The sequence below is a fragment of the Anoplophora glabripennis genome, unplaced genomic scaffold (assembly GCF_000390285.2).
Source record: "Anoplophora glabripennis isolate ALB-LARVAE unplaced genomic scaffold, Agla_2.0 scaffold402, whole genome shotgun sequence".
In the NCBI taxonomy this organism is placed as follows: domain Eukaryota; kingdom Metazoa; phylum Arthropoda; class Insecta; order Coleoptera; family Cerambycidae; genus Anoplophora; species Anoplophora glabripennis.
In genome coordinates, this window is record NW_019416506.1 from 1 (window position 1) to 57,732 (window position 57,732).

The window sequence follows — 57,732 nt, forward strand, 5'->3', positions numbered from 1 at the left end:
ATAAGTATCCAGACGTTACTGAAAATCCTCACTCATCCATTAGATCCGAGTGGTAAACCGCTGAGGAAGTTTTTGTACATGTCCCCAGGAAGTCGGGAAGAAGTTGGAGGAAGTTATAAGGAAGTTGAGGAAGTTGAAAGGAATTCCGAATGAAAGGAATTCCGAAGGAAGTCGGGGAAGTTTTTAGGAATTCCAAGGAAGTTGAGGAAGTCTGGAGAAAGTTTGGAGGAAGTCGGGAAGTTGGGACCAAACTGCGCATGCGTGAACGGTAAACGCATGCGCAGTATTATCTTTTACGAAGCAGTCTAGAGAAGGTCCGAGGAAATTTGACGAAGTATAGAGAAGTTTTTGTACAGAATTCAGGGAGCGGTTTACCCCTCGATTAGATCTATCTCAGCCAACTTCAACTCGTTGAAGTCCTCAGTTCAAAGAACTCTCAAAAGTGGCATTCTTACAAGAACTATGGGCAGATGACATAGACAGAAGATTACAGTTTTGCGAGGAAATTAGTTTATTTGAAAGACAACCCATTTTGAAAAATCATATAATTTTCCCTGACGAAGCAACTTCTTGCGTAAACGGAAGCGTGAACAGGCAAAATACTAAGTTTTGGAGCCAAGAGAATCCGCATTGGATGCAAGAAAAACATACACAACGGCCGGAAAAAGTGAATGTTTGTTGTGCTGGAATACTGGGATCTTATTTCTTTGAGGGCAATTTGTCAGCCGAGATTTATTTGAATTGTTTGCGTTTCCAGCTGATTCCAGCTGTGGAATTAATTTTTCCTAACGCTAATGAGCACGATATGCCTGCTGATGATGTCTGGTTCTAATAAGATGGTGCCCCTCCACACTTTCGCCTCGATGTAAGAAATTACCTTAATGAAGTTTTCCCAAATCGATGGATAGGCAACAAGACGGCCGCTTGAATGGCCACCACGCTCCCCTGACTTAACCCCACTAGATTTTTCTGTGGGGTTATCTAAAAAACAACGTGTATGTGAACAGACCTGAAGACACCATCGAAGAATTTAAAAATCGTATCAAAGAAGAAGTTCGAAAGATAACAACAAATGTTATTCAAATCGTAATTGATAACTTTGAACACCGAATTGGACATTGTGCAATGGTTAATGGGGGCCACTTTGAACATTTGCGGTAATAAAATAAAAAGTAGTGCGAAATTATTGTTTTCATCCATTTTTTGATAGCTATGACAAAAAAGTAAATATAACCTTATATCGCTGAATTCGTCTTTAGAAGGGCTATCTATTTATACTATACAATATAGAGCGTTCTATACTAATTGACCTGTTTCAGCAATTTTTTTAAATCTGAACTGGAAAAAAAATATGAATTTTGTTCCATCATTTTGGGACACGCTGTATATATTTTTAATTCCTGCTCATAGAGGGCGTAACAGCATCATATAGTTTCAGTTTAAAACATTTAGAAAATAATAGGTCTGTTCCAACAAGAGTCAGGGATTGGTTCCCAACCGTTCGAAATGTTCGGCCAGCTAAGTTCTAAATGTGTCTTCAGTGAATATATCGCAAGAATTAGTTGGATGCACATTTCTGACGGTTTGGAACCAATCCCTGACTCTTGTTGGAACAGAGATGTGTAGTATCAGATTCCTTCTTTTTGGTGTGCTTCCTTATTATTGGTTGTTTAATAAAAGGAATGTTTTCCAGCCTATAAAAAAGAAGACAAATATACATCTGAAGGCAGCTTGATCTTTGTCAATAATTGCCTTTGTACACTGCCATCTATCGTTGACATATTTATTCAAATTTATTAGAGAGAGTGTGTGTCGACCTATATCAGTTGTCCGCTGGTAGTTGAATGAATGTTATGAAACAACAACCTTTTAGAGTTTAGAGCTTTAATTTTATAGATTTTTATAAACACGGAAATGTCTCTAAATCCCAAACGAAAGGCGATAGTCCATAACAAATTACTGCACCTATGCCACAATAGAATGAAAGAAAGAGAATGTTAGCAATGCGAGATGTGAGCATGTATCATTCCTCAATCTGCAGTTGTCGCGGCACCATACAATTTCTAATAATATCGCCGTTATTGATTTTATTTTTTTTATTTTTTATGGACAGCAATTTCAGTGAGTACAGCGAATAGGTTGTATTGTCCTTATACTATGTAAAACAGTCCATATTTGAAAAAATAATAATTGTAATATAGTAATATGTATTTATTTAGAATATAACCACTTCACGTGTGTTACAAAAATTAAAAACATTTTTAATTGAATTGAGGTACTTATTTGCGTTAAATAATAGTAATTTTTACTTAATGTTAGAAACTCCGACATTGTTAAATTTTCATTATTTCTCTCAAATTTGCTGCTTAGCTTTCACAATAATACATTCTGTCAAAAAAGTACCCGGAATTTGTCAATAAAACAATATATTCAATTAATCATGGAAATGTATTATGTCTTCTTCAAAATAGACGTCATTTGAAGTAATACACTTCAAAGCAATTTATAAACGCATATTCCGGTATGGACATCGACTCCTTCAGCGATTTTTGTTTTGTGGCTTCTATCAACTCGAATAATATCCAGCGAATACAGTGATATTCGTTGAGTTTTTGGTCAAAATTTGACAATTATCGCTTTGTGAGATGGTGCATTTCTTGGTACAAAATCTCTAAATTGTCCTTCCAAAAATCTGGTCTTTTGCGGCGGATCAAACGCCTCATAACGCGCCTCAGATAATATAGACCAGGGCGGATCTGTTTTAATGTGGATGTGAGAGGGGGCAAACAATTTTTTTCTGGATTACCTTTAGTACAACTCACATAATAAAAATGTAGATTCCTAGATCGGGGCGAGGCCCGGAACATTTTCAAAATTGCAAAAATATTTAAAAAATTTTAAAAACTATGCATTTTGGAAGAATATTGAAGAGGAAAAAAGTTTTAGAATTGAATTTTGCACAATATACCGCAAGTTAAAAATGTTTAAATTTATTAACGATGTTGCAAAATAGCAATAATTGATGAAAAAAAGGCAAAATAATCAAGTTTTTTGGATAATTTTTTAAAAATATTTTAATTGTTCCGAGGGCATTCTAATTTTGGTAAAAGAAACACCAAATTTTATTAAAATCGGCTCTATAGTTTTATCTGTTTTTAACAAAAAAAAATTATTTCCAAATAAAAAAAAAATTTAATTTGTTTAATCAAAAATTATTTAAATAATTGTAATAATTATAACTAAATGTATTCATATTCAGAGTGTTGAAATATATATGTAAACAAATTTTTTCGTTGAAAAAAAAACATTTGAAAGGTTGAAAGGTTTTCTATGTGAAAAAATTTTCAAGTTTCTAGATGCTTTATTTGAGGCTGTGCAACATTTTGAAAATTCGAAGTTTTTTTTTCAAAATTGTTTTCAAAAAATTATTTTGCGAAAACTATTGAACCAATTTTAATGAAATTTGGTGTGTTGTTTTATTATACTCTAAAGTTTGCTTTTGCCAAAATTAGATTGCCCTCGGAGCAATTAAAATATTTTAAAAAAATTATCCAAGAAACTTGATTATTTTGCCTTTTTTTCATCAATTATTGCTATTTTGCAACATCGGTAATAAATTTAAACATTTTTAACTTACAGTATATTGTGCAAAATTTAAAACTTTTTTCCTCTTCAATATTCTTCCAAAATGCATAGGTTTCAAGATATAAGTAAAAAACTCACATAAAATAGGCATTTTTTAAAATTTTTTAAACAGTTTTGCAATTTTAAAAATGTTCCGGACCTCGCCCAGATCTAGGGATCTACACTTTCATTATGTGAGTTGTACTGAAGGTATTCCAGCAAAAATTAGCTTGCCCCCTCTTATATCTAAGAAGTGGGATATTTCGACAGATCCGTATTTATCAATACAAACAAATATATCAGCGATTCAAAAGCTTAAATTATTGACACGATTTTCGATATAGGCAGCAATTACATTTGTCACGACTATTATGGGAACCAGATTTATGGATATTAATATGTACATATTATTGCATTTGCTGTAAATATGACAGAATTACGTAGTAGTGTCGTCGATAGACCACTAGTATTAGCTTTGTATTAATTAGTTTGTTACTTTACATCAAAACCTTTACCCGCTTTTGCGACAACGCCAAGTAAGGAAACCCATTTATCGATTAATACTCACTGAACGGCGATTAGTTTGGGCGATACACGGTTCCATAAAATTCGCTCGTATTGATTAAATCAATCCTTTGATCCAAATTGGATTTGATTATCCAATTTAATTTGGCTCACAGTGTGACATAAAACTGCTTCCTAGGGAATTTACATTTTAAGTAATTGTTTAAAAGGGCGATTCCAGGAATCCGTCGGTAATGAGTAAAGGTATATAATTGAAAACGGTGAAATTTAAAAAATGTTTTCGTTTTTATTTTGCGGAATTGTTTACTCGTTTATGAAATATGAGAAATACGCCGAAATAGATTTGAGGGATCAAATGGAGACTAAATACGCTTTTAAATTTGTATCAATTGTGTAAATAAAGCAATTTTTCCATCAATCGCAAACAAATCAAGGGACTATTGTTCAGTATAATTTTTTTATTCCGTATAAACTGTTTTTGTTTGTGTAAAATTAAATAATAAACAAAAAATCACTCTAAAATCCGAACTAAAAACGTCCTTCACCCATCTGCTTGCCGGATCAAAAGTATTTTTTACCAAATATAATATGTTAACGAAAATATTGCTTAACGACATATGTTCTAGGCACCATGGCTACCCTTAATTAAAAATACTGTAAAGTAAAAACTTTTTATCTAAAATGCATTCTTGAGGCATTTCAGGAAAAAGTGCATGAATAAAATGTTTTTATTTTGACCCTATTAACACACTGTATACTTTTATTTCAAAATATAAACTATTTTAACAAAATATATAGATTTCCACTGATTTTGAGCTATTTTTTGAGGTTAGGGAGATATGCTGACGTGGTAGAGTATTGGTGATGGCTCCATCATCTTCGAGGGTCAAAATACAGTGGTGTATCATGCTCTGTTAAAAAGTATATGAATTTTCTTGTGCGCCTGCGTATTATGTATGTTGTGTCTTATTTTGTGTCAGTGCCAACAGCGGCCAATATTAAGACTCTATTTTATTACTATAAAGTAAAATATATGTCTATTAGGATTACAGAATCGATTGAACAGATTAAGATTTTGCAGCTCTAACTACAGCTGTAAAAAAACTTGCGCAAATAGCTTTTAGCGATACAGGGTGTTCTAAATGAATGAAAAGTGATACATTAAAGGAAGTCATTAAATTTTTCTCTATTTCTTACAACTTAACAGGTGATATGTAGCGGGTTTTGCACGAAACTCTAAAAATATTCGGATGGAACACAACTTTTCACTCAAACTGAGGCTTAAAAGTAGGTCAAGAGAAAATGGCACGGTAGCCAGATACTAAATTCAGTCACCACTTTCCCTTAGTTGATCTACCTTATTTATATTTAGTATGGGTAATTTTTTTAAATATAATAAAATAAAGGTGTTTCGGTACATCTAGAACACCTGCTGGGTTGTTTTCATGAAATTACTTTCACATGATGAGAAAATTTCACTTTGAAAAGTAAATATACAAGGTGTTTCAGTTTTTTCAATTCGTTTCCTGTAAAAAATAAGTATTCAAAATTATTATTTTTTCTTTTGACTGAATAGAAAGAGAATAGGAACAAGTTTTTTTAATAGATATTATTGGTTTCCGTGCATTTCATTTACTGTTAAATTCCTCTAATAAAACATAAGACTAAACAAGTAAAAATCAAAGGTCCGGTATTTGGAAGATTGTGAGGAAAGATCGTGATCAGAAGTGGGGCAAATAGAAACAGATCAACTAAATTCGGGGACCCATATATTGAGAAATACAAGAGCTATAATTTGTTCGATGTGCTTTTGAGGCAGAAGTAAATAAAGAAAAGGATTAGACCAGTATAAAAATCGTACTTACATATTCGAGACAAAGCGGAGACAAATTATTTTGATTTCCAGATTAAGAAAAAAATACGAACTCATTAAGTAAATGTACCTTTGACTCTAATGGACGCGCAAATATTAATTTGCAGTATAATAAACTTCATTAATTTAATAATTAATATTCGTGTGTACATTGAGGTTAATTTGCTTGACGTCGAACCAATGTAAACAAAGTTTTCCGTAAATAGCGAACATTAGAAGGAGCAAAACTTATTAAAATAATATTACATTTAGAGGCAAGTCAATTAAGTTATTAAAAGCAATTAACAGGATGTTACCCGGTGTTCGCCTTGAGAATTCGGATATTATGTAATATGATGATTTATACAGGGTGTTTCAGGATTAACTCGACAAACTTTGAAACCATTTTTGGTCTACTACTTCTTCAGCGAATACAACACCATTATCTAAACGTGCCCACCCTGTATCCTGGGCGTGGCGTAAATATCACCACGATCTCGCCTTCCACCGGGGGACCTTTCTAATCATTATCCGATACTTCCCATCACCACGCGGCGGTCTGCGCGACTAGACTCGTGTAAACTTATTTAGCCCCGATCTTGCCGGAATGTCAATACGACCATATTGGAGTAAACAGGACCTAAACGTATTTAGCTTGCCTGGAAAAGAAACGATAGACCCTTTGGCAGTTTTATAATTATGTTTCGGCAGTGGAAGGGATGTATGTCAACCGTCTGGGGAGTCCAAAATGAAAGCGAATCGGTTGATTAAACCGGTAAAAGAGGAGCCAAATATTTACGGAAGCTTTGATATAAGCGTTAAGGAGTTTTGGTATTGGAAGGATCTCTGGAAATAAACGTTAATATTTAACGTAAAAACGTTATTAAAATTATAGAATTAAGATGTTGAAAGAGAGCTCTCAACATCAGCTAAGAACTCTCAAGAAAATTAAAGAGATTGAAACTTGAACAGGTGAGGAAAATGAGAAGTTTTTGTCATAAAATGTGTCTACTGAGGCAGAATATTACTTCGTCATGGGGTAACGAAACTCTTCTGAAAACTATTATATAGGATTTAAAATCCTATAAAAAAATTTAAAATAAAAATATTGCAAACCAAACTAAACAATTGGTCATCCCAAACAATGACAAGTGAGGAGATCATTTTGCACGAACTACAAACTACAGCTGATTCAGTGGGTTATCCTGAAGTAATGGCGGTAATACCTCTCTTAAGAGCTATCTCCCAGAGTGCCAATCCAAACATTTATTTAAACTAAAACGATGTTAGTGTCTAGTTTCCATGACAGCGTGTGGATTTTGGTCAGCCCAGACATGTGTGTTATGAATATTGAAAATTCATCTACCAAATGTTAATTTGGCATCATAGTCTTATGAATTGAGTGCTTATACACGCTGAAGGTGGTTGAAGAGATAGAGTAACTGTTCCTCCCTTCAAATAGGGGGTGCAGTGCAATGCTACTTCCAGACATTCTCAGATAATACAGATACAGATCTAGATCTTCCAAGGTCGATTAAGTTTTACCAACTTCTCCCCTGTTCCGAAGCCGTTGATGAAGTGTGCTGAATATTCGAGAAGAAGAAACTGGACAATTGGAATAAACTTCAGCATGCAGACAACGAGTTTCAAGTCCATTGTCATTGGCACGTCCATACAGAAAACGCATGTCCATCATTTCTGCACTGGTGTACAGATTGTATTTGTATTGCGCAAAAAACGATGACGACTCCCTTGAATCTCCTACCTTCAGTTGCACCAAATACTATTTTTTTTTAAACCTCAGTGATTTAGGAGTCCGCCTCCTGAATTATTTCGCCATATTCAAATCACACGCCGATGTATTAGGTAATACCAAATTTGAATTTTACCAAATATAACCGAAACCATTTGGAAGATATAAACAAAACTAGATTTTTTATTTATTTTAAAACTATCTATATACTAATATGAACTTTTTGAAAAATGAAAAGAGCAGAAAATTTTGCATCCGAATATGACATTGACCATGACCTCAAGGGCAATTCAAGGTCAAATATTGATTTTTACTGTAATTTCGTATTTTTAACTACGGAATCAGAAGGAGCGACAGCCTGTGAGTAGACGATGGTACTCGTTAGTGAGGTGAGGTCAATGTTCGATAGAACATGTCAAGGTCATACCGGTTTTTGGTGTAGCGACCCCTTATTTCGGTGCTAGAAATAAGAGAGCGGAGAATTCTACATGTTATGGTGATCTTCAACGTGACCTTAAGGTCAATGGTCAACGTCAGGTAGAGGTGAAGTGATTATTCCTGCTGTCATTTTTTATTTTCGACGATGAAATAGAATTTTTTAGTGACTTCAAGATCAAGATCACTAAGGAGTACCATCAGGTATCTACTCACTCTTGATTCCGTAGTTAAAAATAAAACATTACAGTAACAATCAGCAATTGACCTTGAACTGACCTTGACCATTGACCTTGTTGTCACGGTCAATGTCATATTCGGTGTCATATTCCTGCGGCGTCATGGTTTTTAATTTTTCAGCCAATATGATCAAATTGTTTTAATAAAATAATCAAAGATCTAGGTGATAAGGATATCTTATGCGAGTAATACGTTTCTTTTGCTTTTTTTGTTATTTAATGAGGACATATTTTAATGTAAAAATTTCTACTCTGATAGTAACGCCATTAGTAAGTTACATCTTCAATGTTTTAACTATTAAAGAGTACCTATTAAGTGAAAACCTCGTCTGGAATTTTTAAAACTTTATATTCAATAATTTAAATATTTTTGAAGGTATAAATATTGATCAATTTTGGAAATAACATGCTTGTTATATAATAAAAAAAGGCATATATTACTGCACCGCACTCTTGTAAACTTTTTTATTGTTGCTTTCAAGAAAAGGTTATTCTTCATAAAAAGTTTTGCTTATCTTGAGAAGCCAGGAGCAGTAATCAAATATGTAATAAAACGTACAGGGTGCCCAAAAAAATTCAAAATATGAAGTTTTACTTAAGAAAAGTGCCTTTAATTTTTATTTTCATTAAAAACTGTATTTAACAAAGTTGTTCGAAAACTCAAGAAAAGCTCATATGCGGGGTTTAGTCAAAAAAAGAAGAATAATCACATTTTGCCAATAAGAAGACGCAATTTTTAACTATCGGATTTAAAGCAGACAAAAATTGGGGAAAAAATAAGTAAACTTTTATTTTAAATTTAATATAATAAGTTTAGGTTTTTTGACGTTTCGAGAGACATACCACTCTCTTCCTCAGAAGTAACTGAACACCCTGTATGTTTTATCACATATTCGATTACTGTCCATAGCTTCCCAAGGTAAGCAAAACTTACATTTTCTGTCATCATCCTATATAAGCATTTCGGCCTATTATGCCAACTGTTAGACGTTTCATAACTCCATTTTTTACACAGTCGTCTATATTTTAAAAAATATGATTAAATATTAAATTTGCTGTAACATATGAAGCACTACTAGAATACAACCGCTCTCATCCATTTCGATATTGCTGATGAATTATTCAACACTGCAATATTCCAATACCATTACATATTACATCGACGGCAATTATTTATTTTGCTACTTACTAAAATAACTTGAACAATCTGTTTCGAAAATCAATGGTTTTTAGACACTTAGTTTTTATTAAGGCTTTTTGATCTAAAATTATTTAATCAACAACCTCCTGAATATGACGAAGACTTAAAAACATCATTTATAAAGGTGAATCAAATTAGGCACTTTTGAAAGTGTAGTATAACAACCCTAGGTTCGATAAAAAAAACGTAGTTGTGGCCAAAAACATGTGATCGTCATAAAGAATACCTACGTTGTGTGTATCTATTTTTATATTGACCGGAAGGCGCTGGCTACTAACTTTCTTTGAGGGGATGTATGGTTTAATTTTATAAAACAAAAGCAGAGTAAATACACCTAACTTTATTATTTACATACAACAATATTCAAATTAAACATGTGACAAATAGAAAGAACAACAAAAACATTAACAACCATTTAACATAGAATGAGAGTGCCAGGCTCACCTAGAGCTCCTGTGGGGAAAGAGCATGGCAGAGAAACCCACGATCGTTGCTCTTACCACCCAAATATAAATACAAAACAACCGCTAACCAAAGGCATAAATTAAGATCCTTTGCTGGTGATAAATAAGTCTTGTCTGAATAAGACCTGTCTCAGTTAATGTGTCCCTAAATGTCATCTGTTACCCCCTATTAGTCATACACTTTCAAGTAAAACTGAAGAGGTTTGGTGTTAGTTAGCCGGCAGAGCCGGAAGGTACTGGAGTCCCATACGACGGGAGGCTATCCAGCTAAAGTTGAGATTTGGGAAGATCCTTCTTAACACTGGAGTCCCATACGGGAGGCAATCGAGCTTAATCCAGATTCATTCCGCACGGGAGAAAATGTTAGTAAATTCAACAAGGCTCGTATAGACGTATGACATAAAGTGAGCACAAGAAATCAAAGAACAACATAATCAAGATAAAACAAGTTAAATGTGAAACACAGGAGTTGTTTTTGCAAAATCTGGACAGACACGACAATATATACATAGTTTAACATGTAATAAATAATTAACAATCGTTAATAATAATTGTAACAATTTTATATTAGAAAAATATACGCCCCTAAGTATAAAACAATGAAGGCTAAACATATACAGAATTATTATCATGAAACATCTATGTTTTTCGGACAACGTAACTAGGACAAAAACAAGTTAAATGTGAAACAAAGGAGTCATTATTGAAATGTCTGGACGCCCAAGACAATATATATATTTTAACAAGAAATAAATAATGAGCAATCGTTAATAATAATTATAATAATTTTACCTTAGAAAAATATATGCCCTTGAGCATAAAACAATGGAAGCTAAACATATAAAAAATTATTATCATGAAACATCTATAACCATCACAATCATAAGATTATATAGAACAATTAACAACAAAGTACTTAAAGAATATTACCTGCTAACTAATACCGGTTAATCACTTAATTTTTCACTACTTTGTCACACTACCCGCCGATCGTCTTATTACCCATCTGCACACTGTTCTCACTTCAATTGCCTATCTTCAACTATTTAGGATCTTTCCAGAATTCCCTACCTAGGCGTTTGTTTTTTGTGCTTCCTTCTACCAACCGTCAATATTACTTTTTCATTATTATACAACACCCGTGTAACAGGTGACGTCGAAGTTGATAAGATAAGTACGGTTTTGCACAAAAGCTTTCTATTCTATTTCTCATGGAAATAGACAAAAAGTATAGATAAAGTCACAGTTGAATTTTCGAGAAAAATTAATTGCGAAAACCGCGCCACGATTCTTTTCAGAGTTGATGACGTCATTTGCCTGTCGAAAATCATTAATATTAAAATGAAAATAAAGTTGAGTATCATCGGCATATGCTTGAAATTTACATTGATGAACAGATTCTAATATGTTGGCAGTATAAATTATGAAAAGCAGGGTACCCAGAATCGAGCCCTGAGGAACACCAGAGAGAATTTCTAAACTGGTAGATAAAATATTTTCAACACGTATACTCTGGGATCTTCCATGTAAATAAGATTTGATTAGTGTGAGTGAATCATTATCAAATGCATAATATTTAAGTTTAGAATATAAAGGCTTATGATTTATGGTATCAAAGGCCTTAGAGAAATCCAATAAAGCCAAAACGCTAACCAAACCCATATCATGAGCATTTATTAAGTCATCAGTGACGGTGACTAGGGCAGTCGAAGTACCACTACCCCTTCTGAAACCACATTGCGACTGAGGCAAAAGTCTGTTGCTCGTAAAATAATTATACACTTGATTGTACAAAATTTTTTCAAACATTTTTGAAAGAGTCGGTAATATACTGATTAATTTTAAGATCGGAAAGAGAAGTAGGGTTATTCTTTTTAGGTAAAGGTAAACCAAGCGCCTGTTTCCACATATAAGGAAAGTATTTATCTCTCAATACAGCAGTTAATAATATTTTATCCCAGAAATGATTTATCCAAAAATGAAAGATTTGTATGAAGATGCACACAACTATTTTTTATTACTTGTTTTAATTTTTCAGTTTATTGATTTTAATTTTTGTTTTTTTTTTGTCGTTATTTTCTTATTTTACTTTTCCCATTTCTGCTGTCTAGCGAAAAGCCCACCGAAACCGATACCGCCCGAGAACTGTACGATCGTCCACGAGACTAGACAGAGCATTCAAGTAAAATGTCAAGTTTCCGCCCGAGTTCGGGACAAATCCAGCACGTATCTGATGCAGGTCTACGACGCCAATAGTCGTTTATTGATTGGGACGGCCACTTCCCAAAACCCAGAAGAAATTACAATTGGTAATTTACCCCAAGAGCACGAGGATTTGCTTTTATTTATAAGAACCATGGACGCTAGATCCATCACGAGCGACGCCAATATCATTTACGCCCCAGCCGTCGCTAAAATTAGAACTGGCGGTAAGATTGCTAATGTAGAGCCCTTGTGGCTGGGGTGCAGGTTTTATTTAGTTAGGACTAACACCATCTAGGGTTTGCGAGTCGAAGTAACAACTGCTTTTTGCGAATTTTTAATAACAAGCGCAGATAGTCTCGTCTGGAAGATGGGAATAGTGCTTTCGTATGCCAATTTAGAAATGTGTAGACGAAACAGTGTTGCCAGCTTAGAACGGTAATTAGCATTTTAGGGTAATTTGAAAATACTCGAAAGTAAAATAACAGTTAATTTTTTTTATTAAAAATAGGTTCGAAATTTGTGTACATACTTTCAATTTAATCTCAGACGAAACGCAACACGCAAACAAAATTTCGTATTTTAAAACATACTGTAATTTGCAGTTTGTAGTGTAAGTCACATACAGGGCCTTCATAAATGATTACAAACCACGTGACTCCGAACAGATAACCAGCATTACATGACTGGTACTGTCAACTAAATATCCCTAAATCTTAACAGTCATCAATATTAATGATTCATTCACAATGAACAATAGTCCAGTCATTATAGACATAAAACAACCTGTTTCGGGAAAAAAATACTATTATAAGTTTCTCTGCGGAATATTGTTCGGAAACGTGTTATAAACAAAACATCAAAAAATCAACTCGAGGCTATTTGGGAAACTTTGTTTAAATAATGGTCAAAGTTATGGAAGATTGGTTTTTTGACTCGCGTGAATAAACTATTATTCATAGCGAAAAAAAGTTTATACAAAAAAGGTAGGTATTAAATAATTTCAATTGCTAATAATTAATGCAATTTTTATCGCAGACACTTGTAATTCAGGATTTTTGAGGTTTTTAACACCCTTAATAAGAGGTGAAAATTTCAACCCGAAAGCTTCAATGGTTTGGCGTTGGCGGAATTTGTTATCTAAGAAGATGCTATTTTCGATTCATTTCTCCCAAGCTCAAAGGTGTTGTATAGTTTCGATCATTAGTTGTTTTTGTACCTAAATAGTTATATTAACATATGCATTTACTGAGAATTTAATTTTTCAAATTTAATTTGTTTAAAAATGACTGAAAAAATGTTAATATTTATTAAATTGTTAAGATAGGTAATTATTATAAAATGAAATAGTAACCTCTAATAGTTTAGTTAGTACCATTTTTCTACAAATTTTAAAAACAAAATCGTTGTTCTAAGTTGATCAGAAGCTGAGATAATTTTTTTTTTATTTAATCGCAGTGACCTTAATTATTAATATTAAGAGCCGAAATTTGGCGAGAGTATACATTAAGAGCTATATTTTCATGCCCTACATTAACATTAAGGTAAATTCAACCATTTAATTGCAAAAAAGAGGATAGCGGCGATGCGTTCTATTACTCGGTCTAGCGAACGCGTGGGGAGAGCGAGGCGGAGCATGCGCGCTACGCGCCTGGTTGCGCGCAGGAAAATGATCGAGCGGCTTCAAATCGATGGAGCTAGAAAAATTTGCCACATCTCGGTTAATAATGAACCTATCGAGATGATTCTTTTTTAATTTGTGGTAGCGCGAAAATTCATGAGCATTAAAGCTATTATATTAACATTATTTCAACCCGAGATTTAATTTTTTATTTAGCCTCGCTCTTCCCACTCGTTCGCTAGACCGAGTAATAGAACGCATCGCCGCTATCTTCTTTTTTACAATTAAATAGTTGAATTCACCTTAATGTTAATGTAGGACATGAAAATATAGCTCTTAATGTATACTCTCTCCAAATTTCGGCTCTTAATAATTAAGGACACTGCGATTAAATAAAAAAAAATTGTCTCAGTTTCTAATCAACTGAGACAGCGATTTTTTTTAAATTCGAAGAAAAATAGTACTAACTAAACAATAGACGTCACTATTTCAGTTTATAATAATTACCTATCTTAACAATTTAAAAAATATTAATATTCTTTCAGTCATTTTTAAACAAATTAAATTTGAAAAATTAAATTCTCAATGAATGCATATGTCAATACAACTATTTAGGTACAAAAACAACTAATGATCGAAACTCTACAACGCCTTTGAGCTTGGGAAAAATCAATTGAAAATAGCATCTTCTTAGACAACAAATTCCGCCAACGCCAAATTAATGAAGCTTTCGGGCTGAAATTTTTATCACTTATTAAGGGTGCAAAGACCTTCAAAAATCCTGAATTACAAGTGTCTGCGTTGAAAATTGCATTAATTATTAGCAATTGAAAAAAACGGCCATTTTTGACAATTTATCGGAATTTAATCGGACTTGTCTTATTTTACAGATTTATCTAATACCTACCTTTTTTGTATAAACCTTTTTTCTCTATGATTAACAGTTTTTTTACGCGAGTTAAAAAACCACTTTTCCATAACTTTGACCATTGTTTTAACAAAGTTTCCCAACTAGTCTCGAGTTGATTTTTTGATATTTTGTTTATAACACGTTTCTGAACAATATTCCCCAAAAAAAACTTCTAATAGTATTTTTTTCCCCCCCGAAAAAAGCTATAATGACTGGCCTATTAATAATGGCTGCGTTCAGCGAATGTTTATATTAACTCGATCAAACCTGTCAAGTGAAAAAATTGGCTGTTAAATTGCTTCCTCTCACCAATTAAATATTTGTTTTGTTCGTGTTATTTTCAAACCCGAACCGAAAAGTCTTATCACGCTTTTTTATTAACTTTATTGTTTATTCACATCGCAAGGCATTGAGTTCTTGTATCAAAATTACTGCATAATTCATGGCTGAATGATCTTGACCACATCAGAAGTCACTTTTTAAACTTGTCCAATATTCCCAGTCTGTTTGGACTAACCGACAAAATATTTGTTTACCGACTGAATTTAACCGATCTGATCTTTCGCAGAACGCCACCAATTAAACTGAATTTTTGTGTAATATAGCTTTACAAGGGCGTCGCCAGCCATTGGGCTAGAGGGGGGCAAGATAAGAGAGAGGATGGAAGAAATATAAATTATAAGTAAAAATGTAGGTAGAAATAGTTGCAGTGACTTAATATTCTTTAGAAATATTTTTAATAAAACCTTTTTAATACAAAAAAAAAAACATAAAAGATATACAAATAACTAAAAAAACGAAAATTAGGTAAAACATAATCTCGGATTTTTTGAAAATGTGTCGACCAAGTGGTAATAAAATCTTCATGGTTGTCAAAAATAAGCTTTCTGTGTATACTCATCATTGCTAGACTATTGAGATGATTTTATACCATAGCATTTCTCAGCCAGATTTTTATTATTTTTTTTTTAATTTAAAATTCCAGAGCTAAATTTTTAAAATATGGAAATGTATTACTTTTTAACATTAAATTAAATTCTTTTGTCAACAAATATTTATACTAATTTATTACAATTGCTAAAAAATAAAATAATGTATTAATTTTCAAAATTAAAGTTTAAGTAAATAAAATATTTTATTAAAAATTTCTAATTTCTTTTCTTAGCTTCAGAAAATTTGTGTTTGTACTTTTTCGAATTTATACCTGCCCTCTCCCCCCCCCCCTTTAGCGACGCCCTTGCATCTTTTTAATCTTTATAATAACTAAAAAATAATCTGGGGCTAGGAAATATAGCCGTATACCTCCTAGGGTAAAATATTATGGTATAGCTGGCAACACTGGGGCGAAAGATTTGCTCAGTTTTGGAATTTATCAGGAAATTGTAATTTTTCCCGGTTTATTTCGATTAGGAACTAATCAAAATTGGGCATGTAGAAGTTGTGTTTTAAAAAAATATGTATTCTATTATTAGTCGTTGTATTTTTACTTTTTAAAGACATTAAACCAATTCAAATAAATAAATAAAAATTGTCCAAAAAAATTTGGAAATTTTTTTATAACTAACTATTCATTAGATATTGCTGGTGTCATTCAAAGCTAGTTGGGGCATAGGATAGTTGTTTCCTGCATTATCAGCAGGTAGGAATTTTGTCGGAGAAGTTAAATATTTTTGACACACCTAGATTTCTAGTATCGAAGAACATTATTTAACTTTATTTGGTTTTTTAGAATTTTTTTTTAATTTATTATTTTATTTTTATTTATTTTGAATTAGCTTGATGCCTTTATAATAAAGTAGAAATCCTGTATTTTACATTTCTTTCGAAATGAATTTCTTTAATTTTCATATACACCAAATATCTTCAGAGAGACAAATATTATGATACAAATACTTTTAAAACTGAAAATAATCAAGCATCTATTGCGTATATTTTTAAAAATATTTAAAAAAAATTAAATATACAATTTAAACTGCAATTCTCTTAATTGTGTGATCATTTTGGACAATAATTAGTACATTTTCGCGAGTTTTTTTTATTTTAATTTTAACTTATCTTTGGTAGTTTTCGAGAATTGGACCTCATTGGAAGCGGCTCACTCCGTATTACCGTGACTCATTTCGTAAGAATTGAGAAATATTATTACTTGTCATTTATCCATTTAAATGTAAAAAGTGAGCAAAAAACTGAAAAATGTATTTAATTTTGGATTATGAAAGTTCTTCTTCAAAGTCGTACTTGGTGGACGACTTCAAGTTACACAATTATTTCCGGAACCCGGAATAAAAGAAAAATTATGGCTTCTGTAGTTTAATTATTTAATTCGCCGTTTTGCTGCTAAGATAAGAACGTAATATCCTAGATTTACGCATCGCATTATTAAATTCTTCAGGATTTTACTGAAGTAGGTATATTATATTCTAGCAAGGAAGCAGAGATTTAAATAATTAAAATCTAACCTACTAACACACTTTTCATCGAGTAAGCTATGTAACCTGATAAACTAAAATTTGGACTAATACGGCTTGCTTGATTTCTGCATACTCATCATATTGTTAGACTAGATCCTAATCTAATATATAGTATTTTAAAATAATATTTTGTGAAAATTGTTTTGTGGTGTAACTTCTTGGTTTTATGCCATTCTATTTAATTTTAAATAATAATGTGTAGGTAAATCTAAATTGCAAAAATCACCAGCTGACAATTGACAATCACGTTTTTGTTGTGTCAATTTCGTCCACAAATTGTACCAGTCAAAATTAATGAAGAAAAGGTTAAATATATTGTGATCCAATTCCAATTTCTTACAAAGATAACAGCAGCTTGAAGATGACCTATTTATATCTGCTTTCAACAAATCTAATTGCATTTAAAGGACCAATACCAAATTAAGTACACGTATTTGACTATTAGTGATTCATATTTATAGTCATAAAAAAATGGATTGAATAGAAGCCTCTTGTTCATCGCTTTCTTGTTAAAAATAAATTGCTTTTTTGTCTCTTGAAAGATTTTCACCCTGTACTTGAAAGAGTGATGGTAATTTTGCTAAAGCACATAATTTTCACGAGAATTTTTCACTTAATTATCACCAAAAATAATACAATGTTTCAGAAATATTCATTAACATCTCACCACGATCAGCACAGCTTTCTTTGATGTATTCTGCGTCGTTTATTAAAATTGTTCACTAGATTTTTTTAAGTTACAACACTTTCAAGTTGCAAAACTTGCATTTTCTAGTAAACGGTACATCGACACTTTCTTTATAAAAGTAACTAATGAAAAGTGAATTCCATGCAACTCATTTTTTTCTAATTCTTCGTAAATAGGAAAGAAATGTATAATCAAAAACGTGTTGATACCTTTGGTACTGATACAACTCAAAAATCGTTATCAGCAAATCATCGTCAAACTTCTACATCTTTGGAAGGAGACAATGGAATTTACTCCTAATCTATTTGAACTTTTTGTATAAATTTAGACCAATAAACACACTGTAGAAGTTCGACAGTCTAATTAAGGGACATAGAATTTTGAAGCATAGAATACAAAGTGTCCCTATCTTAGTGATAATTTTAGAAAGCAGATCAAAAGATGAAAACCTAAGCATATATTTTTCCTAATCGCTTCCGTTTCCGATATAAGTATAGCAGTCTCCAGATTTAAATCCTTTGGATTTAATTTTGATGGGACAGATTAAAGAAAAGATTTATTTTAGGTGCCCGATATAAACATTTGCAGAACATTTTTCGAAATCAACAATTTGATTTGCGTGGAATTGCTTTTCCCTAGCTTATAATTCTCTTAAAATATGCCACAAATTTAGGGACACTTTATATACAGGGCGTTTCTGAATTAAGAACATTCCTTGAATAGATTGATAGGACACGAAAACGAACAACTTTTATTAAGCAACTGATGATCTAAATGCTTCTGTTTTCGAGAAAATTAATTAAGAAAATCAACCATAAATGTAAGGCGACCCTGTGCATCTTGTGCACGTGCATTGTGTGTGTATTACTTGACCAGCGTATAAAATATTTATACTTCGTCGTTTGGAAGTAATTCGTTAATTCATTTAATTTTTGTGTTACTTTTAAAAGAGATTTTAATAAATTTTTGAACATAAAATTAAAACCGTCAAAACCGCCATCACCGCTTTCGCACTGCGGTGCGCGGCAGGTACAGCTGGCTGCCGCACCAAAGACGGCTTTAAATTTATTTAAACCTTCATGTGAATTTTTTTTTTTCAATTTAAAAGATCAGTTGTTTCATAAAAGTTGCTTATTTCCATGTCGTTTATTACCGTTTTCAAGGAAAGCACTTATTTCAGAAACACCCTGTATATAATAAAACCTGGATTCCTTTAGAATTACGCATAAAAAACTAATAAACTACTTCCTGGAAAACATCAAAATTTCCATGTGAATTTTTTTTCTTCTACCAAAATTGCTAAAAATGACTAAACTAAGGAACTGATGATGACATCTAACCTAACCTAACTAACTGACTGACTAAAAGTGCGATATGATTGCAATATTTTATTTTGGAAACTTAAAAACTATAATTCTAAACGCCCATAAAATTCCTTAACAGCCAATGGCTGTATGCTATGATTTGATGTTTTATTACAAACTGAAGATGACGCTGTATTTTCAAATAAGTGAAAGGACACTACCCAGTCACCCTTTCACGAAAATATACATAATCCGCCCAATATTTTCCAGCCACCACGCCCGTGCTTCTTCAAATAACCCCCCTACTAGGCGCTCTGATCGGAGTGGTGGCAGCTCTCATCCTGGTGGCCATCATCATCGTGGTGGTCATCCGCCTACGCGGCGGCGGCGACAGGGACGACAAGGACTACGACGACGGAGGATTGTCGTCCTCCGGACGACGATGCGTAGCGGGTAACAGCGACAAGGCCAGTACCGAACCCTTGAACAAGGATCTAAACGACAGTGTCGATAGTTTGGAAGAAAAGAACCCGGATATAATCCCTCAGAACAACGGAGAAGACGAGTACCAGGACGAGGAAAGAGCCTTCGAGAGACTGAATAACGCAGCCACTTTGAGGGTGTATAGCAGGATGCAGAGTCCAAACAGCCAAGCCAAAAATGGGTCCTACGATGGATATGGACCAAAAACAGTAAGTTGGAGCTCTTGCATGTTGGAAAAGTGAATGTTTTTCTATGTGGCAGGTTGAATCTGGCATTTTGAGTCTTTCATGCGGTTGTTTATTGGGAGACTGTTAATAGTATGTTTGGGAATATGGATTACGGAGTTTGCTTTTAATTTTTACAGTGCTATTATGTCATATTATTATGTTTTAGTATTCATGTAAGTATACTCTTGAAAGAGACGAAAAATGTTGGTATTTGAAAATGGCCTTCTGGGTCAAGCCCAACTTGTTTGTGAAACAACATCTGCCATGATTCCAAATCCATAAAGTGTCATTTCTGTATGAGATACCACAAAATGCTGTTTATTAAGAAAAGTTTCTCTAGATGAAAAGCTGGGTATTTTTGAAAATTTGTAGTAATATAGACCTATACATTGATATTTTTCTTGATTTTAGATTTTTCCCAAAATAGGTTCAAGACATTAAAATTTTGCTTGCATATTTAATATTTCACTATGAGAAATTTTCTTAATAACATTTTGTTGTATTTCTCAAAGAAAGGACAGTTTCCTAGTACAAAAAAGATAATCCTACGGAAGGAAAATCGTTTCTCAAATATCGCCTCGAGATTAAAGAAATGTTTTCATTTATATCTACGATCCCAAAGACCCACAAGTCCATGAAATTTTATTTGAGGATCGTCAGTAAAAATAATTGCGAAAAATTACAAATATATTGGAAAATACTACATTAAAATGCAGAATAAAACCTAATCGTATAGTTTACTTTTACGAAGCAACCAAAGATGTAAAAACTACTTCAAAATAAAACAAAACTCCTCAAATCAACCTTGGAATACATAATAATTTCAGAACATATAATCAAAACAGCTTCATATTTGTCTATTTGGCTTTATAATCGTTCAGAAAGCATCAGAACTCCTATAAAATACGTCAAAATATATCAAAACGGCTTCAGAAAGCATTAAAATGATTTAAAACTGCTTTAAACCACATCAAACATCATACCAGACTTTGACTACATAAAAATCCACTCTTAGTAAAAAAAAATCAAATCACATTCAAAATACATTATGGCAGGTTATTTATGAATAAAATCAGATTTCTCTAAATATGTAAGGGATGTTGAATTTTGGCATATTTTTCTAAATAAAATAGTACGCCACTGCTTTACTGCAACAACCATATTTTCGGATTCGTCTTCCAATCTTCTACAAATTCCTACTATTTTATGTTTTTCGAAAAAATGTCGGGCCTTTGTTCGTGGAAATGGTGGTATTTTTGAGCATTTACTCAAATAAAATCATTAAAATTATTACTAATGTTATTAATTTCTTTATTCGAATAAATTAACCGAATGATTAGCGCTTATCATGTCACTTAAGTAAGAGTGTTTTCAGTTGTTTTTTTAAGTTTTACTCGAAAATCAAGCTTTTTTCGAAAAACACCCTGTATCTCCGCCACTGGAGCATGTAAATTTTAGGAAAAGCCCTCAGATTTTGTATAATGTTTACATATGTAAATACATGTGTCCAATTTCAAATTATTTCACTTACTAGTTTTTAAATTACATATTTAAAAAAATTTTAAATATTTTTTGAAGTTTAACACCCTGTATCTTTTTAACGAAGCGTCCTAGATAAAAACTTTATAGGAAAGACCCCTTAAAATTCACCAAAGAATACGAGGTTTCATTTTTGGTCACCATTTGTGAATCACCCTGTATAGTAATAATTCTTTGTTAAAACTTTGTAAAATTTGTTGTAACCGTTTATGTAGCTAGTTGAAACATGTTTAATTAAAATTATATTCTCAGTAAGTCTTCATATATCAATATCCTTTTTATATATTTCAGAGCAAACGCATAGCCAGAATTTTTCCCAGGGTAGGTCAAAACAAAATTACATAATATAAACTACTTATTAAAAAATGGTTTTATTTAAACATTTGAAAACGATAAAATGAATTGGGTGCATTGCTATAATTGGAATCAATGGAAATCTTATTTCAGCACTATAAAAAGTTTTTTCTTATAATTTTTTTTCATTAGTAAAAAACAAAAATGCGCTTACCTACAGAGAACCTACAAGAGTGCATCGACAATAATGGCCGTCATTTAAAAGATATCATTTTTAAAAAATAACGTTCCTTAATGGCATGAAATGTAGATTTAAAAAATAAAATTAAAAATGTTCGCTTTATGTGGTTTGGTTTTTATTGGCATCCCAAATAGTACCTATCATTTTACCGCACCCTGTATTTTTTAAAGTTTTATTATTAAAACCTTCAAAAAATGTGAAATTAAAAAATAATTTAGAAAATCAGTCATTTAAAAACACCTAGCTGACGATATTTAGACGGAAAAAAATGTTTTTTTGTAATAATTTCAAATAAATAAAACAAAAAATATTTAATTCGAAGAAGGATCTAATACAAACTGATTCATATTTATGTATGTAGGAGGATGTGACAAAAAAAAGCACATGATTAAAATTATCATGTTTCCCAACTTTAATAAATTAAAACTGTTTTATGATAAATTAAATTTATAATTTTTTGTTTATCGATTATTAATTTTTTTTAAATTATTTTTTATTTTTTAAATTTAATCGTCAGTTAGAGGTTTTTAAATAATTCATTTTTACCGGCGCCCCAGTCTGCCCCACTGTAAGCTACGCCTATGTTTTAGAGTCTGCCATTTTTGGCCAATAAACAAATTGCTGAATTTAAAATTAAAGGATCCGTACACTGAATTAAAGCATTAAAAATACGTTTCGAAAATTGAATCTTCAGGCGCCCAAATTTATTTTCAAATTCATGAAATTTAACACCTATTTTTAAGCACAGTACGTCGTATTTAGGATTCTGTGGTCTTAATCTAGAAGGTCCTCATTATGAGGGACCGTCCACATAGCCCAACCTTTTATGCAAATTGCGCAACGCCATCTTGGTATTTGCACCCCTTCAAAAGTCATATTTTATCCCTTGCGGTCCATGTTCAAATTTGTTGAGACGTTCGATGGTTAACGGATGACTTGCTACACCAATAGCCGAGATATTTATTTCAGATATGGATTTTAACGTGAAACAAATTTATATATTTCCAAAAGGAGGGCTTTTCTATAGTTAATGTATTTTAACATAAAATAAGACTTTTTTGATAGAATAGTTTTTCTTTTCTTGGTTTATTTTACGGCGCTGTAAATTTCAACAATTAAAAAAAAATGTAAATAAACTCCTACGTCACAAACATCGTAGCATAGTCAACATAGGCACCATTTTTACTTTTATAAATTACTTTAAAAATATCTATTTTCTTTAAATAACACGCACGCGTGGTAAAATATATAAACAGAAGGGTTAACAGCGTTCGTTTTAACAAGAAAAGTTTATTTTTCAATTAAAATTGTTTGTTCCTGTCTTTGAAAAGACTAAATGAAATTTTATGAAGATGAAATGTATGTTTTATTATAAGATCCGCAAGTAAATCGTACATACCAGGTTCGTAGGTACTTTATTTTAACGTGGGCGATGAAAAATAGATTTAGGTATTTGTAACAACATAATTTTGTACACAACAACGTGATAAGGAGTAAAGTAACCGAGTTATATTTTATCAGTAAATTAAAGAATCTGGATAAAAAAACTAAAGACCGTACGACTAGCATCAAAACAACTAGTTTCAGCTATTATACCATCTCCAGGGAAAAAGAAAAAAACTGTAATATACGAAAAACAAACTTCAGCTTATAAACAAACAAACAGAAAAACAAATATTTTCCAATCAGTGTATTAATGTAATTGTTTAATTGTGTTGTTTGTATTTTATAATTGGAAAATATTTGCTTTTCTGTTTGTTTATATGTTGAAATATATGTTTTATATATTGTAGTTTTTTTCTTCTCCCCTAAAGATGGCATAATAGCCGAAATTAGTTGGAAAGAAATTTATACTGAAATAAAAAGGACCATAATTTTTCCCATTCCCTCAGAACGAATGCTTCCTGAAAATATATAGTAGAATAGTTGTAGTACGAATGGAAATTGTGGATGAAACTAACAACATGCACGATTGCTACTTGGCTTTCTACTAACAGATATGGTAGCGGGGATGTTTTTTTCAGAACGATGAAATAACATACGCTGAATTGTCTATTGCAAATCAGCAGATTCCCCAGGTGATCTACAATCAGCAGTGCATACCCATGTCGGTGATACGAAGGCAGGAGCCCACCGTCTACGCCCAAATCGACGTGAAACGTATGCCCCAGTGCATGCAACCCCTCAGTCCTCCGCTACCGTCATCGTTCCAAACGCTGCATCATCCACATCTGGCACCTTACATACCCAGGCCCCTCCGGGACGACCAGATTCTGCACGATGGTTCCGTTAGTTCCGAAACGCCGTTGCTGAATCCAAGAGATAATAATGTAAGTATCGATGATTAAATCAAGAACTTTTTTCAGTTTTACGTTTTATATTACGTTCAAGATTTCTGGTTCTCTTTTCCTCACTCTCTGAATTTGTTCCCATCCAATATTGGTGTATTGGCGTTCAAAGCTCCCATAATCTCTTAAATCCATCCATCGCGCATCGGGATAATCCATCTGATATCATCTTCTTGCAGCATCATCGTTTTCTCTCGACAAAAGTAGGCCCTTACCAAATCAACTCTTTTTTTATTCGTATATATTTTTTTTCATAATAACACCCAGAAACATGAATATTAACAGAATAATACACTGCGCATCGTCACTAAAAACACTGATTTAATAAACTTTATAAGACTACACGCTTAATTACACAAAGACACTTGAAAAAACATTAGCGTAAACCGACAAACTGGAAACTAAAACAAATATCATTCTGAGCCTACTTATAGACCACCAAAAATACACAGGAGGCTATGCTCCTCTAGAGAGCCTAAATCTCTTGCTAGCCTCCGTTGCCCTTCGTAAGCGTTCGGATCAGGATCGGATTCTGCTTAAATTTAAACTGTACAGAGTGTACCGTTGATAATTGTATGCTATTAAATATCTATTCGGCTAAGAAAATGGCTGAATAAGAAAAAAAGAGTAAAATTATTCGGCATTTTGTTTAAAATTTTATCCTTTTTAAATAGTACTGTTTTAACTTTCTTAATTGTGACCGTAGTTTAGTTCAGCTAAACTAGATCAATGTCACAGATTATTGACATTGAAAGTAGTAACACAATTGTATTTAAAAACTTAAAACGATTTTAAAAAAATATTTCATAGGTATCAATCAGATTAGTAAGCATTTGTATTTTTTATGTAGGTTTTTTAAAACAGGAAAAAAATATTATTGTAAAACAGAAATCAGTTTTACTTACAATTAGTAACGTATCTATATACCAATATCAGTTAATATTTAATAAATAGATTGTTTTTATTTAATATTCGGCGTTTCTTCCACACTGACATCAAACAAATATGGTAACTTTAAAATAACACGTCTCTAAGTCATACAAAATAAATCTGTTTTTACTAAATCATTTTTCATCGTTACAGTTGGTTTAAAAAAGTAACAATTATTAAAGTGCATTTTAAAAATTAGATTATAAATTATGACTATTTAATTGATAAAAAATTTCAAATTAGTTTCTGAGGAACACGTACGATTGCCCCTAAAAAATTGACCCCCACTTAAAGTTACACCAAGTATAAATAGTTGGAAGTAATCAGTGTTTGCAGTTTTCGATGTAAATAATATCAGATTTAAAAAAGGGACTTGAAAATATTTTCTTGGTCGTTAAAATTCTGAATGATTTTTGTTTTTCCAAGGAAAGAAATGAATAAAATAAACATATTTTATATCAGCATATAAATAAATAAATAACCTTTATTTTCCTTAAAGACTTTACAATAAAGTATGGGAATAGTCAATATTCAACTGCTTTTGCCATTATTATGTGTTACCTGGTGTTACAACAACTGTAAACACATTTGGGCCCGTCTTACCCCGTTTCTACGAACTAACACAAATGTTGTCTTGCTTTACCATAAATTAACGATATCTTCCGAGTTGCTAGACACGTAAGTCATTTTGTGACACTTGAAAAAACTAATGTAAACACTATCGCAACAACGACAATACTAAAAATCGGATTTCAGTATTCGGAAATCGCCTGGGCCATGTGGGCGAATGACACTAGAGACTACAGTATTTCAACGATGTAAAGGTTGAAAATACTACAACTTCAATATTTTTTTTTCGGAAACTATAAGGGTTTTACAAAAAAAAATTTTACGATATCGACTCCACTTTTTATGAAGCATCTATTCCCAAATTGTTTTGGGTAAGTTGTGAATCACCCTGTATAGTAATAATAAAGTAACTATAAAATGCGAGAAAAAATGTATTATTATTTTTTGATAGAGATGGGAAGAGATTATGGTGAGATAGGAAAACAGAAATGGTATTTTAAAAGAAATTGAAAAAAGGAGAAATCAAATAACGTATATAAAATTCTATATTCGATTCTATAAATATAAAAAATAACGTTATTGCCACATATTACAAAAAATACTTTGTAACCTTTTTCCTCTAAACCCTGTATTATTGTCTTAGTAAAAGAATAATTGTCATGATTAATCTCAGATGTAGGAAAAATATGAATAATTTCTGGATCTAAGAAATAATGCTAATTTTTTTGATAATTTTATTCCTCGTTTTTATCCTTTTACATTTCCCTTGAAAACATATTTGATCAATTCTAAAATATCTTTTTCCTCAAGCTGGTGTTTTATTTTGAAATAACCATTAAATAGCGAGTTGCCCTTGCTACATTTATTAACAGTATACTGACATTTAGACACGGAATAATGCAGAATTCATTGAGAATTCAGCGCTTTAATTCAAGAAGGTCCTTGTAAAGGGGAACCATCAACATTCCTATACCTTTATGTAAATTCAGACCAAAGCATCATCTTGGCATTTGTTACCGTCCTTTAGCACAAATTGTTGGCTTCGGTGTAATAACTGCTTATTAAAATTAATGATTCTAAGACAATGATGTGTTCCAAAGCTTCCCAGATTTTTTTAAGTAACAGGTAGCTTTTATGTTTCTAAAATGCTTGGCAAAACTTTAGTGGTGTTTAAAACTGGGGTGAAATTTTGCCTTATATAAGTATACCGTCTTTTTTTTTCAGACTCTTCAGACGCTGTTGGAGGGTTCCAACACAAGAACACCAAATATAACTTCTACGCTCCCCCGAACTGTCACGGCGACTCGGTTTTGACCTAGTTAAGTTTAAATCCAAAGGACTGGTATATTTATAAATAAATACTTAATTGTTATATGACTTTAATGTGAGTGTTACCTTTATACTAAGTGTTTCATCGTTTGCGTTCCGAATATTTCGACTTCTCCGGGAAATATTTTATTTTTATAAGATCGATGTCCTCTATTCCTTTCAGAGCAATTTTTATTTATTTGGAATTATATTTATATTGAAATGTATGTATTTTTAGAAATTTATTTAGAGAAGTTGTTACTTATATGAAGTGAAAATTTTATTTGACATTTTATTGTTGTTATTTATTCTGTATTTTTTCGTCGAGCAAGGACAATTGTAAGACTGTGATGGTACAGTCACAATCCGAATTTTAAAAACAGCATGTGCAGACTAAATTTGCAGTATAGATTTTTTTCGAACAAAGAATGATAAGTGAAAACTAAAATTCTACGAAGACATTCACACTTTTTTTCTGTACATTCAGTAACAACTTTTGTTAAACATTTGCTTTGTATAAAGTTGTAGTGAGTAGATACTATAAGATTTTTTTTAACATCTATTTAGTCTGAACATACTGCAGTTGCCTGTAAATATAAATTTTTATAGCTGTGACAACAAATCAATTATAAATATAAAAAAAATGTAAATTGCTGCATATAATTATTATAACCTCCGTTAAACAAAATTCGCATACCTTCTCATTAATTATAATTTCGAATTGTTGAAACGAAATTTAAAATGTTTGTTGTCTAGGTAAATAATATGTATTATATACGTATATAATATGTTGTTCACATTAAACGATAAAATGATTATTTTGTTACTATTATTTCTTATAGAAATTCATTATGATGTACTGCCATATATTAAGTCTGTACAAGTAAGGAGATTTATTATAATTCGCTTTAAATATTATTTTTTATTTGGCATTTATGATAGTAAGTGTAAACAGTTGGATTTCCGTCCAATATCACTTCAACACATGCAAACATTGTTGAGTGCAACTTTTTCAGTCAAATATATCTGAACATATTACAATTTTATAACATTTTACCTTTCTCGAGTTTAACATATTTATTCCTAACGAACTATGTATTTCCTAAGGCAATTTTTAATAATACATTTTTATACAGGCTGATTCAGTCATAATATCATTAATTTTAAGGGAAGATCATAATTAAAACCCCTTTTCGGTGCGCTCCTGATCGCTGTCCCACAAAGGTTTATCGAGAGTAAATCTCGACCTACCGCATTACTCGGTCACTAACCTAGCTTTTACTGCATTTTTAATTCGTAGTAAACGCTAACAGGTAATTAACAGGTTTTTTTTAAATATTAATAAGTATTATTTATTTATTAATAAAAACAAATGTATAACGATAATAATTGTTTCCGAATGTTAGGTTATTACAATTTAGTATTTTTAATATTATTAACGTTTTCAATGTTTTCTTTTATAATTGAATATGAGTTTTTAGTGTTTTGTTCAATTAATTATTCAGTTTATAGTACGTATACCAAGTGACTTATTGCTTTTCAAAGAGTAGTATGGCACCTATTTATGCCAGTACAGCTAAAACAACACATATTCGTCCATAGCAGTTTTTAATAAAGTTGGGATCCGTTGCACTTTGGTTTTGAAATCAATTACAAAATTCAACACGACAGGGGAAATCTGCTGTTTCTCTTCAACGTTCGAAATTAACGGGAGTAATTTGCTTATTTTTTAAAAGGTCGAGTAACATTTTTTTTTTTCAATTTTCTGTCTTTAATAGATCTTCCGAATACATGGTTAAAATTAATAACATTATGACTCACCCTGTATTACTGTTGTTTTGGAAATTTGTTTCTAATCGCAAAAGTATGCTTGGATATATTTCACGTTTCTCACGTTTTTTAACTTTTTTTTATTTAAAACGTATACCTAAGAAACATTTTCACTGTAAATATGTAAATAAGTTGCTCAAATAAATCATTATTACATAAACTTTTTTCCTTAAACGATTGTTAATGAATTGAATGGCCGAAATTTTTTTTTGTCCAATCATTTTTTAACTAACGCAGTCTGTATATGTATTACGTCGTAAAATATATGTATTGACTTGACAATAAGGTTTTAGTATTTCAATTTGTTCGTCTTGAATCGGTTATAAATAAGTAAAAATATGAGAAAAGTTTTGAAGTGGCCTTGTCTATAACCTAAGTAATCTTATTTAAACAGTTTGTGTAGTGTTAAATAGATTTTTGTATATATTATGTGTTAAAGGATCATGTAATGTAACGATTCATAAATTATAAAAAAAAATAATAAAGACATAACATATATTCCTGTTCTTCTATGTTCAGACCGTAATACCTTTAAATTCAGCTGATTTTGACTGTTATGTTGCCTGTTAAAATTATAAATACAAAGATAAAAACTGAATGAAAAAAAATATCAACAGAAGCAGATATACCGAGGAGCAAAGAAGTTATGACATCTTAAAAATATACAAAATACAAGTGACGCCCTCTAATAAGTAACATCAAAATTATGGTAGGATTTGGATTCGTCGCCTCAAAGAACCTCCGCCACCCAAAATTTGTGCAATATCTGTAATTATCTCTTTTAAGTATCAACTTTTGGACTAAGGTAAGTTTGGTTTAAATATTTTAGTATATAGAATGATTTCTCAAATAGGGTCTGTTCAAAAAATAACCGAAAATTTTGAATTACGCGCTAATAGAGATATTTAGTGATATGCGGTTGGCAGCATTGCGTTGCGCACAATTTCCTCTATAACCACATGTTCTTGGATTGCTGATAACTCATTTAATATTCGTCATATCGTTATTCGAGTACAAAGTGTCGCTTTTTGAAATATGCAATTTTCTGGAACAACGTAAAATTTTGCGTGAAAACTTTCACGGAAACGTTTCAAGTTTTGAAACAAGCTTACGGACGTAAGGGGTTATTTCTTTATTTATCTAACTACCATTATGATCAGTATCATAACGGATTTCAAAAGAGTTTACTATTAACTCCTCGAAAGGGAGTTTATAATTTTTATCATCTACACTTTAATTAATACATGGGAACTTAGAAATATTATACGTTCAGAGAATGAGTTCCAGACACTTAACCGTACGTCGCTCATGTACAAGGTAATCTAGTGGTTGGTTGTATAGGGTGACACTTAAGTTGGAAGAACAGGCAAACACCAAAACTTTTCATAACAATAAAAAAAACACAAACAAAATAACGAAGACACAGCGAATTCGAATTAATTTACACGCGATAACGTAAACCGAGATTCAGGGAACCCAACACGAATTCATAGCAAAATTTGGAAAAACTTCTGTTATTAAATTAACCTGAGTCAAAATTAAGAAAACTGGGCATTGTGGAATCCAAGGAGAAACAGCCTTTTTTCGAAAATCTCTCCTGAATTCGACACCTCGCTTCGACACGCCCATTTCTTGAGTCCAGAAGTTTCTCTTCTTATCTTATTAGTGGGCGCCCTGAATATCGAAATGGCTTAACTATACCGTGTTAATACCTACTTGACTGAATTTTCAATTGTATGGACGGATTAGTCAATATCATTTAATCTATTCTTATAGCTTGGAAAATCCGCCTAAAAACCAGCTATTTGATCTATTATTATTTTTCTCACAACATTTTAACAACTTATTTAATTAAATATATTGGAATTCTTTTCGTATGTATTTCGCGCGTTATTAGAAATATCGATTTTTCCCTTCACCATGGGCTAAACAGACGCTACCAGATGCCCAACACATGGCCCCGATGATCTAAGTCTACTTGTTCAAAATCATTGCTAAATTCATGACGCCTTCTCTGAAGGACTACGATGGTCGAGCTTTTCAAATTTATTACTTCCGGTGACAAGAGGCACCAGTTTCTCAGTGACTTTATGGCGACGCTAAACCTACTTGAGGACCCTTAACTTTTCAATAATTATTGTTGACTGAGTTGGCCCATCCGTTCCGAGAACTAACAAATAACCTATCACGAGTCCCGGCTGTCGTTACAAATGTTACGAATGGTTTTCACGATTTAAAATTATCCTCAATCAGGAAGGCCTTCGACTTCAACTGATTACTCCCATGTCCAGGAAGTCAAAGATCTGGTGCATGCAAATTGCCGACTCTCAATTGGGTCATGCCATGAAATTTTGACTGAAAAATTGAACATGCGTCGAGTTGCAGCAAAATCTGTTCCTCGTTTGATGACCGAATGACAGAAAGAAAATCGTATGAACGTTTGCCTTGAACTATCTAATGACTATGAAACATTCATTGAAAGGATCATAACGGGAGACGAAAGCTGAGTTTACGGCTACGACATTGAGACAAAAATTCAATCATCACAATGGATTGGCAAAGAACCTCCACGCCCCAAGGATGCACGTCAGTCTCGATCCAATGTCAAAGTGATGGTCACTGTTTTTTCGACTTTAATGAAATTGTGCATTTTGAATTCTTGCCTCAAGGTGAAACAGTGAACCCTGACCAGAGTTGTGACGAGACAACTCGTGGTTCTTGCACCATAACTATGCGCCCACATACTCATCTTTGTCAATTCGTCAGATTTGTGCCAAAAATCAGATTGCGATTTTTTCATATTTCCGAAATTAAAGTCAATAGTGAAAGAACGCCGTTTTCAGACTATTGCTCACATAAGCAAATTCGTCATAGACTTTAGAGGCCATATCAATTGACACCATCCAGGACTGCTTCGCGAAATGGAAACACCACTAGGAAAAGTGTGAATAGGGGGGGTTAGTACTTTGAAGAAGACAAGGGCCAATAATGTATAGAATTAATAATAAAGTTAAAAAAATAAGTCGTATAAGGAAATATAAATTAACAATTAACCGATTATTATTACATTAAATTAATCTTATTTTTAACAAACTGCGTTACAATTAAGCTTATTACTTTAAGAAATATAAACTGTACTATCGATTCAAGTCTAAAAAGAAAAAATAACATTTTTTTATGTAAACACGAGATATTAATCTTGATCGGAACTGACAGCGATAAAAGCAACAAAGTGAATACAATTTGCTTTGTAGCAGTTCTTAAATTAGAGGTAGCATTGTCGTAGTTCATAAAAAATTTAGATTTACAGAAAGGGCAATATATAGCATGTAGGACATTTGCAGGCAAATCATTGCGAACGTATTTTGTAGAAAAAATAGCCAACATAATGGGTGATGACCATACCTATTTACCTTTTACAATAAAAATTCTGAATATGATTAATATGTGGCCCAATGAAGCGAAAAAATGTGATTTTATTAAAAAGTACTACATTTTGTTCGGTATTTTATTATCTATTACTGCTATTATGGCCGATTTTATACTACAGTTTTACGGTAAGGCTAATGTAATACCTAGATGTTTTAGTCATTTACAATTTTTATACATTTTTTAAATTATAAACGTATCCGTTTTTCTTGGAATTGCAGTAAATATATGCAATTTATTTCATTTTGTTATTTGGAACAATTTGTAAACATTTAGATTTGAATTTCTCTGAATATCGTTTAAAAAAATTTTAGATTCTAATTAAAATGTATTTGTTTCAATATTTTTAATGCATGTACGTAAGATTATTGAATAGGGTCTTCTTCGAATTATAATTTAGCTACACCTCTATCTTTTTATAAACAGTTTCAAAAAATGTTTGCATTTTCCTATATCCGAACCGTTTTACATAACAATAAGTGATCAGATCATTAATTTACATTAAAATTTTGAATGCATTCGTAGCAATTTCACCCATTTCAGATGATGACTTTTCTTTCACAAGCCTAGTTGACTCTCTGATAGGACTGAGTGCCCTGCTGAGCGTAATCTACATATCCGTATGCTTCATAGTTAAAGACCAGGAAATAAAGAGATTGACTGAAAACTTGAAGATATTTGAAGAGTATATCCCGAAGGTTAAAATTGAAGAAACCGAGGATAAGGCGAAATTCCACACAAAAATTTTCATAATCTACGGAATCATGGGGAATATTATTTATGATTGCTTGCCCTTACTGACGTACGAAGATTGCCACAAGAATAGGTCTAAACATATGATCAAGTACGGAATACCGTGTGGTGGCATTGTCCATTACGTTTTGCCGTATAAGCAGGATACTTTCCCTTTGGCAGAAATTACGATAGTAAACCAGATGCTTATCAGCACCGTGGGTATGCCAGACTTTCATAATTCATACGTGTTTTTTTCTAAAAAAATAAATAAATAAAAGAAAAGTAAAAAAATATATAATCAAAAAGGTATTGCTGATATATAACAAAGTGTGTTGCTGCACTGCTTTAACTCACTTTGTACTAATACGATTTATCTCGGAGAAAGAGACATCTCATTTATTATGCTCAATGGGCGACTGTAGATTAGGTGACTCAAGAACAGTGCCCAACCACAAGCTCCTCCTTTAAAATCAGTAATAGAGTAATTATTTTCTCAATGGCATGTAGTTGTTGATCGTCACCTTCCTGCAACAACACTGCTTCAATTCCTAGTCTACTTACGTCCGTACTTAAATCGCAACCCTTGTTGGAATTAAAATTATGTAGCACAGGCACAGAGACTAACTTGTTTTTTTTTAAGTATTGAATGACCTACCCTATATTCCTATGTGAACGATATGTATTTCTTTGCAGTCTCATGCAGTAGTCGTACAATTTTGGCGAAATTCTTGATAAAACTTCTCTAACAATAACATAACTAATGAAACTCTGAATGTTTCTGATACTTTCTGGTTTCGGAAAAATTTTAATTGCCGCCTATCCTCATCAAGAGCTACACCATCTTCACTAACTACAACCCTAAGATTCTGAATTTTTGATTTAATGTTAAACCTGACTCGCAAAGTCTTAGAAAAACTTTATTAAACTTATTGAGAAGTCCTTCAAAAAGACAATGTATATTAATACTGCAGCGTCACATAATCCTTAAATTGGTATGAGCTTGTACTATAAATACGATGTAGGTATTTTTTGAAATTATCCTCAATTCTCACTTGCCAATTTTGCACCTAAATGCCAATATATATAATATATATTTGAGATTTTCGTGACCTTCTGTAATCTACACAGAATCTTGTTTAATCGTACTTCATCGTTACTAGTACTACTGGACTGGACCAAAAGTGACAAAGTTATACGATCTAATAAGCAAGCATAAGTCTAAACTGGTTAACTATTATTTCTACTTTCTTGTTTTTCTGACACTCGGTAAAGGCGACATTTTATTGACTCTGCATCATCCACATCGATCATATGCTCAATAAGATTAGATACGCCGATTGTCCTCGTAGAATTAGAGAAAATATCTTCCATACTCACATCATGTCTGTAAATAGACACAAAAATAACTACAAATATAGCAAGATCAGTTATCTGGTGGTTCTACTGTAATTAACTTCTTACTAGATATGGCAGGTGTAATTCAATGCTGGTCGGGGCATTAATCCGCAGAGTAGTTATTTCACAGAATATTATCATCGACAATAAAATCATTTGTTAAAACTTTGTTTCGCCTTGTGTCTGAGGGTTGCTTGCTTTCGGTGTGCAGCAAAATAAAACTCAACAGTAAAAATAAAGTATTTTTATTGAAAACAACGTTAGTGAAAAAGATGTGTTGTCGGGGCGAGCGTTCGCTGGAGAGTTGTCTGGTGTGGAGTCATTCACAGAAGTACCTGATAACTTAGCGCCAATCTGCCGTGGACCTTTTCTGGAACCCTGTTGCGTCCCGTGTCTATTTTTTTGTCCTTGCAACTGTTAGATCAGTCCGGGTGTCGTCAGACTGGCGCCACATGTGACATTATTGATGTCCCTTTCTGTCAGTTTGGACATGTTGAAAGAATTTAAGATTTAAGGCACTGTTATTATATCTCGTCTAAAGGTGCACTACAGGTTACTAATAGGTTAAAAACCGTTATGTCTGGTGGTTCTACTGATGAATAAGCTAGCTGTTGGCAAGTTGTAACGTGTTGCGGCATCAGTCCGCAGAGTACTTGTTTTCAACGATATCATTCGTCAAAAATGATATTGAACATAAAAAAGCTCCAAACTCAAAACAGCTTAGAAAAATATGAGGAAACCCCCAAAAAAAAAGATCAAGATTTATCCACCATATGTATTATATAGCTACTACTTAACCACCAAAGCAGTATATTTTCTACTGACTGTTGATCAACTTTTAGGCACTCTTATTGTAATGACGGTCACCATGCTTGTTTGTGGAATCTTGATACATGTATCAGCAAATTTAAAATATCTCAGAAGTATGATTTCAAACTTAACGTACACACCAAATAATCGAATAATGCAACACGTCAATTCTTGTGTCAAATACCATACTATGATTTGCGAGTAAGTATTAGAATGAATTGGTGAAGAACAAAAAAAATCCAAAATGTACTTGGGAGTTACAATAATTGTAAAACAGTTTTGCAGGTCGAATTAATGAAGCTTTTAGTACCATGATGCTAGTTCACATAACTTGGACCAGTTTCATAATAAGCGTGCTAGGATTTGAAATTATTATGGACACAAATTATTCTAATTCTATCAGGTTCTCTCTGCACTTGGGAGGGTGGTTGGGAATGCTATTTTTGATTTGTTTCTATGGACAAATTTTGATGGATGACGTAAGTGTACAAATGTACAAAGAACAGTGGGTAATGCGTTTTAATAATTTTTAATATTTCAGAGTTTCGCTGTTTCCGAAGCACTATATGAAGCAGAGTGGTACGAAAAGCCACCTATTGTTAGGAAGTCTCTTGTTTTAATTTTGTTGAGGTCCCAGAGACCATTGGTATTGAAAGCCGCTGGTGTAAACGTCATGTCGTTAGCCACGTTCTTAGGGGTATGTTAAATATTAAGACCAAATTAAAAAATTTACCATTGTTGTGCAACATGATATTATCGTATAGACTTAGCCTTACTTTAATATCGAGCGATATATTAAAATTTCAGTATGACATACATATCTGGTATCGTATCAAGTGTAATTTCACTTTATTGCCAATAATTTTGTAATCGGCTTTTCATTCTTTTATACCGACAGAGATGCGTTAACAAAATTTTACTACACTACTCCAACATAAATTTTTTATGATTGAAAGGATCTTCAGAAAACGTAAACATATTTTTAATGAAATACTGTGTAGAGTTGTTTCAAAATCTTATGAGCTTTGATCTTCATATGCGCAGAAACATAATTCCGACCGTCGCCTAAATTATTCTACATCCTAAAAACATTACATCCATTATTCACAGTCTATCTCGAGCTCTCGTAGCGTAAACAAGCCTTCGATCCGATCACAAATATCATAATAAAATGCCCTATTCTTATTATTTTAGTTTAAGCAATAAAAATATATATAACGAACGTTGGCTAGTTGACTTTATTGATGCCCGAGCGCCATAGTTCATTTCTGGTTGTAATGAGGCACGCGGTCTAATTCTGAGTCAATGTTTTCACGACGTACTTATTAGAAGAATTATGCAGATATGCTACGCATTTCGCGGCTCATGAGTTTTTAAAACTACTCTAACTCCCATAAAAAAAACTTACCACACAGTCGCGGCGACAAATCATAGGCAAGAAGTTCAAAAGAAGATAAAATTTATATCACAAGCTTTAAGTTATACCTACAAATGTCAAGTTATTTTAATTGTTTTGGAGTGTTTCTGGTCATGGCCAATTTGACAACAGGTCTGATCCGAGAAAAATAGTGTCCAAAAATTGCAAATATCACTAAAAGTAGTAACGGCAACCCTAACAATGTTTATATGACTTGAAAGGAATTTTCAATCTGCATACGACAGAGTAAAAAAAATAAGGGACGTTCTATTTAAGTTAACAAAGTTATAGCCGTTTGAATTTATCAACATATGTAACAGCAAAAATGAAACAGCTAGTATTAAATGTTTCAATTTATTGATGTACCATAATTTAGTGTTACCTATGCCCTATGCTCGTTACAGGTACCAAAAATCCACTTGTTATCACGCTCCTGAAAAGAGTTACTAGCATCTCTGTTGACCCTTACATCTGTCAAATTTTTTCTTTAAAAATTATTATCTGAAAATCTATAACACCTAAGATATAGAGAATATTTAATAAAGTGATCCTCAAATTTCATGTAGAATCCGAAAATGCAACAATATATAAGTCCCATTTAAACGAAGTTGGTGCTGGAAAGTTCTAGATATTTTAGTTGTGTTTGCCCCAGGGACGTTGCCATGTTACCAAATTTTCAAATTTTTCGGATCAGTATTTTCAGTTATAATATCACAAGAGCATAGAAAATATTCGATTATACTTCCGAGTCACGAGACGTATTCTGCGAAACACCACGACAGCGTAGCTGGAGTGGTGTTTTAAGGATATACGTCGAGTGAGGAGGTTAGTATAATCGAATATTTTCGTTTGCTCGAGTGGTATTCGATACGATTATATAATTCAGAGCTTGAACCGAAGCGTTCCATTTTTTTTTTTTTGACGTTTATTGACAAATGTTAAAACTATCGTTACCATGACATAGTTCACATTGTTGGAGGAGGCGAAACACCAAAACGGTTATAACACGTCGTCAAGAGTATAATCGCTTATCAATACATAGTAACTACGTAAAATTTGTAATTGCTATTGGCTAAATTTCTAATGAATTATATAATCCTAGATATCGATCGACGCAGTTCCCGGTGGGACACCCTGTATATGTTTCGATACATCGATGTATCGTGACATAAATGTCGATGGCTTCGATGTATCAAGATAAAAACATCGATATTTCGATGTATCGAAGTAAAATTATATGTAACTTCAATTCAGTTTGCCGAGCATAGAAAAAAGATGAAATATAGTTGAATTAGGGATTTTACTTATAATTTCTTGTTTAAATGTAGAAATAGTCCAGAAGAGAGTTATAATGTTGATGTAAATTCAAAGCAATATGCTACTACTACAATATAATATATATTTTTAAATTATGAAAAAAAAAACATACATTCTGAAAACAAATAATCACAATGTATAAAATTAATCACAAAATATTTAAAACGGTATCTAAACTGTAAAAAAAAATAATATTAGATTCAGTACTCGTCAGGCATAGATCCTGAAAATAATACATTCTTCATCCGGCATTCTGATTCAGTACCGAAGTTTTACTTCGTATATTGGGCACTAGATGGCAGCATTAGTTTATCGATATTTCAAGTAAATCGATGTCGATACATCGATATATCGGTGCATAAAGACCGATGGCAAATCATCGATGGCTGAATGTCGATGTATCGATGTTTTTAAAATATCAATGTATCGATGCCATCCCTACAGTCAAGATTCAAGGCATGTTAATACCAAACTTACCACTTGCCACGTGAACATGTTTTTGGGGTTATGTCACACCTACAAATATTTTTCCCACTATTAACAGTATTAACCACCTGTCGATATGCGTATCATTAATTGAAGAATTTAGCTTCTCTAATCTGGTTTGTTCTCTAATCTCTAATTTGGTTTGTTTCGATACGACCGTTTTTCTCCCGCTAAAGTTTATTTTATTCCACTATTTAATCAATTACATTCTGGTGACGGCTAAAATACATGAAGTACTCGTCTAACTATTGCATTTTGCATTTACTTTAAGCCAAGCTGAAAAATTCTAGCTGTTCAAGTTAATCAAGCATTTGAATTATTGTGAGAGGCGAGGGATCTTCGCAATATCTTTTTTTGCACTTTTATGTTTGAATATCTTAAAATCCTGATTTGACGAAGTAATTTTACGACCAGATTTAGATTTAGTGAAAAAAATTGGGACATAAAACACTATCAGATTCATAAAAGCCTTCGGAGTTCTGATCCTTTCAATGTGTAGACCTGTGTAATTGACATGATTTTTTTTAGGTTTTATATAATGCTTACTCCTACTTCACTTTGCTACTAAAAATTAAACCATAACTGGAAGGTAGTACCTATTACTTGCATACATAAATCTCTTATGCCACTCAAACTATGTAAATTGCCACATATATTTATCCCAAATAAATAATTAAATATACTGTAATAAAAAATTTATGGATTTTGTCATTGTGTAGTTAGAAAAGTGTAATTTACATCAGTCGTTTGAAAAATTCTCAATAAAGACAAGAAACGTTCACATTCAGAAAATTGTGTTTTCTTCTGTGTTCTTTCCCTGCTCTTAGTTTAGCTACTAATTATATAATTTAATCAATATCTGAAGAGATCTTGATAGAGAGAAGAAATGTCAACATTCAGAAACTTGTGCTTTCTGAAATATCTGAATTATCCACCCTCTTTTAATTTGGCTACAAATTATGTAATTTATTCAATATTCGAAACATGATTTAATAGAAATTGCAGCATTTCTTTTCTTCCAAATGAGGGAGGTGCGGATAGTTTTTATATATCTATTTATCAAAAGGCATCATAACATATCCATTACTCTTATTTAAAAATGTATTAGTGCCCTCTGCTGTACAGTAATAACATATGATTGATGAGTCTTAAAAAAAAGAAAAAGTTTATTATGAAAATATAAAATAACAAAACGGTTACTACAAAAATATATATACAAAAGGCATGACGTGCCAAATGACTATATTCTATATTACAACGAACAAAAAATACAGTTAAACCAAGCACTACGGCTATCTCAATACATCTCTTATTGATTACATAATTTTAACTGTTGGTATAAATAAATAAAACGTCCTTTTGGAAAATCTTTTAGTATCACAGGCAATTTGATGCATCTAAATTGAAAAGGAACTGAAAAAGACACATTTTCAAAAGAAACATCTCGATCGTTGGTCAGAAAATTTTAAAACGCTATTCCTGTAGAAATGGTAATACAAATCTTTTTTTCCCGAAATTCTGTACATTTATCAATTATTATATCTAAATATGGCTTACATAATATGCAATGCTTTTTAATTTCTCAACAACATGAACATGCAAACATGGAATTTGTTAAGAATTGACCATGTACTATATTAAAACAAAGAACTACCCTTAAATTATTATAAATAATTGTCCGGTATCTTTCCTTGATAACAATATAAAATGCTTAAATCAGATAAACATCCATCAAATAAGATATAAAATTTGTATAATAAATTATTTGTCCTACAACTTGGAACACTCTATATATCACTCCCCTATATTCTTACTTCTGCTAGTATATTTTATAAATAGTAATTCAACATTTAGAACATTTCTATTATGACTATATGTATAAATATAATTATTAGATAAAAATGTAGTGTTCAATATGTCCGTCAAAAAGAACGTAAGTGTTGATACGTTATAAATATACGGGGTGTGGCATCTTTAATGAAGAGAAAATTAAATACAGATTCCTAGAAATATATATGATAATAAAGTCTTATATCAAATAGTTCTATATTCACGTATTGTCAAGAAAATGGAACGTCAATTTTGAAGCAAAAAAATAAATCTTAGTACGGCCCCGGCAATATTGACATTCAACAGCAGATGCTTGCCGAACCAAACTTACCGAAAATCTGGGCAGATGAGCCCTCTTAACACTTCCCGTATCTCACAACCGTTGAACATAATGTAAAATAGTAATTGCATGCGGATAACAACTTTGTGGCCATCGTTCCTGGTATAACCGACTTGCCCTAAGAGCATTTTCTCCTGCCGCACCATACCACTATACTATCACCATGTGTGCACACTTGACAGTAGGAAACGCATTGTTGTTCCATTGTCGAATTAGTTCAAGCAAAATAAGAAATGCTTTTAATAAAATAGCACTTGCCTGTTTCTTATTTTTTACACTACGACTAATACTGAACACTTATCGGTAACTTAAAACAAAATAATACAACACAATCTAAGTCCATAAGCACGATGTCTAAACAACAGAACGATATTTTTGACACAATTTGACAGCGACAGTCATATGAACGTGAAATTACTGGACAGAGGACTGGTTAGTTATTTCTTTAGTGTAACAACTAATATTGAACACTCTTCGGTTACTTAAAACGACAATACAACACAATCGAAGTCTGAACAGAACGATCTTTTTGACACAATTTGACAGCAACAGACATCGCAACGCGAAACAACTGAACATCGGACTGGTTAGTTATTATTTTAGTTTAACAAGACCACGTGATCTCCATTCCAAAGGTGGCGGAGTATTGTCACTGCATATACGAAAGTTATAACTCAAACAGTGCAAACAGGACTGGATTAACTTTTTGCTACTTTTTGTAATACTCAAATATCATAATTGCCTTAAAATAGCAGATATTATTTTATTTGGTTTACTACCAGGAGTTTAAATTTTTAATTTCTGCACTAAAACGCCACACCCTGTATATCTACTAAGGACCAGAAAATGAACAATTATAAACAGTAAAAAATATTCCCAATTGATAAATACATTAAGTTATTCAAATAATTTAAACAATTATATTTTTGAACCCATATAACCATAAATTGAACAATTACCAACCAAAATATAACAACAAATATAGTATAACAATTTTACCTTTATATTTTTAGTTTAACTAAATTTATTTCGTTACCGAATCGAAATACTTTTAACAACTGAACGGTATTAAAAAATAATTTTGTGTCATGCCAACAATGTAGAGTTAATCAAAGAAAAAAAAAGAAATACCCGTTTCAAATCGCCGAGTGAAATTAATTTTATCATTATTGGAACTATCGAATTGGTAAATAATATATAAGTGGTGCAACTAAAATGCTTAGTAAACTTTAATGGTGAATTCTACATCATAAATTAATAATTGGAAACGCTTAGTTTCAGAATATTCAAAATTAATAAAAAGATATTATGATAAATTCAAATGGCAAAAAAACAGGTCAGAAAGGTAATATGAATATTATATTCCACTCATTGATGTGATTTGTTCAATAACGGCTGTTGAAAATTAAAATGGTCGTATGTATTTTGATAATGAACAATAATGATTTGTGCAAGTTTTTTATAATTAACAGCCGTTTTCTTCCTTTCTTGACAAAATTAAATTTTCTTTATAGTTACACTTATTTAAATTACTATTTTTCAGACCCCGTAATGTTGCAAATTTACGAAAAAAATAAAGAACTACATAATCACTTTAATTTTCACAAGCCACCACCAGATTTGTTGTATTATTATCATGTCAAAAGTTGATGTCACGATACTTTTAATGGGGTTTGACAGCAAAAGCATATTTTTAAAAGCCTTTAATGTTCTATCATCGTAATGATTTCAAAACAATGCCTCTGTAAGTAAAAAAGATTGACACAAACTTTAAGGCCTGTAAATTTTTAAAACAGTGATGTAGAATCCACTATTAGGGCAAGCATTCTTGGTACACCCTGTATATTATAGTACATCATCTTACCATAACAGGCAACAACGGAAATTCCTCAAAAACAACACAGCGAAAATATAGATTATTGAATTTTTTTCTTTTTCAGAATAAATTTTCTCCGACATTCACCTTCATCGATTGAATTTAATTTTACAATCACTTCAAAACTTAGAAGGGATATTTTGGCGATAACCAGGTGCTGCCACCTCTGTGTTAAAGAACGTAAACTATAATAAATTCTAATTCAAATTTTGTCATAACACAAAGATTTTAACTGAAATAGATACATTTAGATTTAAATACTAAGTTCTCTACACGATTATTTCTCAAAGGTGCTTAAAATTCATTAAAAGGCCTCTACATAATATTTATACATTTAAAATACACATTTACAAGTTTCATTAAAGAATCGCCCCTGATGGCCCCGATTTAGTTCTCACCTTTTTTGTCACCGCGATAAAAATGGTATAAAAGTTCTTTTAAAAGACTTATTTCTATTTAAAATGTTTTTCGATATTTCTTTTCTATATATTCTGCAAGAAAGTTGTCATTTTGCACAGAACCATTTTACAATAGAAGCGTTACCGCCTGTTTAACAAAATTTTAGTTCACTATTAAATAACTTTTCCTGTTAAATGATTATATATTACGTGGTAGGAATATTTTACTTTAAAAATATATAAAAAAGAAATATATTCAAACAACGAAAAGGCTCTGTAAAACTCCTTCCATACTTTAAGTTAATACAATTTTTAGCAGCTTATTCAGTCGATATATTTCGTTGAATATACTTCTTAAACTAACGCAAAATTTAAACAGCACGTATATTTGAAATCTAACTTTAATTTTATCAACTTGTAAGATTTAAGCCAATTTTGTATTTTCAACAAATAAAAAACTATTTGACCTTTTTTTTTTGATATGCACTAATATTTGTCACAGTTCGGCAAACATTTAATCGATTTTAATTTCAATGGACCTTAGTGACAACATCGTTTAAAAATTTTAATTAAGTAGACGTTACACTGCACTATCATCTATTTAAAATTCAGACGATCATCTTCCGATTTGAATAGTGAAATGACGTTCAGTACACACCTGTTGAAAGTTAAATGTACACAATCATAATTTCTTTCAAATTTAAAAGTAGATAATAGCAATTCTTTGGCAAATAATTTTATTTTAGGTACACTGCGTGTGCTCTAAGCAAACAAAGCAAAGAATTCGATATGCATCCATTAACTATGCGATGTCGGCAATTCAACCAATAGTGTTCGATACTTATCATTCTCCACACTCCAACTATTCCTTCGCCTTGTTTTCTAAGAGCATGAGCATTGTACTAGAGATCAAAGAGCTCATACTTACTCGTACAGAATTGTCTAGTATTCAGCAACATTTATCTTTTAAACTTGATTATAAAATACAAATTTTTTTCTTAGAAACAGAATTAGAAATTAAACGCACAAATCGAATTTACAAAATACTCACTGCTTTATACTTTGTATTAACGGATTTAGGCCTAAAATAATAAGTTATGACATGATTTAGAAAACACTCTGTACACAGAATGTTCCGATTTATAGGTGCACACGTCATTAATATAATAAGCAAAAAACAAATGAAGTTCAAATATGTTTTAAATATTCCTAAGACAGTGCATATTTATAACTGTAATTTTTTAAAAATTGTATAAGCATTGAAATCTAATAAAACGAGATTCTACTTCCCTCAAAATATCCCTGAACCGATTTTTGTAAAAATCTATTCGTTTTTAAAACAAGTTTAATACGTGATAGTTTCTGTCCACGACACATTTTGTATCCTTCCTTTTTTATCACTTTTTTCTAAATTATGGTTTACACTTCTTGTAGCTGTAGCTTAAAACATGTCATGTCATGATCACACGTTAATATTTCTTGTCGCGGGACGATACATTATTCTTACGTATTGTCTTGACGTTTAAACGTATTTGAATAAAGATAGAACCTAAAATTATTCAATATCAGATAACACAATGTTGACAATGTTTAGTACCTATAGTGAAGTATTTCTGTCAGCAATAAACGCCAGCAGTATTCCCTAAAAACCGTAGCTTTATAGCACAAATAAAATTTATGATCCACAATTGTCAATATTTTTCAATTATATTTTTTACATTATTACTTAAATGGGTATTTCTGCCACACAAGACAAAGGAAGAAATTTCAAATAAAATGACTCCTTGAACCAAAAAGATTAATTTTACAAATTTAGTTTTTCTGATCCACAAATATCTCATGCTATGAACACTTCTCTGTCCTCTGTTTTCATTCCCAAACTCTGTGAGATTTTTATTCGACTCAAGTTGATTGAAGTTTTGACAAAGAATATTAACGTATATTACGAATATATTCGTTCGTAATATACGTTAACATTCCTTGGTTTTAACTTACATACTAATCTGTAGTCTGTAAATACTATGAAAGCATAACTTGTTTGGCACTAGAAGAAATAAACTTTCTAACTAATGATACTATGGAAAACAACTGTAATTCAATGCTGGACACAGTAGATCATGTACATCGCAAAGTGGCTGCTTCGCTGCTTCCTGCTATGTCACTATAAAGTATAATTAAAAATTAAAATATTAAAAAATTTATTGACTAGACTAGTGCGTTCATAATTAGCTGTATTTGTTTTGGTCATTTTCGTTAATTCACTTTCAGTAGAGTTCTGACCAAGTTCATTTTTTTTAAACAATTGAACAAACCAAAATATGACCAAAATCAGTTCCCCCCTTTCAGATCTAACCTAGCCTAATGTCGTGGTTAGTAAGTGAACAAGATAACCGAACAAAACATAACCAACAAATAATAATCATAAATCTAAATAATAAAAATAAGGCGTTGATAATGGATATGGATTCATCTGAAGAAGATATGTTGATTTCAAGTATGTTAGGCTCAATATGATTGACAACAACGACCTAATTAAACTAAAATTGAATAGACGTCAAAAGTCAAAATTTAAAATGGAGTAGACGTGTGTTTTGTTTAACCTAGTTAGTTCAAATCTGTCACTTCTAGTTTGATCAATTTGACCACTCAACTAATCAAGTGGTAAAACAAATACAGCTAATACCTACACATTAGTAACTCATTCTTTATGCCAGTAGATACAGAGTAATTCTTCGTCAGTAGATACAACGTAACGCTTTATACTAGTAGGTATAAATGTTCTATACTAGTAGATACAGAATAATGCTTCGTCCCCAGTAGGCACTATGAATGACATTTAGGTTATGAGCGTATGACATATTTGTAAGTTAAATCGTTAAATTCATCGATTTGATGGCATATGAATTGAATGTACGAAGGATAAGAAGCCCAAAATGTAAAATGAGATTAAATAACTCCGCATCATGTGACTTACGGCATTTGCAGACTTATCACACTATTTGTTATATCCAAATCCATTACATGATAGTGTTAGCGAGTATTTTTACATATAGATTCGACAGTAATTTTTTCAATTGTTGTGTTACTACCAAAAAAGAGTCAATTTCCTAATCAGAAATAGATTCTTTTTAAATCAGTGTGGCTCAATATGTACGTGTCACGTGATTTAGGGCAAATCGCTGCCGCAGTTCATGTTAGGACAACTATAATGCACAGCTTTGGCTTCATCCATAGTATACTGTCACATCTATGGTTAAATTATTGTCTGCTGCCGACACCAAAATAGAAGTTATGAAAATTCATTTCCGAGTGATCAGATTCCTAGTTCCGAGCTTATTATTTTTATGGTTATAGACAAAGAGAACGACACAAAGCAAGTTAATTTTCATAAACCCTTATTTGGTACGCTTTTAATTAAAATAATGTAATAGATATTTGTGCAAAACGTGGTGACTGTTAACATGTGTGATCATTTCTTAAGCTTTAGTCTATAACAAAAAAAAATTGCAGTGAACCATTTTTTAATAAATATTTAAACGTCATAATTTTTACGTATTAACGACCTTATGCAACTTATAAAGCAGAGTACGGTGTATAAAGTCCATTTGTTAAGAGGTATTTAATTTCTTAAAAATAAATGCCACTGAATTTCCTCTTTCCTCTGTAAAGTGAATATTGTCCGTGAAAAAAACAATTAACTTTTTATAACACTTTTTTAATAATACTACATTAAAATATTTTTAGTGTCTTAGACATGATACGATAAAAATGTAAAAATAAATACAAAATTGGTCAGTAAAAATGCCTAGTCCTAACAAAAAAAATTATCGGGCATAACCTCACTTTCCCCTAAAATTTAAAATATCACACAACAGCAATAAACGATATGAAAAAATTTCGACAATCACTTTACAAATAACATTTGTATCTCATAACCGCCCAATTACAAACGAATCGATCTACGATCCCAACTTTTAAAACTTAACAAGTTAAATAACCTGACAACAAAATCCTACCCCTTTCAAATGAATAAATTCAACTTTTTTAAGTTATTTGGAATTTTTTCCGTCTTCGATGAAAAAGAAACGAATTCGCTCTTACTCCTTTCACAGAAAAGAAGGGCATTTGCTCAAAATCTTTTATACGTTCTCCCTCGGGTTACGCAACGACGATGGAAGGAGTCTTGCAAATGCGAAATTTACAATTCTGAAAAGCGTGATGAACACATGGCATTATGATGGTGGTGTATCGCGAAGGGACCCAGGGGGGACGTTTCCTCATAGTATAACGCAACATCTACAGTACCTTTGGCGCGAACTTCCCGCGGTGGGGGGTGGAGTAACGGGTGCAAAGTAAGCGTGTACCTTTATGTTGGGTAGGTGGTTCTGAAACGAAAAGCGCGCTTATAAGAAGGTCAAGAATATATTATCTAAGTTGAAATATTTTTTTTAACAGGGTATAGAATTCATAAAAATAAGTAATTTTTCCAAATATCAGGATGTTTTTTTCAAGTTGGAAATTTCCTTTAAAGGAACACTGTATCTGATGCTGCTGAATTAAGTTAACAAATGTGTGGCATCAAGTGATTATTTTGATTCTTTGATTCTTCTTGATTTTTTTCACATATAAGATGCTACAACTGCACTTTGTCGACATTCCCCGTAATTTAAAAGCTACACTGTTGAACTAATTAACAAGTATTCATGGCCTGTGATTTTTTAATGGCAATTTTTACAAATATCGTAATATAAAAGCATATGTACAAGTTTGCTTTTTTCATAAACAAGTGCCATCGTTTAAAAAATGCAAAGAACAAAAAACCACAATATTGCATGAACTCAACACTAGACCGGATTTTTCATAGTAAATTTATGTCTAATAAGAATGTCTTAAATTTTGTAAAACTTTAAATTATTAATAACTTCGTTATTTTGCAATTGCTATACAGGGTGTTAATTAAGTAAGTAGATAAACCTTAAGGGGTGATTATTTGAGTGCTGAAATAAAAAAAAATCACTTTTTTTCTAAAATATATCTGAAGGTGATTTGTTTTTTATTTAAATGCCTTGTATCTTGAAAATACTCGAAGATAACATTCTTTCAAAGTTTGCCCTCGTATTTAATTAACGTCCTATATGTGACTTTTGGTAAAATTACTTATTTTTCCATGTTCTGACGCATCAATAATACTCACTCTCAATCTCCTAATTCCAACCCTCGTGATGAGTTGGCAATCATACAGTTCCACCTGCTGCAGATTATGGCACGACGTAAGGTGTTCTAGAGAAGCGTCCGTAATGAGCGGGCAGTTATCTAACTCGAGAACGGTTAAATTCTCTGCCGCACACGGTGACATGGACAAATGTCGTATGCCTTCGTCGGTTATTAATTCACAATGTGATAAAGTCTAAAAATATATTTTGTCTTAGTTTTCCGAATGCAATACAAAGTTTAATAATTAAGTTTTCACATCAATTAAACTGTAGTAAATAGGTTTTTCATTTAATAATTTTTAGTAACTTTTTACCCAAATGCTGGCAACGTTTAGTAATTCTTGTCTTTATTGTTTAATATTTCACTAGGAAGGGATGAATTTGAAATTAATATTTGAACAAACAAAATGAATCCCAATAGCAATTAAACATAATAAAGTACTGGTCACCTTGAGAAAATTGGCAACGCTGCTTAAGATACTGTTACGCTATTAAATGCATCTCATGGTACTTACTAAATATTCAATCCTAGGACACCCCATCGCTAAGTGAATTAACGTTGCATCTGTTATAAGAACACATTCGTCTAGGTCCATTTTTTCTAGGTATCTACAACTCTGACAAAAATAACCGACATCAACACAGAGATAAAACAGAGAATAAAGATTATCAAAGTAGTTCCAACACTATATTCAATTAAATAGATATCATGTTCCTATGGAACATATTTCCCCATTTGTATTCAATCGACACTTTTAACTTTACCATTATTTTGTTCGTTTTAATTTATAGATAAATAATTTAAATAAAACGTGTAGCTATAAAGTACTCACTCTTGCCAAGGCCTGGAAAGCTGCATCTGTGAACTGTGTGCATCCGGCTACTTCAAGTGTGGACAACAGAGGGCACTGTTGCGCTAGAGCTATCAGGGCTACATCGGTCAGAGCCGAGCATCCAGAGAGACACAAGTAATGTAACTTTGGACACTTTTCTGCCAGCGATTGCACTGCTTCATCCCTTATATTCTAAGAAAATTTAACAAATGAAAAATATATTTGACTGAGTAGATAAAAAAAATTACTTCAGACAAATTTTTATATAAAGGGCATCTCAAGTGGACAAACAAAACCATAGTCTGCCAAATCAGGGTGCCTTGGAACATCTAGTCTGTTATACTTGAAGAGATAAGTTCGAATTACCGATATTTTCGAATTACTGGATAGTAAATATGTACATATGTAAATATGTTTATGTACATATTAGGGTGGCCCAAAAAAAAACTAATTTTTTTTTGTGTCTCGTGAAAATATGTTAGTTTATCATGTTTTAAGAGCCCCCTCAAAAAATCAGCTCAATAAAACTTAAATTTTAAAAAATTTAAAAATTATAAATATTTGACAGTGCAGTAGTAAATTTTGCCTCGAGAAATTTTGAAAATGTCTCGTGATTTATTTCTATTCTTTTGTTCATCAAATTCAATAAAAAAAATATTAGTCCGTTGATATTTATTTTTAGAGGTCTCGAAAACATTTTAGGTACACTACTTTGAAAGATAAAATAATTAGAAATTAAAATATTGATTTGAAATTTTCAGAATCGAGATTTTGTTCAACCTAGAAAATGATAAAATAACGAGAAAAAAATTAAAAAAAAAATTCAATTTTTGACAATTTTGGAAATTTTTAAAAATCTTGAGCGACCTCTAAAAAAATTTTTTTAGCTGATTTTTTGAGGGGACTCTTAAAACATGATGAACTAACATATTTTCACAAGAGACACGAAAAAAAATATTAGTTTTTTTTTGGACAATCCTAGTACATAAACATATGAATTAAATTTTATGTGTAACTGAGAAGGCAAAAAATTCATTTCACATTTGGATTCAACGATTTCAACAATCTCAAAATTGTTTATAGCAATATCATTCCAATTGTCATGTTGAATCCACTATTTTGATTATTGTAATTCTGCTATAATGAGTTTTGTAATAAAAATTAGCTCGTGATGTAACATAACTTTACAGGGTATAACCGTATATTTCGTACGTTTAGGTTAGGATATCTCGTAAAACATGATTAGATATCAGTGCAAAATGCTTCAGAAACGTAAACTCTAGTTCCCAATTTAAAATTTTATCAGTCTGTACTATCGAAAAGACCACAGCGATCTCTAGCGCATGAATTTAAAGTATCCTTATGTAACGTGACGTCTTAGGCATAAAATAAAATTTCAAATTAAAATATGAAAAAAAATTACCAATTTAATAAATCCCTTCACCAAAAATATTGAAAAAACACATTTTTAAAACATGTTTCAATTTTCTTTGCATTTGAAGGAAATTACCCCATTGTAGTTTTAAAAATATATACTTTATTATTAGCTCCGACATTTTTTACTGTTTTATAAAGAAATGAGCTAATTCACATAAATTAAAAATTTGTTTTGCAAAAAATATAAAAAGTTAACCTTTATTAGGGTCTATTCTGTAAGAGGAATGTTAAATTTTAATGTTATTTTTAGGTTTGTATTCTGTATGAAATATATGGTTAGTTTTAACAGTGAAATGGTATTCTGTATGAATTTTTTGGGTTAAATTTTAACCATTTACGGTAAATTTAGACGTTAAAAAGTTAATTTTTAAAGGTTCCTAAATGGGTGCTGTTAAAACTAGTTTTTTTTTGTATAAATTGAAATCTGAAGAGTTAAAATATGGTATTCAATGCATTTTTTCACCTGGTACTTGTTGAAATTTACAAGAATAGAAAAATGAAAAATTCATGTAACTATTAAAATGAGGTAAGATAATCCGATTGTCTATTTCCTTCCAAAAGAGGAAACAGACTATGTCAGAGGCAACTTCGTGATAACAGTAATTCTTTCCAGTGGCCAGACGTAACTTTTTGAAAGTTGTTTCGTCTTAATGAACATTCTTGTCAGCAACTAATCAATAGCTTAACTGTATACTTAAATCAATCAATCATGTATCAAATAATGGCAACCAGAATTTCTCCACATGTTCAAGTTTTAATAGTTTTGAATTTTTTTGGACAAAGAAATTATCAGCTCTGTTACTCAGTTCATCAGTTCATCACGCATGCAATTTTTCAGTGAGCCAACCTGCAGTAAGCAGATGTGTAGCTGAAATCTCAAACGCAATAACGTTTTTTTTTATTACCTGACTTGATAAATTTCCCTGCCAACATTAACAAAAGAGAAGAAATAATGAGTGGGTTCAGACTGTTCACACAGAGACATGAATAATAAAAAGTTAGGTTAAATATACTTTGTCTTCTTCTTCTTCCTTGTGAAATTGTTTGAGCGCGTTTGAACGACAATTTCCGAATAACTACGATCGCTTTAACGGACACGCTAAAATTTTAACTGTTAACTAGTTTGTTAAAAAGAATTTTACAGAATAGAGGAAAAATTTAACCCAGGGGGTTACATAATAGACCCTATAATAGAGTAAAAAATACCCTACTGCATATTATCAGGTCTGCGACTTAATTGTGAGGGATTTTCAATAGATGGCGTAACTTATGCAATATTGCATTGGACACTTCCGTAACTATATTTAAGCTCTGCTAAGTCAAAGCTCTGTCATTAGGCTTTACTTTTTATTACTGCTGTGTACTACGAGCAGCTGCTTCAACCGAATGAAACCGTCACTGGTGAATGCTACTGAACACGATGCGTTTGAGCCGTGCATTGAAGGAAAAATGGCTTCAATTCGAGCAAAGGCACCTCCAATCTTATGAAGATACGAGAAATTGAATCGATTGGTGGATAGCATTAAAAGATGAGTTGTTCTTTCGACGCATAATATGTATGGTGCCAGAAAAATGGGAAAAAGTAGCGGCTAATGATGGAAAATAAAAATGAATACAATTTTTCCCTTCAATTTACAAAAAAAATCCCTCAAAATTAATTCACTGTCCTAGTAAAAATAAACCAAGTATGAAACAATGAATGACTTACATTGCAACCCTGCAAATTGACTACTTCCAACTGGTGGCAAAACCGCGCCAGACAAATCACAGCTCTCGAAGTAATCTGCTTACATCCCTTACTAATGAAACTTTTAAGCCTGGGACAACCCCTGGCGAGCGCCTCCACCCCGTTCTCCGTGATATTACTGCACCAACTTATATTAATATGCGTCAGATTCTGACACCCGTCGCTAAGCGCCTTCAGAGAGTTGTCTGTTATCGCGGCGCAACCGTCTAAATTCAACTTCTGCAGCTTGGAACAGTGCCTGGAAAAGGCGTTACAAGTGGAATCGGTTAATTTCTTACAGCCATTCAAATTCAAATCCTCTACGTTTGGGCAGAGTTGAGCTAACGTTTTCATTGAGCCGTCCGCTATGGACTGACAACCCCTGAGGGAGAGCTGACGCAGGAAGCCTACGCATCTGCGGGATATGTTTTCTATTATTGGGCCCTGGAAATTTAAACTGAAATATCTGTACGGGAGAAAAATATACATTTTTACCTCTACGTCCCTCTGAAAATCAAAGAGATCAATTCGTTGCCAATTTGAGCCGTCTAAGGCTAAAATATTCCACGCCTTCGATACCTGCGCACACCTGCAGAGAGAAACTACATCTAAGTAGGAAAATATTCGTAATAGTAACTCTTTCGGTAATTTCTTGTTGATTGGAGCTTCATCTTCTGCAAACACTTTGTTTAACTGGAACAAATAATTTCTAATTGAAGAATAATAATCGGTAATGAACCATTACTCTTAAAGAAAGTGTCATTTAATTGCATACACAAATTAATAAGTATTTTAGAAAGATGTAAGATCACAACACTGTAAATACTTCTTCGAAATGTTATAAACTGCAGCATAAAGATGCAAGTGAGAACTTAAAGCTTAGAAATCATGTCCCGTTCAATACACACAAGTTCCACAACACATTAATGTAATCAAAAAGCTGTCTATTAATTCCATAACTAAAATGCAATATAAACAGATACTTAAGCTTTTAATAACCAATATAGGCTGATTATTAAAAAAATGAGAACATAACATCATTAAACTAGCGCAAAATACACACTTCTATCAAAATTAACACACCGCTTAAAATGAATAGGCTCCGCAATAATTTTTCTGTCCCAAAATTCAAAATAGTACCCCAGCTAAAATGTCTACTTGAAATACTTGAATCTAAGTGTCAAGTTATTGTTAATTAAAATGCCCAGTTAAATTGAAGCACCAGTTTATACACAATATAACAATAAAAAAACAGTGAACTGAAAATAAAAAACTAAAACTAAAATAAAGAAAAATAATTGTAATAACGGTACCACATCGATGACTGACACTCGAAACCGGAATTTCTTGATCAATGTAAATTCCATAGTTCTCTGGACACATTTTCAATGTCATACAGGAAGGCAGATAGGGGTTGATGATTTCTGACTGTTTGCCTAGACTGTCACTGATTATCTTACTATCACTGGTAGGTCTTAAATTACCAAATTTTTAAATAAATTGGTGTGCTTTAACTGTGTATCTCATTTAATAACAGAGATAATTATATGATAATGATAATGGATCTATCCGCAGATTCCCCTATACATCGATACCATTGATTTATAATGTAAGTAGTAAGATTAGATGGCGCTAGTGCTGCTATAAATATGATGCTTGTTTCTGTTCTTTTTTTTAATTAAATACACGTTTAAAATAGAAACTTAAAGAAAAATTTATAAGTATCATAACAAGAATAAACATATTAAAAAAATATATTAAAATAAAATAATCAAAATCAAATTTATGGTTTGCTAGAAAATCAACTTTGAAATAATTGGGGCCTCATTTCAATGTGTGTTAATTTGCGAGTGAAGTATATTTAGTAAATTTACAACTAGTACAGAAAAATAGAAACAACTGTCAGATAACAAACCTGCTGTTTAACAGAGTCTACGGCCATTTTGGGTGTGCAATTTTCTCTACTAGACTTTCTAGAGTGCTTTTTATTGCGCCACCAGTGGCGCTGATTAAAAGATGTTTCGTCATCTATTTCTCTATTCTCTTCTCTAGCCGATGATGTACCAAGAGACTAACAGAAAATAACAAAACCAAAATAAAACCATTCAATAACTAAATAAAAAGAAAAACAAATTAAAACCCTATGATTTGTTCAAGAAAAAGGGAAAATAAAAGTACAGTACAATCTTGATAATCCGAACTATTTGGGAAGATTTGTGTCGTTTATCAACAATTTTTTTTTAATAAAATTAACATTTATTGTTAAATATCCAAAAATAGTAAATCAAAACTTTATTCTGTTACAACATATTTTCTTTCTGATATAATATGTATGTTCATATGTACCTACATATACAGACCCCAATTTTTCAGATCTGTAGAGGTTTTTATCTGGATTATAGACATTATGCCCGAATTAAAGAGAAGCGAATTTCAATTGACAAACTGTCGGAATTACAATTGATATCTGAATTAAAGTGTGTCTACATCATCGAAATTGTACTGTAATCTAATGTTTTTTAGCAGATTAAAAGTTTCCATTCAAAAACATTTCTAAGAATATAAAAGAAATTAAAAATTATGAAAAAAATAAAACATTTCTGTCATAAATTGTACCTACATTTTAAATTTTTCTTAAACTGGCGTTCAATTTATTTAAAAAAAAAACATGAAAAACAAAAATTTTAATAACCTGTTCTTGTTAAATAAAACAATTTTAAATTTTGATACAGTGGTTAAAAGCACTTAAAAAAAAATGAAAATAAAAATATAAGAGCTGGAATGTTTTTACTTTGTTGTCCTGTTGCTGATACTAGAAGTACCTACCAATTAATAATAATCGGAGATAATTGGGTACCTTGTCAAATAGGTATGAATATGTAAATATACTATATTTTGTTTACTAATGACTTCAGAAAACAGAACTGTAGGTAGATATGTAGATCTATACCTACATAATTTTGTCTTTTCGAATATCTCAAAAATACAAAAAAAAATCAGTTTTTCACTTACATCCAGCAAATACGATCTAAGATTTTTGGAACACACGATTCGTTATACAAAAAAAAATATCTGAAACCTTTGTTAAAAATATCTCTACATTGAAAGTATAGTGTTTAACTCAATATCCGCACATTGTATAAAAATTATTCAATATAATTAACTAAAAAAAGCAAAAAGAAAGTGTAGGACATTTTGCTTTATTGTGGAGCGTAGTCAAAACTAGATGGAAAAACTTATAATGAAAATTAAGACGTAGATGTCAATAAACGGCGGACATATTTAGCACGATTAGTACGTCCAAGAGAACAAAGAATTTAAAAATTCAAATATTAGTACAATTGAGAAACACCCCTAAATATAGAATGTGGACTTTTCTGCAGTAATTACCAAAACGCACACTTTAACAATGCACTCTTAACAAAGCCGATAGAACTGAACTTGGAACGAAATTGACATTTATTTCGTGCCTAATCAGCTGTTTTACTTCAAACAGTATAACACCAATAAAAACAGTTCTAGCAGCTTAATTAGCGCACCTTCTAGGTTAAATAACACTTAACTCACCTCGAATTTGTTTCGCCCTGCATAAATCATATTAATGCAGGTTAATAATACCTAACTTTACCAAATTGCTCCGACAAAGTCACTGCACAAACAATATCAAGGAAATGATATCAAGACTGTTAGTACAACGTCCTTGGAACGGCTCGGTCTTTACGAATAGAATTGCACGAATTTGTTTATGAGCCCTCCTATTGGTCGCGGTCCCTTCAAAACAAAAACAACTCCGCTGCAACGTCTGCCTGTCGAGACGTCCTGAAAGGTGAACGAACACAAAATGCAATGTCCTGACTACAAAAAGAGTTAACGTGTCTGCTGAAAAGTACATCATCCATCTCTCAGGATAAAAATTTCAGTAGACTGTATTTTACTTCTGTCAGGCTCTGAATTTTCTATTAGTAAATAGGTTTCTGTTCCTAATAAAAAGTAAAAAATTCCCTACCTAGGTACCTACTTAGATATTTGAACCATTAGCTCGTTAAAATCATTGGTTTTATAAGCTAATAGCTAATAAATGCATAAGTAGGTACATCTAGCAGTTAAAATAATTTTAATGCTAATTTTAAAAAAGCAAAGAACAAAAATAGGTACCTATAGTGTTTTTACTATCTGTGAAAGAGACCAAGANGTACATCTAGCAGTTAAAATAATTTTAATGCTAATTTTAAGAAAGCAAAGAACAAAAATAGGTACCTATAGTGTTTTTACTATCTGTGAAAGAGACCAATCGGTAGGTACATTTATTGTCATGAATTATTGTAGATAAAAGTCTATTTTTATAAAATCAAGATACCTATGTATATACCTAGGTAGATTAGATATTGTACCTACCTATTTATGGTTAAGAAGTCGTCAATCCATCATGAATAAAAGTTTTTTTTAAACGACAATTGTAAAAATTAAGAATTTAAAGAAAGAAATTCTGTCTGCAGAGGCTTGCAAAAATTATAATATTCATGTATTTTATGAATCGAAATACCTACTACTTATGTACCTAGTTGTTTTTTGGACGTACAGATCTAGTAAACAGTTTAATTACCTCACCCTGTATGTACGTAAAAAATACATATTTCCGATTATTACCACCAATTTGTTAGGGGCATTTTAGGGTATAGTGATAGTGGCATATATAATAGGTAGGTAGGTAATAGGTATATACAATTTTACAATTTTACTACCTACAGATTTCTCTTTATAATTTAGCAGGTAGATGATCGAGGTATATACAGGGTGTTCCTCAATAAGTGTCGCAACGGAAAACTGTAAATTCCTCTTAAAAAAAGAAACATTTTTTTCCTGTTCCATTTTCCTCTCCGGGCTTTCGTTTTCGAGATACACGGTGTCAAAACTTTATTTTTTTTTTAGTTTTTCGCCAATATCTTAGGAATCGTTTGAACTACAGGACTGAGCTTTTGTACACACGTTACCACTATTAATAGCTACTTTTTCGCACACTTCTCGAATTCATTGGACGTGCCAGTGGTGAAGATTTTAAGGTATCGTAAGGGTTTTTCCCCCCTAAATTTTACGCCACTGGAAAAATTGACTTTTAACAGCAAATTCTAAAGCGCCAATGAATTTTACACAATAAGAGTTCTCTTGGTTCATTGCTCTAAAGTCAACCGTTTTCAAGAAAAATGACTTTATGAACAAAAGCAAACATTTTGCTAACGTTTCGAAAATCTTTTGTAATTCAAAAAATAGGTAGTAATAATTAACAATTTTAACGAAATTTAACAACAGATAGGATTTTAACTTTTTTTTATCAATTTGGCGAGTAAAATTTACAGAAACTGTTCAAAATTACGTCCGTTGGCTTGAATGCACGCATTACATCTTCTAATCATGTTTCTTTCTGCCGCTGCGG

General features: G+C 31.8%; 3 protein-coding genes across 6 annotated transcripts; 2 read left to right on the plus strand and 1 right to left on the minus strand.

Moving 5' to 3' along the window:
- The first annotated feature begins 12,308 nt into the window (after nt 1-12,308).
- LOC108910737 lies at nt 12,309-28,492 on the plus strand. The gene is made up of 4 exons (XM_018715438.2): nt 12,309-12,522; nt 19,560-19,981; nt 24,140-24,403; nt 27,146-28,492. Exons 1-4 carry the CDS (start codon nt 12,327-12,329, stop codon nt 27,233-27,235), a joined length of 972 nt encoding a protein of 323 aa, XP_018570954.2. The 5' UTR covers nt 12,309-12,326; the 3' UTR covers nt 27,236-28,492.
- Nucleotides 28,493-32,504: 4,012 nt separating this feature from the next.
- LOC108910738 (odorant receptor 49b-like) lies at nt 32,505-39,436 on the plus strand. Its single transcript, XM_018715439.1, has 6 exons — nt 32,505-32,616; nt 33,032-33,442; nt 35,461-35,629; nt 35,706-35,907; nt 35,970-36,125; nt 39,177-39,436. Exons 1-6 carry the CDS (start codon nt 32,505-32,507, stop codon nt 39,228-39,230), a joined length of 1,104 nt encoding a protein of 367 aa, XP_018570955.1. The 3' UTR covers nt 39,231-39,436.
- A 7,440-nt stretch (nt 39,437-46,876) lies between these two features.
- On the minus strand, nt 46,877-55,972 carry LOC108910744 (F-box/LRR-repeat protein 20). 4 transcript variants are annotated; one of them, XM_018715446.1, is made up of 8 exons: nt 55,869-55,972; nt 54,217-54,372; nt 52,797-52,994; nt 52,284-52,745; nt 49,139-49,330; nt 48,821-48,922; nt 48,287-48,499; nt 46,877-47,477 (listed from the first exon to the last, which is right to left on the minus strand). In XM_018715446.1, exons 1-8 carry the CDS (start codon nt 55,896-55,898, stop codon nt 47,370-47,372), a joined length of 1,461 nt encoding a protein of 486 aa, XP_018570962.1. In that variant the 5' UTR covers nt 55,899-55,972; the 3' UTR covers nt 46,877-47,369. The 4 variants fall into 4 exon arrangements, with proteins under 4 accessions (XP_018570962.1, XP_018570963.1, XP_018570965.1 ...); XM_018715447.1 differs by having other exon boundaries at nt 54,217-54,413; nt 55,869-55,951; XM_018715449.1 differs by lacking the exon at nt 55,869-55,972 and adding an exon at nt 55,692-55,779.
- Nucleotides 55,973-57,732: the final 1,760 nt, after the last annotated feature.

Coding starts and splice junctions, on each gene's coding strand:
- LOC108910737 (XM_018715438.2), top strand. CDS start 12,327: ATGCAGGTCTACGACGCCAATAGTCGTTTATTGATTGGGACGGCCACT. Junction 12,523..19,559: donor CGCTAAAATTAGAACTGGCG/GTAAGATTGCTA, acceptor AATATTTTCCAG/CCACCACGCCCGTGCTTCTT. Junction 24,404..27,145: donor TGAATCCAAGAGATAATAAT/GTAAGTATCGAT, acceptor TTTTTTTTTCAG/ACTCTTCAGACGCTGTTGGA.
- LOC108910738 (XM_018715439.1), top strand. CDS start 32,505: ATGTGGCCCAATGAAGCGAAAAAATGTGATTTTATTAAAAAGTACTAC. Junction 32,617..33,031: donor TTTTATACTACAGTTTTACG/GTAAGGCTAATG, acceptor CACCCATTTCAG/ATGATGACTTTTCTTTCACA. Junction 35,908..35,969: donor GACAAATTTTGATGGATGAC/GTAAGTGTACAA, acceptor TTAATATTTCAG/AGTTTCGCTGTTTCCGAAGC.
- LOC108910744 (XM_018715446.1), bottom strand. CDS start 55,898: ATGATTTATGCAGGGCGAAACAAATTCGAG. Junction 52,746..52,796: donor ATTTTCAGAGGGACGTAGAG/GTAAAAATGTAT, acceptor TTAAATTTCCAG/GGCCCAATAATAGAAAACAT. Junction 48,500..48,820: donor GTCCTAGGATTGAATATTTA/GTAAGTACCATG, acceptor ATATATTTTTAG/ACTTTATCACATTGTGAATT.